Below are 60,948 nucleotides of genomic sequence, written 5' to 3'. Positions count from 1 at the left end.
GTGGGTTTACTTGGGCACTGCCACCCCCGCCTCCAAGCCTTGAGACTGGCACTGTGACCTATGAATAGACAAGCGCGGAAGTGGGTCAGACGACCACAGCCAGCGTGGGTGTCCAGTGGGCTGGAGGGGAGGGGGGGAGGGCAAGAAGTGGCAGATTCACATGCCCCAGCCAGGGGACAGTGTGGGAAGAGATGGCGAGGCGGGAAAATAAAGGAAGCAGCTTTGGTTTGCTGCCACCTCTCTAGCCACCTTCCTGGCCTGTCCTTTCAGGCCAATCCAATTCCAGATGTAGGGAGGCAGGCAGGGGCTTCTCCAGATGCAGCCCGGCAGGGACCCTGTGGCCTGACTCCCTGATTCTCCTACACTAATGTCGGCACTGTCTGTTGCCATGCATATCTCTCTAGTGTATGTCTGGGCATGTGTGCACAAGTATGTGTACACGCATGTTGGGAGGAGGGCCAGGATGGAACCCAGGGGTGTGTATGTCAGGAGAGGGCCGGGATAGAATCCATTGTGTGCATGTGTGTGTGTGCATGCATGTCAGGATGGAGCTCGTGTGTGTGTGTGTGTGTGTGTTGGGAGGCGTTGGGATGGAACCTAGGTGCTCTACTATTGAGTGCATTCTTGGTCTATTTGATGGCTCTCTCTGCCAAGGCATGGGGTGGGGATACTGAGGAAGGACCTCTTTTGGGCTCTCTCTTTCTATCTCTCTCTTCCCCCTCCCTCTTCTGCCCTCCCCTCCCCTCCTGTCTCCTTTCTGGTCAAATATCAATAAGTTTCAGAGACCTTTTTCTGTATTTACAACTGTAATGACCATTTTTTAAAAGTTTCAGTTGAGCATTTGTGCACATAGTTGACAAAGCCAAAGAATCCTTGAAGTTTACCCTGAAACTCCCCTGTGGAGCCTTCACACCTCTCAGGGGGGATGTTCTGATATTTACTCCCACAGCCCCCTTGCTGCCTTCTTCCTGGAGTTCCTGGTGTTAATGAAGACCCCCACTTCCCCTCTCCTCCCAGACTGTGCCCTGCCCCCGCAGTATATATATATCTCCCTATAACTTTAGGGAGACTCTGATTAGCATTGATGTCTTGCACACGTTCTTTTCCTGGAGTGACTACTTGGGCTTTCGCTAGACTGTGTTGGTCTCCCACTTGTGATCCTGACATTCAGCCACCTCAGCAGTGGCCATTCCTCAGCCCTGGGCAGCTGGAGCCGTGCCAGGTAGCCCCTGCCAACATCAGGAGCTGCAGCTCCCTTCCCCGTTTCCTTCCCTGCTCATCTCAGTGTCTCAAGACTCCCTTCCCCTGCTCATCCCAGGGTCCCCGCATCCCCTTATTTCTGGTTTGCTCCATCCTTGACTGTCAAAGCAACAGGGATACATGGGAGGTAAAACATTCAGATCCTTCCATATTAGCTAATTTAGCTGAAGACAAAAATAGCAGTTGGGAAGGGTTTTTCTTTAGAACTTTGTCAAGATCTGAAGCTGCTTTGATTCCTCATCCATTATCTGAAATGTAACCTCCCCCAATCTGTGAAGTATTCTCTTCTTTCTTGCTATTCTGGCAAAGTTCTCTTTCTCTCTCTCTCTCTCTCTTTTTTGGGGGGGTCACACCCAGTGATGCTCAGGGGTTACTCCTGGCTCATGTACTCAGGAATTACTCCTGGCAGTTCTCGGGGGACCATATGGGATGCTGGAAAATCAAACCCGGGTTGACCGTGTGCAAGGCAAACGCCCTACCCACTGTGCTATCGCTCCAGCCCCCGGGAGTTCTCTTTCTTGTTTGTTTTTGGCCACACCTGGCTGTGCTCAAGACTTACTCCTGGCTCTGTGCTCAGGGATCACTCCTGGAAGTGCTGCTCAGGGGACCATCTGGGGTGCTGAGGATTGAGCTTGGTAGGCTAGGCGCAAGGCAAGTACCCTATCCGCTCTCCCATCGCTTTAGCCCCAGAGCTAAATTCTCTTACTATTTATTTATTGATTGATTGATTGCTTTTTGGGTCACACCTGGCAGTGCACAAGGGTTACTCCTGGCTCTGCACTCAGGAATTACTCCTGGCGGTGCTCAGGGGACCATATGGGATGCTGGGAATCAAACCTGGGTTGGCCGCATGCAAGGCAAACTCCCTACCCTCTGTGCGATCACTCCAGCCCCTCTTACCATTTATTGTGTTGTCTTTGAATCCTTATTTGTAAATTCACTTTTTTTTAGCTCTTGATGGTCTTCTTGAATTAGTTCATTTCCCCTCTTTTCTTGTGACTTTTCTGTTATTCAGATGTCGTCACCTATCCTTGTCCTGCCTCTTGTGTGTGTTTTTTTTTAATCTGGACTTTATTGATCTAATAAAATTACATTAAGAATTGAAATGAGTTATACATTATTGTGCTCATGTTTACCCCATACAAAGTTCGAGAACCCATCCCTTCACCAGTGCCCATTCTCTACCACCAGTAAACCCAGCATCTCTCCCACCCTCCCCAGTCCCGTCTCCCCCCACCCCACACTGCCACTATCTGCCTCTTGTGTTTAACTCTTCTGCCCTCTCTTCCCTCTGCTAAAGTTGTCTTGTTGTGGCTTGTTGTGTCTGCACATCCGGTTGCTGAGCTGTAATGTAGAGCACACTGGGGTCCTGCTCTCGGCTGTGTGGCTCATACAGGGGCTCCCGTGGTCACACCCACGAACCCTTGAACCATGGGGACACACAGCAGAGGTGCCAGCATCATGCTTGTCACATGTGGTGGGCTTGCGACTGAAAACAGTATTTTCTCCATAAAATAGCATTTTTCTAGGGGTCTCTAGACATGCAGTCACATTGCCTATACCTTTCTTTCCCCTGTGACACATGTCATTCATGGTGTCACACTTGCAAAGACTGGTCCTTTACCATAGAACCATCTCTGCTGCTCTTGTTTCTTTTCAGTTTTGGGTTTTTTTTGTTTGTTTGTTTGGGTCACACCCGGTGATGCACAGGGGTTACTCCTGGCTTATGCACTCAGGAATTACTCCTGGCGGTGCCCAGGGGACCATATGGGAAGCTGGGAATCGAACCCAGGTCAGCCGCGTGCAAGGCAAACACCCTACCCGCTGTGCTATCGCTCCAGCCCCTCTTTTCACTTATTTTAGTTCTAGGGCTGTAAGTGGCTGTGCTCAGGGCTTGTTCCTGGCTCTGTACTCAGGGATGACTCCAAGTGGTCTCCAGGGGACCATGTTAGGTTATGGGGATTGAACCCAGGTCAGCTACATGCAAGGCAAACATCCAACCTGCTGTACTCTCTCAATCCCAAATAAATATTTAACTGTCTACATTTCCTCGTGTTCCTTTGTAATTCTACCCTAGCCCCATTCCCAGGAAGCACTAATCTGTTTCCTGTCTCCATAAAATAGCATTTTCTAAGGATTTCTAGAAATGGAATCACATCATATATACCTTTTTTCCCCCTCTCCCCCTCCTCCCCCCTCCTCTTGGCTTGTTTAATTCAACATAAATATCCTGAGGTTTGCCCATGTTGCATTTACCAGCAGTTTATTCCTTTGTATGGTCAGTATTTTCTCACTGAATGGTCGCTCCATAGTTCACTCATTCACCTACTGGGAGACAGTTGGGTTGTTTCCAGTTTTGACTTACAAATATAGCTTCTGTGAACAATCGTGTTTAAGTCTTTGTGTGATTGTGATTTTAAGAGTTTTTTTTCTTGTTTGGTTTTTTGGGCCACATCCAGCTGTGCTCCGGGTTTACTCCCGGCTCTGTGCTCGGGAGTCATTCCAGGCAGTTCTGGGAAACGTATGTGGTGCCGGGGATTGAACCTGGGTCTGTCGTGTGCAAGGCAAGCTCCTTACCTCCTTACTGTTCTATCTCTCAAGAATATAATTCTTTTTTAAGGTTAACACCTACAAGGAATGCCTGAGTCACATTGTAGGTGTATGGTTAAATATTTTTTAGCAATCACCGTACTTCTCCAAAGTGGTTGTAACATTTTATAGTCCCACCAGGACTGTATGAGAGTTCCAGTTGTTTCATGTCCTTGCCAAAAAGTATGACTGGTCTTCTCATTATGAAGTTAATCTGCATTTTCCTAATGACTAACCATGTTTAGCATCTTTTTATGAGCTTATTGTCATTCATAAATCTGTGATGTATTATTTGAAATCTTTTGCTCATTTTTAAAAGTTGGTTTATTTGTTATACCCTCTGTATGTTTTTACAATATGACTTTCTTTCTTTCTTTTTTATTTTTTTTGCTTTTGGGTTACACCCGGCAATGCACAGAGGTTACTCCTGGCTCTGCACTCAGGAATTATCCCTGGCGGTGCTCAGGGGACCATATGGGATGCTGGGATTCGAACCTGGGTTGGCCGAGTGTAAGGCAAATGCCCTACCCAGTGTGCTATTACTCCAGCCCCACAATATGACTCATTTCTCTTTTTGAGGGGGCCACACCTGGAAGTGCTCAGGGCTTACTCCTGGCTCTATGCTCAGTGCTCAGGGAACCATACGTGGTGCCAGAGAGATTGCATAGTAGGATGTTTGCCTTGAGCATGATTGACCTAGGTTCAATCCCTGGCACCCCTTATGGTCCCAAACACCTCCAGGTATGATCCCTGAACAGACAGCCAGGAGTAAGCACTGAGTACCGCTGAGTGCGGCCCCAAACCAAAATAAAACCAAAACGGAAAAGAAAACCTATAACCTGTGCTCCTAAGATGGTGAGTCTTTCTGGGATCGGAACAATAGCATAGGACATAAGGTTCTTGCTTCCCGTGCAGTTTGATCCCCAGCACTGCGAGGAGTTAGCCCTGAGCACTGCCAGTTGTCACTCACAAACCAACACACACATACATAAATGGGGAGAAGAATTGAACTGACACTTTACCAGAGAAAAACATGCAGAAAAAAAATCATTATTCCTGTTATTAGTTTTGGCAGGATGCAGAGGAAAAGGAACCCCATGTACTCAAAATATTAAAAATAGAGCTACATAAGATGCTGCAATTCCACTTCTAGGCATCTATTCCAAGAACACAAGTTCATAAAGATTGATGCATGCTGACATTCACTGAGCTGAGATCTGGAAGCATCCACGTGCCCTGTGGCGAAGGAGCGTGCTGCTGGCAGGGGCCCAGGCAGTCGGAGAGGGAAGGGGGGGCACAGACAGTCCTGCCATCCCCCTCCCTGGCTAGCTGGGGGTGAGGTGACAGCAAGAACTCCTTTTCAGGTCATATCTTGGTTTTACAGTCTTTGGGAACTTACTGCTAAGGTGTCTGCTACTTTTCTACCTATTTAAAGTGTTTTAAGAGGTTGTGGTCTGCAGACACAATGGGACAGCACTCAGCTATGACAATAGAGGAAACCTGGCTTCTTGGGGACCGGACAGGTGGTCCAGGGATGAGGTGCTTGCCTTGCCTGTGGCAGACCTTGGTTTTATGGCCAGCACTGAATATGGCTTCCCCACCCCTCCCCCAGCACCAGAAGGAGAGATCCCTGAGCACAGAGGCCGGACTAAGCCCTGAGCACTGCTGTTTGTAACCCAAAAAGGGAAGGGGGGGGAAGTCTGGACTTTTCTATGTGTTTGGAATGGGATGGGATGGGTTAACATGAGTTAAGGTACATAAGTCAGGAAGAAAGAGAGAGACAAACACCGAATGATTTCATTCACATGTGGGCATAAAGAAACCAAACAAAGGAAAATAAAGAAACCAAACAAAGAGGCAGATAAAAAAATCGAACAAAAACCCTCTCCTCTCTGACCTCTGACAGAGTGTTTAATCACGAGGTGACTAGGGAGAGCCTCCCCCTCCTCCACTCCTCCCCCCCAACTCTCCCTCTCACCGCCCAGGCGGTAGACTCAATGTAGGATACCAACAGAGGTTACCTAGGGGAGTGGGAAAGGCTAGGAAGGGTGAAGGGGGCCCCCGGGGAGGGTGGCTGAGGAATATCAGTACTTGGGTGGTGGGTGTGGTGTGGAAAGATTCGTTTGAAAGGGTGTGAAGTTGTACCCTAACACATCAACGTTTGTAAACAAATGTCACCGCAGTTAAAAACCAAACCAAACCACTGCTTTAGATCAAAATAAGCTCCTCGGACCTAGCCTCTCACTTCCACCATTGGGTGAGTCTTACCAAGGTGAGATCCAAGTCTTTCTGTTTCGCTTTGGTTTGGGACCACGCCCAGTGGTGCTTAGGGGCTACTCTAGCTGGGGAACCAGGGGTCACTCCTGGCTGTGCCCAGGGGACCACGTGGTGGCAGGGACCGAACCCAGGCCTCCTGCATGCGAAGCTTGTGCCCTGGCATCCTGGACCATCTCTCAAACTCTTACATTGGTTTTGTCTTTTCTCCGTGCTGGGCATTGAACCCAAGATGTCACACATATGCAAGACAGGAAGCTCCGCCACCGAGCCACATCCCTGGGACAACCACAATTTTAATTTTTTTCTGTCCTATTTTGTACAGCTCACTGTACAAAACATACTCCAAGCATTAGGCAGGGACCCTGAGCGGGCAGACCAGGCTGGACGTGGTGAGAGTCTTCCTGCAATGGTGTTTAGCTGCCAGAGCTGGATGGCGCCATAGCTGGGGGCTGCTCTGGGTGTGGGAGCGGGAAGGGCAAGGAATGCCATTTTCCGGGCGGGGCTGTGGAGAGCCAGCCTTTGGCCCCTGAGTGGAGGTGCCTGAGCCCTGAAAACAGGCTAGAGGCCAGAAGGGAGGTGGAGACAATCGGCATCACTGCCCCAGGGCTGAGGAAAAGCTGTCCTTGGATGGAGGCCGAGGCACTGAGGAAGACCAGAGAGATTTACAGACCTGAGGGGGAAGTGGACAGGCAGGAGAGCAGGACCCAAGTGGGAGCAAATGTAGTGCTCCCTGGCCCTGGAGGCGACCATGGGGAGAAAGAGGGGGAGAGGGAGAGGAAGAGAGGGAAGGCGGGGGTGCGGGGGGGGGGAGGGGAGGGCGAGGGAGGTCCTATGTCAATGAAATGTTCAGTGACATTTTATTCCTGGGAGGAGTCACGGGTGCCAGCCCCCATGTGCCCAGAGGGGACTGTGGAGGCCAGAGCCGGGAGAGGGAAACAGGGGTCCCCGTCAGGCTGGTCCTTTGGGGCCTGTCCAGGCTTCCAGACCTGCCTCTGGACTCGCCTAATTGATGGGGGCCCTGGGCTCAGGGCTGCTGCCTCCAGGGAGAGTCTGTGGGACCTGACAGAAACTCTCGGGTCTGTGGAGGGGCCTGCACACCCACCAAGGCCCCCCCAAGGGTCGGGCTCATGGCACGTTTGTTGGCAGCACTGGAGTCTTCTTCCCGCCCTCCCAGGGTCCCAGGCAGGGGGAGGAGACTCCGGGAACGAACCCACGTGGGTGCTGAGCTTGTTTCACCATCTGCTCTGAGTTTTCCACACTGTGGGAAGTGGCAAATGTGTGAGCATAGGCTTGAGGCGGGCCAAGGAGGCTCCTGGCCTGCTGTCTCAAAGGTTACCTTGGACTTGGGCTTTGTCCTTGTGGCTGACTTCACCGGGGAGACCACCCCTTGGACGCCTACTTGGTAGCCAAAACCAGCCAAAACCAGCCAAACAAGCCAGAACGAACACCCAAGACCAAACAAAAACAGGGGGTCAGGTCACCAAGGGTTCCTCTGTGAGGGCAGAGGGCCAGGGTTGAACCTTTTCCTGTCCCCAACCGCCCCCCTACAGGCTGCACTGCCAGGGGAGCCCCGTAAATCCCCACGGGGGTCCCGGAGGTAGGTGCCCAGAGGGCTGAGCCTGGGGAAGGTGATGTGGAAACCCAGGCGGGCGTGGGCCCGGGCCCTGCGGTCAGAGGAGTGGAAACAGGATGTGAGAAGAGGGGGGCTGTGAGAAGCTGGAGGTTCCCCACAGAGGGGGCCACCTGGGGCCCTGTGTTCTGAACCCCGGAAAGAGACCCACATCCGCTCCCTGCCTCTCCAGCCCTGCACAGCCTGACCCGCACAGGGGTGATGGGGACAGAGGCCAGCTGGAGGACAGGAATTTTGCATTAAAAGATTGGATTTCATGTCTAGCAAACCTATTCTCACGGATTTGGGCCAAACTTTCCTGTTCTACAGCTCAAGTCTGGATTCCGGTGACCCTCGTGTGAATGTCGGTTGCATATTATGTTAGAATTTAGAATCTAAGACTATTCAGAGAATCCTTTTTTTTGGGGGGGGGCTTTTTGGGTCACACCCAGCGATGCACAGGGGTTACACCTGGCTTTGCACTCAGGAATCACTCCTGGTGGTGCTCGGGGGACCATATGGGATGCTGGGGATCGAATCCGGGTCGGCAGTGTGCAAGGGAAATGCCTTACCCGCTGTACTATTGCTCCAGCCTTCTATTCAGAGATTCTTGAACTGCACAGTTTCATATACACATACCCATATATATATATATATATACGCACATATGCATATCTGTGTATATATACGAATCTATATAAGGTATGATATGTAAAATATTTCTTAAAAAAGGAAAGAGTGCAGCATGAGTAAACTGTGAAAATATGCTAAATGAAAAACCGACCTTGGTATCACAGATTTATGTGAAAGTGTCTAGAATAGGCAAATCAGGGCCAGAGTGATAGTTCAGTGGGTTGGGTGCTTGCGTGGCTTGCAGCTGAGTCAGGTTCTATCTCTGGCACCCCATATGGTCTCCTGAGCACCACCAGGAATGATCCCTGTGCGCTGAGCCAGGAATAAGCCCTGAGCAACACCTGGTGTGGCCAAAAATGAAAAATAAAAAAAATTCCAAACAGAATAGACAAGTCATTGTGAAAAGAGTAAACTAATCAAGCCGGGCCAGGGGAGAGAGGAGAGTGCTGATTCTCCCCAGCAAAAACGACGCCCCTCGGCTTTCTTCCCACCCCTTCCTCCCAAGGGTGCCCTCGTAGGAAGATGCGACTGAGGCGTTTGTTTGTTCGTTTGTTTGTTTTTGGCCATGGCCAGCTGTTCTTGGGTCTTACTCCTGGCTCTGTGCTCAGCGACCATTCCTGGTGGGGTTTGGAGGACCATATACGGTGCCAGGGATCAAACCCAAGCCAATGGCATGCAGGACACACAACTTTGTGACCCGTGGTATGGAGTTTATAGCTGTCCCGCCGTTAGGAGTGGCCCGGGCTCTGTTCTGGCCTTTAGGACATAAGCAGAAGTGAGTGTGCAACTTCTTGGAAGTGTCCTTAAAGCTCTTCCCCCCAGGAATGTATAGTCTGTGTGTCAAAGTAATACATGCTAAGTAGAGGTATTTAGACAATTATACACGATAACATAAGATCGGGTATCTCTCCATTCCCTTTTAACCAAAACCACAAGTTTTATTGTTTTCTTTTTTTTTTTTTTTCTCTTTAGGCTGCACTCAGCGGTGCTCCTGGCCCCATATCCAGGAGTCGTTCCCTGTAGTGCTGGAGATGCAAGCTGGGACTCTTGGACCATACGTGGTGCTGGAATTACACCTGGGTTGTGGTTGTCTCCAGTCCTGTCCCCCTGTGCATGCTCCAGCCCTGTGCAAGCCACCTGCCTGGCCTGGCCCTGCAGACCTACGGGGTCTGAAGGGTCACGGCCTTCCCCCACCTTTTCTTTCTCTTAACCAGAGGGTGGATGTTGAAGGTGGAGCTGGAACCAGCAACATGAGCTAATAGGTGACCTTGAAAATGTGGCAGAGTCAGAGCCAGAGGCCCCGGGCCCCAGGAGCCTGTGGCCGCAGAGCCCTGGCCTCCTGCCTCACAGCCAGCACTGCGGAATCCCCTCTCTTCCTCCTCCAGGAGATGACGCGGCCAATTTGCGTGCTTTTTTTTCCTCTTTTTGGGTTACAACCGGCGATGCTCAGGGGTTACTCCTGGCTCGTGCACTCAGGAATTACTCCTGGCAGTGCTCGGGGGACCATATGGGATTTTGGGAATGGAACCCGGGTTAGCCGCGTGCAAGGCAAACGCCCTACCTGCTGTGCTATTGCTCCAGCCCCTAAGTTTGCATTTTCTCAGACTTTATTTTCCTCTCCCCTTCCCTTCTTTTAAAAAAAAAATTTTTTTTTTTGGTAGGGGCCATACTTGGCAGTGCTCAGGGGTTACTCCTGTCTCTGCACTCAGGAATCAGTCCTGGCAGTGCTTGGGAGACCATATGGGATGCTGGGGATGGAACCCAAACCAGACGTGTGTGCACCGGGCAAATGCCCTCCCCGCTGTGCTAGTGCTCCAGCCCCTTCTGTGCTGTGTCGGCCTCCGGGGGTCTACCCCTTTGTCTGGATTATGCTGCCTTAGTTGGGGCTCAGTAAAGAGATGGCTCATTGCAGTGTTGGGGCTCACAGACAGCAGGGCCGAGGGGAGGGACCCTGATGGTGGCAAGGGCAGTGAAGCTGGAGAACGTGACGCTCCCAGGCCCAGCTGCATCCTGCTCACAGTGCTCAGAGCACTCACCCCCAGTGGGGTTCACAGTGCTCACCCGCCGCTGTGACCATCCATCAGAATTTCCACCTCTTATTTATTTTATTGGTTTTGGGGCACTCACAGTGTCCCCCTGACTCTGTGCTCGGGTGTGTGCCCTGGCTAGGCCCTGTGGTGTGGGGAACTAAACCTGGGTTGTGGTTGTCCCGAGTGCTGTCCCCCCTGTGCTAGCTCTCCCGACCTCTCAACCTTATATTCTGGAAAATCCACTCTGGGTCTGTGGGGCAGGGGTGGGGTGGGGTGGGTCCAGGGAGACAAATAGGCAGAAGCCTGTGGCAGGGGGGAGGCCCACCCATGCATCAAATGTCCAGTCAGAGGCTGCTGGGGCCTCGTGGACAGGGACATGGGCACTGGCTCCTTTCGGCAGTGGAGGACGCAGCCGTGAAAGCTGTGGGGTGTCTCAGCAGCCAGTGTGGAGGTGCCTGTGCCAGGAGCTGACGGAGACCAGAATCGGCAAAGCAGGGGTGTCCTGGTGCAGGGAGCGAGCAGAGAGGTGAGGGCAGAGGGAGCCAGCTGCCTGCACTCCTCTCTCCTCTGCCCCCCTTTTGCCGCTGGGGCCTCCTGGTCCAGCCTGCGCCTGGCCCTGATCAGGGACAGGGCCTGGAAAGGAGCAGCCGACGGTGTCCCCCCGCACCCAGGGCCCGGAACACACGTGGTACCCTCTAGGAAAGTCACCCACAAACATGCTCCACTACTCTCAGCCCCTTCCGCTGTGCGCACCTGCCGGGGGTCTGGGACTCCTGGATTGGTCTCGGGCAGGTGAAGCGGTCCCAGAGGAGAGCAGCCCAGCCCCCACCATTCATCCAAAGGGGAGGACTGCAGGGCCCAGAGGCGTTTCTTGGTGGGGGCCACACCCAGCAGTGAATAGGGATCATTCCTGGGGGTGCTTGGAGGAGTGACTGGGGTGCTGGGGATCCAAGCCCGGTTGGCTATGTGCAAGGCACGCGTCCTACCAGCTGTGCTGTCATCGGGCCCGAGGAGCCCAGCCGGTGGTTGAGGGTCACAGGAGGTACCTGGAGCTGGGAGCTGGGTGCTCGGCCCGGGGCTCAGAAGGCAGCCCGCACCTGCGCAGGGGGAGGGCAGGAGAGAGCCCTTCCTGGGAGGGCGCTGGGGCTCAGCCACACCCGCCAGCCTCTTACCCTCTGTTCCCGACTGGGTTCCCACCCGGACGGCCCTGCAGTTTCCCCGCCAGCCGCCTTCCTGGACGGGACTCACTCGGTTCCCACCGTGGCAGGGACGCTGAGTCACTCACGGCTCTCTGGGAAGGGACCGGCAGGCACAGAGTTGTTTCCGTTTCTGTTTCCCTGACAGGGACCTGACTGTCACGCAGGCCGCTGCCTCCTTCGGCTTGGGGATGGCCATGGTATGACCCAATGCCCGTTCCCTCCACAACTGCCCCCAGGGCCCTTTCTCGGACCTGGGCTCCAGGCAGGAGGTAGGGCAGGACCCCGGGTCTGAGGAGTGGCCCCTGGAGGACTCTGGGCTACAGGTTGGGGCTGCTCATGAAGGGGCTCTGAGGCTATCTAGGAGCGGCGGGGGGGTCGCTCCCAGTGGGGTGACCAAGTGTTCCCAGGTCAGCTGTGGCGTTAGCCTTGGCAGGTGCCATGATCTGGGAGGGGAGCTCCATCCCGTTTGGACTCGCCTCACTTTCCCTTCCCCCACTACCTGTGCCAGCCCTCAGTGGCCCCAGTCCTGCCCCCCGCCCCAGGGCCCTCCCATGTGCCCACTAAGTGCCCCTCTTCCTGACTGAGCCGAGCACGCGCACCCACAGCACTTCAGGGGTCCCGGTGCCCAGACAGGCTGGGGCTAGGGAGCTGGAGGGGACTGGAATGACCGGACAGCGGGCAGGGCACTTGCCTGGCATGAGACCACCCTGGGTTTGATCCCCAGCACCACAGCTGGTCCCTGGACCAGCCGGTAGTGATCCCCACACACAGAGCTGGAAGTCAGCCCTGAGCAGGGCTGTGTGGCCTCTGACCCCAGCCAACCAGTAATCAAAGAGGGAGGTCGTCCAACCCTAGGAACAAGCTATTCCCACTGCCCTTGGCCCCCCCCTCCTCGACACAGCCAGGCCTCTCCCGGGCCGACTCTCCCCACCCCCGTGATCCAGGGCTTCTCTAGACAAGACGCTTCCTCCCCTTAGCAAGACCTTCCCAGGATTCCAGTGTCCTTACCACCAAACCGCACCAGGGGACCAGGGGACAGTCCCAGCATAATGTCCCTGAGGCTCCAGGGCTCAAGCCCCACTCATTGGCTCCTCTGTTCCAATTCACGGGTCCCTGCCCAGGGCCTTTTCCGGGCTGGCTGCCTCTCTCCTCTGACCTCCAGATCGGCTCCTTATCTGAAAGGTCAGCTTGAAGGCCTCCCAGGGCCTCTTCTGCTCTGTCTCCCTCTCGGGGGTCCAAGCATCTCCCTGGCTTGACACTGTCCCACTTGTTATGTTCTGGTTTCCTTCCTTGCAGCTTGGTGCCCTGGGCAGGAACTTCCGAGTCCCAACACCGGGAAATGGCCCGGGAGACCGGGAGCCCCTGGGGCCAGCCCAAGGCCTCTGGGCTGGCTGGGACAGGGCTTGCACTGGAATTCAGGACATCTAGCCCCGCCCCCCCAGTAAGTGACAGAGAGGCTCAAAGGACCATGAGCCAGCGTGTACTCTCCTTCACTCAGCCTCAGAGGGTGCCTTTGTGCCCTGAACGCACCAGGTAGGGTGCTGGGCCCGTCTGACTTCTGCCCAAGATGTGGGCTTTCCCCCGCCTAGGTGATCGGCTTCCTGTGCGAGAGGCGCGGGGGCGCAGGACAGCGCGGCCTGGGATTCTGGGGGCCGGATGGAGGGGCACAAGTTCTCCGATGCTTGTGCCACCGCCTCCCTGCCGTGGCTGCTGGCACTGTCCCTGGCCCCCCAGTGCCTCGGCTCTGCGTTTGGGGACGGGGTTCTGGTCTCCCTCACCTCTCAGGGCCCTTTGAAGTCTCAGATCAGGGCAGGCACGTGGCAGGAGCCGGTGAGTGAGTGTGCTGCTGTGTCCTTAGGAGGGCTGGGGCCCGACAGGGCTCCATGTGGGCGAAAGGGAGCAGGCAGGACACGTGCAGTTGGGCAAAGCTGCCAGAGACAGGGCAACCTCGAGTTCAAACCCCAGGTGGAGGGGCCGAGGCCACAGTACAGCGGGTGCTTGCTTGGCACGTCCTCAGCTCAGGCTCAGTCCCCGGCATCCCATTTGGTGCCGGAAGCACTGCTAGGAGTGACTTCTGAGCGTAGAGCCAGGAGTAACCCTTGAGCACCATGCAGAGTGGCTCCAAGACAACCCCCCTGAAGGGGCTAGAGAGTGGTAGGGTGCATGTCTTGCACGTGGTTGATCCCAGCATCCCATACAGTCCCTCTAGCACTGCCAGGAATGATCCCTGAGGACAGTTAGGAGTAAGTCTGGGTGTGGGCCCCCAACCAAAATAATAAATAATTAAAAAAAATTAAAAACCTGGGACCAAATCCAGTCGTGCCCTGACAGACTGTGTGCTGGCGGCCAGCCTGGATGGCTTTGGGCAGCTCGGTGAGGAGAATGAAGCTGCCCACCAGATCCTGAGTTTTGATTTTTTTTTTTTTAAAGTAACTACTTTATATTTTTTTTCTTTTTGGGTCACACCCAGCGATGCACAGGGGTCACTCCTGGCTCTGCACTCAGGAATTACCCCTGGCGCTGCTCAGGGGACCATATGGGATGCTGGGAATCGAACCCGGGTCGGCCGCGTGCAAGGCAAACGCCCTACCCACTGTGCTATTGCTCCAGCCCCGAGTTTTGATGTTTTTAGCCAGGCTCATAAAGCACCTGGAGTGATAGCACAGCGGGTAAGGCATTTGCCTTGCACGAGGCCGACCCGGGTTTGATTCCCCCGCCCCTCTCAGAGAGCCTGGCAAGCTATCGAGAGTATCCTGCCTGCACTCCAGACCCTGGCAAGCTACCCGTGGCGTATTTGATATGCCCCAAACAGTAACAAGTCTCACAATGGAGACGTTACTGGTTCCCGTTCAAGCAAATCCATGAACAATGGGACGACAGTGCTACAGTGCTACATGAAGCTCCAGGAGCTGTGCCGGCGGCCACTGCTCTCTCCTGAGGATGGGAGGGCGATCCTTGTGCGAGCCACACAGGGTCTAGCCACACAGTGGCTGAGTGGGCTCCCAGCTCACTACCACTGGCCGGGGGAGGAGGAGCCAGCCAGCCTTTGGGGTGACAGGGAGAAGGAGAGCGTCTCCTTTGTTTTTTGGAGGGAGGGTTTTTATGGACCTCTGCTCAGGGGATACTCCTGCATCTGGGCTCAGAGGTCACTCCTGGTGGGGCCTGGGAGACCATATGTGGTGCTGGGGCTCCTGGAGCCAGAGCGGTAGCACAACGGGTAGGGCATTTGCCTTGCACGTGCCAGCCTGGGTTTGATCCCCACATCCCGTCTGGTCCCCTGAGCCCCACCAGGAGTAATTCCTGAGCACAGAGCCAGGAGTAACCTCTGAGCACTGGGTGTGGTCCCCAAACAAAACAACAAAAAACAAAAATAACAAAAAGGACTACCCATCCCCCCTCCACTATCTTTCCAGCCCTGAAAGCTTGAAGGAGAGTGTCTGAAGTCTCACCATCACTCACGCAGGATGTGGGGAAGCCTCGGGAGTGCGGCCCCTTTCTAGAACAGTCCACCTCCTCCCCACAGGTGGCAGAGTTCTTCCTTAGAGACTTTCTTCCTCCCCAGTCACCTGGGCCCAAGGAAGGGCCTCTGGCTTCCTGCTGGGCACAGGGGACCATGCATGTTGCTATGGGGATTCTCGGGCTGGGTGCCCTGGAGGAGGGGGTGTCCTCTGGCCCCTCCACGGGTGCAGCCACACCCAGGTTCCTGTGACAGGGCAGTTCCTGTGCGGAGCAGAGTGACTCTGGCTTTGCCATGGGTGGACCCCTCTCCCTCGTGGCCTCTCTGCCCCTCTGAAATGGCTCCTGCTGGGAAGACACATTGTCAAGGCTGGCAGGGCTGCAGGACCTTCTCTGGGGAGCTTAGTGTCTCCTACCCGCACCTCAGCTTCTTGACAGCCTTCTGCACCACTCCACTTGGTTTTGACAAACCTAAATTTTATTTTATATGCATATATATATGTATATGTACATATATATATGTACATATATATATATGAATCAATCTTGGGTCGGCCGCGTGCAAGGCAAATGCCCTATCCGCTGTGTTATCGCTCCAGCCCCTTGATTTATATTTATTGTTTTTTATGCCACACATGGCAGTGCTCAGGGCTTACTCCTGGCTCTGTGCTCAGGGATCCCTCCTAGTGGGGCTCAGGACCCTCTGGATGCTGGGATTAAACTCAGGCTGGCTACGTACAAGGTGAACACCTGCCTACTATACCATCCCTCTGGCCTCAAAGATTTATTTTATTTTTATATTTTAGTTTTTTTTTTGGACCACACCTAGCGATGCTCAGGGGTTACTCCTGGCTCTGCACTCAGGAAATACTCCTGGCAGTGCTTGGGGGACCTTATGGGATGCCAGGGATCAAACCCAGGTAGGCCGCATGCAAGGCAAATGCCCTCCCCACTGTACTATCACTCCGGCCCCTAAGATTTATTTTAAAAGTAAACTCTATCATTACTCTAGGCGGATAACTAGTATTGCTGGCCATGAACACTGTACCATCACAAAGGTAAATATCGGAACAGTGAGGTCAGCTGGCTTAGGGCTGTGGTTTGTGACTCTCCCAGCACCCAAAGGAGTATCTGGCTCTTGGCAGGAAACGGAAAAAAATATATATGGGTTTTGGGGCAACACCCAGTTGCTTAGGGCTTTCTCCTGTGCTCAGGGATCACTCCTGGCAGGCTTGGTAACCATAAAGGATGCTGGGGATAGAACCCAGATTAGCTGCATGCAAGGCAAACACCTGCCACTGTGTTATCACTCTGCCCCCCCACCAAATGTGTGTGTGTGTATATATATATATACATATATATATGTGTGTGTGTGTGTATGTATGTATACACACACACACACATATATACCTGCTGTGTGCTATTGCTCCAACCCCCATATATATACATACACACACACACACACATATATATATATATATTGCTTTTTGCACCACTCCACTTGGTTTTGACAAACCTAAATTTTATTATATACATATACATTTGCATATATATAACATATATATATATATTTGCTTTTTGGGTCACACCCAGCTATGCACAGGGGTTACTCCTGGCTCTGCACTCAGGAATTACTTCTGGCAGTGCTCGGGGGACCATATGGGATGCTGGGAATCAAACCCGGGTTGGCCGCATGCAAGGCAAATGCCCTACCCACTGTGCTATTGCTCCAACCCCTCCCAATATATTTTGATGGGGGGGTTAAGTAAGTACATAAATCCAGGATTAGATGCCAGGATCTGGATGCCAAGGAAATGTGCTGAACTTCTTAGATAAAATGGCAAAAGTAAGTATTCGATTGGTGCTGAAGTGGTACCAACCTCCAGTGAAGAATTTCTTTTATTAAGAGTATTTTCTGGAGAGGTAGTAGAGAGGCTAAGATGCCTGCCTTTCTGGTGATGTTCTGGTGGCTATTCCCAGCACCACATAGGGTCCCCTGAGCCCCACCAGGAGTGGTGCCCTCCTAAAACCAACCTAGGAGCAGTTTCCAGGGTGGCGGGCCCCAGTTGAGGGCCAGTTCAGGGCCTGGTGCTGGGGGTGGCTCCCAGGATCACGAGGAGCCAGGCTGGAAGCCCATCTCCAGCGTGCAGAGTGAGCTCTGTCTCAGACACGGCAGAGGGACACTGTCACCTCCCCATCGTGCCTGTGTCCCCAGCACCTGCCTACTCCCACGCGCAGGTGACACGTGAGGTGGGGGGCAGCCACCCGGGGCCCTCCTCAGACACAGCCTCCGGGGGGCCCCTTCTGCGTGGCGTCACTCAGGGCTGGGCAGGAGCCTGTGGGGGTGGCTGGCGGCGGCACAGGCCTGGCACAGGAAACCTGATGTCATCGTGACTCACTCCTCAGGCAGGGCTGGGGGTGGCCATCAGCGTCACTCTCCCCTTCAGCCCTGGCCCGTCCCGAGGCACCCGCCTGCGGCTGCTGTCATTTCTCCCTCCCTCTGCCGGCTAGCTGGCAGGAGGAAGGGAAATGCCAGCATGGCAGCCCCCAGCACGCGCTGTGACGGCAGAGAGATCAGGTGGCGGGGGCTGGGGCCCGGCAGGGCAGAGAAAGCCTGGGAACCCCGGGGGCAGGAGGCCAGGGGCCCCTCAGCAGCCTTCCTGAGTGATGATTACACGGGAGCACTGCACAGACGCGTCATTTGCTCCACGTGGGCAGGCCGGTTAAGAACACACCAGGCCCAGATCTCACTGCTAGTGTCTGCTCTCCTGCAAAGGCCAGGATAAACCACCCTCCCCCCGAGCTTGCCAGAGTGCTGCCCATCGCATCCCGTCTCATCTGGTGACGGGAGGGGTGCAGGGGTTTGCCTCCTTGTCCCTCTTTCTGCCGAGCCGAGCAGAAGGCTTTCACCCCGTGACTGGGGGTCGACGGGGGCAGGGTCTCCCAGGTTTGGGATTAGGAGGCTGAGGGGAGGCCCAGCCTCAGAGCTAAGCCTGGACATCTAGAGTCCGTGTTCAAGAGCTGGAAAGGCCCCAGAGTAAGTGGCACTGAGGGGGTGATGCTGTGGCCAGCGCCGGCAGAAAGCACTGGTCTTGGCTGGCACCCCAGTCCTGACTCTGAAACACACCCACCACCACGGGGGCTCCTGACCCCTGCCACACGCTGGAGAAGCCCCTGTGCTCATCTGTCCCCCCTCCTCTGGGAGCTGGAGGCCTTCGGCTCCTGGCAGAGCAGGTGACACAGCCCCACAGGCCAGCTAGACTGCACCTGATTATCCCTTTTGCGCTCTATAATTTGTCCCCAGAATCAGCCATGAAGTCATTTACCAGGCTGATGCCAAAGATAAGGGTCTGTATCAGCCTCTGGCATCTGTGGGCCAGACTCCCCGGCTCTGTTGTGGGCTTTGCCACCTCAGCCTCCAGACTGGCCTGGCAGGGAGGCTCGGAGCACGCACAGCCGTGGGACTTGTGCGGGTGAAGAGTTGGTCTTCACCCATTTTACAGATGGGAACACCAAGGCACAGTAGGGTGCTGTGACTCCCAGGGATGGCTGGAGTGTCTCTCCTCTGCAAGCACTCACCCCCTGCAACACACACAGCTTTATGGTCCTTTTTTTTTTTCTTTTTAACTTTTTGGGTCACACCTAGTGATGCACAGGGGCTACTCCTGGCTCTGCACTCAGGAACCAATCCTGGTGGTGCTCAGGGGACCATATGGGATGCTGGGAATCGAACCCGGGTTGGCCGTGTGCAAGGCAAATGCCCTACCCACTCTACTATCACTCCAGCCCCTATGGTCCTTTTTAATATTTTTTAATTTAAATCCAGTTTTTGGGCTGCACTGGTAGTACTCTGGAGCTACACCCAGTTTGGTGCTTGGGGGACCCTGTGGTGCTGGGGATTGAACAGTGGGCTGCATAAAAAGCTTTTTTTTTTTTCTAATTGAATCATTGCAAACTTCAAAGTTACAAAGATATCTGTGATTGCGTTTTGTGCGGGTTTTGATTTTTGGACCATACCTGGCAATGCTCAGGGCTTACTCCTGTCTCTGTGCTCAGTATCATTCCTGGTGGTGCTCAGGGGACCATACAGGATGCTAGGGACCGAATCCAGGTCAGCCACGTGCAAGGCAAGTGCCCTCCCGGCCGTACGACTGCCTGCGACACACTACTGAGAGTTCAGAGTTTATAAGACACGAAGCCTCAGGTGCCCACACGGAAGCTCCTGCAGCCTCCCCCACCCCCCAGAACAAGCCACCCAGCCTGCTCTTGGGGGCCGGCGGGGAGCTGGAAGTGACACTCAAGAGTGCAGAGCAGGACTGGAAGGGTCTGGGGTGGCTTCTGAAATGCCCTGCTGTTAGGGGTGGAGGTGGGAGCCTCATCCCACCCAGCCGCCCTTCTCCGCTTCCGAGTTCAGTTGCCTCATTTCTTAATTCTCAACACCCCCCCTCTCCCCTAGGGGCCCATGTCCTCAGAGCTCACCCCAGGGCTTACCACATCCTGCTCTGGGGCTGAGTGCAGAGCGGGCGGGCAGAAAGGCTGTGGATTAGACCCAGTGCCAGGAGAAGGTTGGGGTCTGCAGCTGGTGCCCTTGGGGACTTCTCCCTCATTGTCTCTGGAGGCTCCTGAATTTCCCGGAAGGTGGCAGGGAGAGTCCAGCTGTGTCAGCTGAGTTCCCCTTCAGACAGGGTCCATGACTTGGGCAAATGCTTACCCCGGGGCCCTGGGGTTTTCCTGGGCTCCTGGGGAGCAAGCCTGGCCCCACTCATAACTGGAACCGCATCACTGCCCCTGCCTTTCCTAGCCTCTTTCCCTCCCCCTTCAGCCCCCCACATGTCAGGGACCTGATGGGTCCAGATGAGGACATGACTCAGATCAGGGTCTGTGAACTGCTGAGTTCTGGGCTCTGTCTGCAGAGGGTGGGGGCACGGCTATAGGGCTCCAGGTGACTTATCTTCCTGTTTAGAAGGCGCCCTGTAAAGTCATTTTCTTTCTTTTTGAGGGACTTTGGGCCACACCTGGTGGTGTTGGGGTGGGTGTGCTACTCCTCGCTCTGTGTGGTTCTGTGATTCTGTCGCTCCTGCAGGTGTTCTGGGAATCATAGGAAAGCGGAAATCAGGCCCAGGGCATCAGGGGCCTGGAGTGATAGTACAGCTGTTAAGGCCTTTTGCAGGCCGATCCGGGTTCAAGCCTCGGCATCCTTTACAGTTCCCTGAGCACCGCCAGAAGTGATGATCCCAGAGAGCAGAGCCAGGAGTAACCTCTGAGCATCACTAGGTATGACCCCAAAACAAAACAAACAAAACCACGCCCAGGGGATCAAACCGTACAGCACTGGGGATGGAACCGGGCTTCCCTCCACGCAGAGCATCTGCTCCCCCCACCCCAGACACGCCAATTCTGAGTGTCCCGCATTCCCAGGCTGAGAAGTCCCCATAGGAAAAGGGAAAGAGGAGGGGCAGCCGGCCAGGGGCAGCACTGGCCCCCAAGCAGAGAGGGTGCGTGCTGGAGAAGCCCAGTTCCCAAGGACTGTGCAGCGGGGTGGGCGGCTCTTCCAGACCCGGGCTGGTGGGGAGCGTTGGGACCCGGGGTTCATCTCCAGACCGGTTCCCGCCTCCTCCCCCGCGTTGCACCCCCTCGGGGGCCGGCCAGTGCCCCACGTGAGGCTGCGGGGGCGGCGCCGGCGCCTTCCTGCTCTGCCCTTGTTTGGGGCCCCCGGAGGCCGCCCCGCGGTACTTAAGGCCGGCGCTGCAGCGCTCGCCCGAGCACACCCGGCGGGAGCCCCGGAGCGCGCGCGGCAGCGGCGGGGCATGGGGCTGGAGGCGGCGAGCGAGCTGGAGTGCGCGGCGCTGTGCGCGCTGCTGCGGGACCCGCGGGAGGCCGAGCGGACGCTGCTGCTCGACTGCCGCCCCTTCCTGGCCTTCTGCCGGCGCCACGTGCGCTCGGCGCGGCCGGTGCCCTGGAACGCGCTGCTGCGGCGCCGCGCCCGGGGCCCGCCCGCCGCCGCCCTGGCCTGCCTGCTGCCCGACCGCGCGCTGCGGGCGCGCCTGGCTCGCGGAGAGCTGGCGCGGGCCGTGGTGCTGGACGAGGGCAGCGCCTCGGTGGCCGCGCTGGCTCCCGACGGCCCGGCCCGCGTGCTGCTCTCCGCGCTCGTGCACGAGACCCGCGCGGCGCGCACCGCCGTGTTCTTCCTGCGAGGTGAGCGCCCGCCCGTCGCGGCCAGCCGGCGACCCTGGCCCCGGGCCGCGCCCTCCAGCTCATTCTGCCCGTGTCCCTCCCTGCAGGAGGCTTTGAAGCCTTCCAGGCCTGCTCCCCCGAACTGTGCTCCGAGGCCCCCGCCCCGGCGATGCCACCAGGAGGGATGGAAGACAGCCCCGCGGACCCCAGAGCGCCCATCTATGATCAGGTGAGCCGAGCTCTCAGAAGCCCAGGTGTGTCCCCAGGACGGTGTGTTGGTGGGAGGTCCTGCACCCGGAGCTGGGTGTGCTGTGCGTGCCCGCTCAGCATTTGTGGCGTCTGTGTCCTGGAGCCCCGGCGTGTTCCCGGAGGTCTCATCCTGCCACCGCTGCTCTCTCCTCCAGGGGGGGGCCGTGGAGATCTTGCCCTACTTGTACCTGGGCAGCTGCAGCCACGCCTCGGATCTGAAGGGGCTGCAGGCCTGCGGCATCACTGCGGTGCTCAACGTCTCCAGCTGCCCCAACCCCTTCGAGGGCCTTTTCCACTACAAGCGCATCCCGGTGGAGGACAACCAGGTGGTGGAGATCAGCGCCTGGTTCCAGGAGGCCATTGGCTTCATCGGTAAGGGGCGCTGGGAGCAGGCGCGGGCGGGGCCCTGTGTCCCTCGACCTCCGCCCGCTGAGACCCTGTCCCCCCTGCTTCCCTTGCAGACTCGGTGAAGAGCAGTGGAGGACGGGTACTGGTACATTGCCAGGCGGGCATCTCCCGCTCTGCCACCATCTGCCTGGCTTACCTGATCCAGAGCCACCGGGTGCGGCTGGACGAGGCCTTCGACTTTGTGAAGCAGCGCCGGGGGGTCATCTCCCCCAACTTCAGTTTCATGGGGCAGCTGCTGCAGTTTGAGACTCAGGTGCTGTGCCACTGAGGCAGGGTCCATCACCGCCAGCGTCTTCGGGGAGCCTCCCGACCCCCTTCACCTCATGGACAGCTGCTCGTTCTGGGACTTGGACAGTCCCCTCCCCCCATTCCAGAATACCTCCCTCCCCCCTCCCTCAGGGCACCAGGAAGGCTGGACTTTCTCACCTGGTACTCTTCTTAGGGACTTGAGGGCTGGCCCTCATCCAGGGGCAGAATGAGGGTGCCTCTGTCCCTCCTCCCCCCAACTGCTGGCAGGAACGAATCAGACTCACCTCCGCCATCCCACCACTGTTTTAACTCTTGATAGCTTCAGATCCTCAAGGAACAAACCATGACGGCCAGGAACCCCATTGTGGGTGGGAGGGGGATAACCACCCTGCACCTGGAGCCAGAATCCTGTGTCCCCCAGCTTGGGGGTCAGGGCCCAGGGAGCATGAGGTTCCATACAGACCCCCTCCCCCTTGCTTGCATGCAAATGTCCGTGAGCATTTCCCACCATTGGTATTGGAAAGTTACTTGTGTTCATCTGACATTTAACACTCCCTCGCCCACTTCCTCCCAGCCCTGTGGGCGGGGCTTGGAAACTTAGCACTTTATATTTATACAGAACATTGAGGATGTGTTAATAAAACATTGCTGTCGTTTTTGTAACATATATGTATATATTACATATATATTTTTCTTATATAAATATAAGAAAAAAAGTTTCCCAAGTGTCTGGTCTCAAGTCAGCACCTGGGAAAATGCTGGAAAGCTTTTTCTCAATCAGATTTCACCTTCAGCCTGACATCAGGGATACGGAAGGTGGGTATGGGAGTTGCTCACCCCCAGGGGGCACTCCAGAGGCCCTCCAATCTCCCTTCCCAAGGGTCCCTGTCCCCAGAGGCAGGAGAGTGGTTTCTGGGAGGCCTGGCTTTCACCCCCCCCCTCCCCCGGCACCGGCTCTGGTTCTGCAGGGGAACAATGTCACCTGCCCAGACCCACTTTGATCCTGGGTCCTGCAGCTGGATGTGCCCGCCTGAGGCACGTCCTGTCGGCATGGCCCTGCTCACTTGTCCTTGAGCGCATTCTGTGCCAGACCATGGCCCCACTGCCCACCGTGGGAAGCACAGCCCTCAAGTCTACACCCCCTAGGATGCCCAGTGGGCTGGGACTCGGTGGCCTTGCTCTTGCAGCAGAGCCCAGGGTGAGCCCCTCTGCTCCTTGCACCTGCCCCTCATATCTTCCGGAAGCTTCCCTGAGCTATACTGGTTCCAGGTGCAGCTCAGGATGGGGCTTTCAGGGGCACACGTGGTGCAGGCCCAGAGCTGCTAGTGGTGGGCATGTATCTTGAAGCCCCTCTGGGGTTTCTGATTGCAGTGGGATTGAGACCCTGGAGAGTAGCTGCCATCTAGCTTCTGCACTCTACTGAAGGGCCACCTCATCTCTCAGGGCAACCCGGGTGCCTGGCAGGGGGCACTCAAGGTGGCCAGTGCAGTTTGTCTTCATCTCATATATTCATTTCTTTTTATTTTTGTGGGGGCTACACTCAACAGTTCTCAGGGCTCCTGGCTTGACTTGGGAAAGTCTTCTGGGGTGCTGGGGGTTGAACCTGGGTCAGCTGCATGCGAGGCAATTCTCTGGCCCAACATAGAGCCATTTCTTTCTAAGATGGATCTTGTCATCAGCACCCACTGCCCCACCTCTGAGGGTGATGCTGAGAATCGCACAAGTCAGTCCTTGGCCCCTGCCTGCAGTAGGTACTCAGGGCCCGCCAGCTGGGGAGGGTGCTGGACACAAAGGCTTCAGGGTGCCTGGGTGACCAGGCTGGTGCTCGAGGGGCTGGGCTGTGTTCCTGCGAGCAGATACGGACTTGTGAGCAGGGTTCCCTGAGGTCCCGGAGTGGGCTTATGTCTGGGCCCCCCACAACCCCCACACCCAGCCTCAGGGGACATTCAACCAGGGCCTCCTGTCACTGAAGCTCCTGCCCACTGCTCTGTGTCCCCTCTGCCCTGTCTCTACTCCCCCTCTCCTCCCCACCCCCCCTTTCCTCCTCAGCCAGTGTTACGTCTGTCTCCCTCTGGGAAGCCTGCCCCCTAGGAGGATGGTTATGAGTTTCTCCTCCAGCGTGTGTGTGGCCGTGGTGCTGGGAGTGACACCGGCAGCTCTGCTCTCTGCATCCCCGCTAGTTCCAGCCGCACCAGTCAGGTGTGTGTAAGTGCCACAGAGAGGGCCGGAACCCTGTAAACACTGCGGGCACTGTGGCCAGGTGGAGGCCTGTGAGCACTGAGCTAGCCTGGCAAGCAACTAAGAGCACAGAGCTCTGTGAGCACCTTGACTGAGGGTTCAAGCCCTGCAACCTGATGTGTGACCCTCAGAACCACAGCATGTGTGTGACCGGACACTGTATCATCAGTGGCATCTACATCAACAGCGGAGAAGGGAGCAGGCAGGGAAGCAATAAAAATTAAACAGCGAAAAGTTAGTCTTCCAAACTTTAACTGTCTTTTCCCCTTTCCCTTCCTCCTCTCTTCCTCCCTCCCTCCTTTCCTTCTTCTCTCTTTTTTCCTTCCTTCCTCCCTCTCTTCCCCTTTCTTTGTCTCTTCTTCCTTGTTTTATGCCCCCTCCTCTCTCCACCCTCACCTCACCACCCTGTTTCTTCTTCCTTTTAATTTACTTTTACTTTTTTTGGGGGGTAGGGCACACTTGGTGACGCTCAGGTTATTCCTCTCTCTGCACTCAGGAATTTCTCCTGGCAGTGCTCGGAGGACCATATGGGATGTCAGGGGTTGAACCCAGGTTGTTCCCATGTGAACAAACACTCTACTTGCAGTACTGTCTCTCTGGCCCCAACTTTGACTTTTTTGATGGTGGCAACAACTATATAATTTATAATTGAAACAGTGTTACAATGGCCAGTTAAGTATATTCCTGCTGTACCCTGTGACTCTCCAGAACATTTTCATCTTGCAAAGGAGAGTTCTGGACAGCCTCTAAACCTACAGGGGACCCTGTGGACACCCAGGATATTCCAAGGGGGCTGCAAGTGTTGATGGGTCACCACGGCCCAAGGCTAGGGGGTGTCAAGGAAACACGGTTGGCTTTCAGCCGGGGGCTTTAACCACCTGTCCATAGACCAGCACCTGTCCACCGTGAAGGAAGGTTGCAAACCTCTGTCTGGCCTTCCTCACTCGTGGGAGGTGTGGTTTAGGGCCGAGGGCCGGACACCATTCCACAGGAGTTTGAAAGTTGGGGAATGCTGCTTTGAGCAGCTCCATGTCCCCATCCTCAGCCCCATGGTCCTACTTTCTGTCTGAGTTTGGTGGCTCTGGAATGCCACATGATGAGTCACACCTCCTGGGCCTTTTGGAACTGGCCGATTCTACACAGCAGATTCCACTCACCCACTGCTCTCCTTTCTGTCTCTTCATAGAGGTGACTCTGGCCATGCCCAGGTCCAGTGGTGCTTCGGGTCCATGGGATACCGAGGCCCAGGCTCAGAACCTCGTGTTTGGGAGGGGTGTGCCCTAACACTGCCCCTTCTTACCCATAACCAGCTGCTGTTTCAGATGGAGAGTCCCAAGCAGTGTTCAGGGGGCCTGGGGCCACTCCCGTGATACTCAGCTGACTGGGCTGGACAGTGAAAACAGTCTGGTGACCTGGCGCTGCTTGGGCCACCACAGCAGCGCTGGGGGCCCAGGGGGCCTGGGATAGAACTTGAGACCTTGGGCCTGCCAGGCAAGTGCCCCCCCGAAGCCAGCTCCTGCTGCTTTTCAGTATAAAGGATCTTTTTCCTCCCCAGCAGGCGATTGTGCGCAATTATGACCGTTTCTGAGCCCTCGTGGAAGGAGCTTCCTGTTTCCACCTGTGTGAACGTGTTGGGTCTGTAGCAAATCCTCCCTGATCCCCTTCTCCCTGGGGACCCAGCACAGGACTTTGGATGTCAATAGGCTGCCGGTGTGGCAGAAACACTGGGCATTGTCAGGGACTGAGGCACTGTCACACATTGTCGTCGCCAGTGTAGTGCGGATGTCCCCCATGGTGCTGAAACTGAGGCAGGAGCCCCAGGAGAGACACCAGGAGAGATGCAGGCAAGAAGCTCTGGTGTCTGACTCTCAGAGAGGGCATGGAGGCTGGCTTGGCACCCCTGTGTGTGGACCCTGAGCTTCCCTCTTCACACAGGGCAGGCTTGATGGGGGCTCTGGTGAGACGGGGCATTCTTTTATGGGTGTGTGTGGTAGATGAGCCAGCCTCGAAGGTGCTCAGCCTGACTCCTGGTTCTACACTCAGGAATCACTCCTGGCGGGGCTCAGGAGACCGTATGGGGTGCTGTGGACAAGGCAAGTCAGCAAGTGTCCTCGCTGCTTGCTGCACTTCTGCTCTTACCCCACAGGGCATGCTCTCTGGGGGTCTTCCCTGCTCAGACCCTGTGATGGTCTGCTTTAATGTTTGTGGACTAAAATAAAAAGCATCTACAAATGTAGTGACTGGGCTGGAGAGATCTAGCTCAATGGCCTGGGCACATGCTTTGCATGCAAGAGGCCTGGGTTTGATCCCTGGTACCACCAGGACCAACTCCTGAGCACAGAGCTTGGAGTAGCTCCTCAAGCACAAAATAAGAGAAAAAAGAGTAGTGGCTCATCTGGAGCCATAGGCAAAGGGCTGGATGCCTGCTTCGCAGGTAGAGACTCAGGTTTGATCTCTGTCACGACATGCTCCCCTGAGCTTTGCCAGGAGGCTCCTGAGCACAGCTGGGAGATGGTCCGGAGCACTGCCAGGAGTGGCCCAGTATGCCCTCCTCCAATGTAGTGGCCTTTCCTTCCTTTCGCAGAGAGAACAGGGATGCCTCTGGATCCCAGACAGCCTTCCCTGGCTGAGTCCAGGGGATGGGGGGCGCAGGAGTGTGTGTGGGGGAAGGAACCTCTTGATTGGCCAGTGACACCCTTTCCAGCTGGCCGCTGGCAGCGGTGGCTCCTTTCTGCAAAGCTCCTCTGACCCCTGGTGGGAGGAGTGGATCTTAGCTGAGGAGCACCTCCAAACGGTGCTTCTCCCGGTTTTTCTCTCTGGTCAGGCCAGGGGGCCCCACACGGGGTGCAGAGGGCTGGGTCAGGCTAAGGGTGGGGCGCACAGAGGGGCTGCAGCTGGAGCACCTGGCAGGGGTGGGGGCTGGAGGAGGCTGCAGGTGCCCTGGGTTGGCGCAGACCTGCAGGTGGGGGCTGGGGAAGCTGCTACTTAAAGGGTGTGTGTGTGTGGCCGTGGCCTGCCGTGAGGCTGCCTGGCTCTGCGGGTAGGGTTTGTTCTGGGGAGCAGGGGCACCTTCAGAGCGGGAGCATGGGGGGTCTCTGGCCTTGGGCGCTGGCTCTGCTCTCTCTGCCAGGTAAGTGGCTGCCCTGCCCCACACTCTCCCCCAACCTACACGTGCTCCTGAGAGGCCAGCGGGCAGTCCCTGCACCCTGTAGGGACCCGAGGCATCCAGGGGTTCAGGAAATGGGCTCTTCCACGTGTGTTTCTGAGTCAGCTCTGAGAGGCGCACAAGGGTGGCCTCAGACACTCAGGATCTCTGTGCTCGGGGACGGGGGTGGGCTCAGTTCTCCAGCCTGGCCATGCTGAGTTTTTCTGGGGTTGAATTACCTTTTTGTTGTTGTTGAGCCACTCCCAGCGGTGCTGGATCTGTGCTCAGGAACCACCCCTAGTGCACTTGAGGGGCCATATGGGGTGCTGGGGATCGAACCCAGACTGGCTGCGAGTAAACACCCTATCTGCTGTACTATCACTCCAGCTCCTGAGATTGGGTCACTAAAAAAGAAACCCCAGAACCCTCTTATTGCTGGGAAGGATGTTGGGACTACACCTAGGGGTGCCCAGGAGACCATGTGTACACTTATGTCGAACCCAAGGCACACAAGGCAACTGTCTCAACCCTTGTACTATCTCTCCGGTCCCTGGACGGCGGGTCTGGAACCCTGGGCTCACCTGGAGTCCTGCCCCTCCCCCCTTCTGTGTTGGTGTCCAAGGCTGTGCTACTCTTCCCTCATCTCCCTCTCACCCAGTTGCTCTCTCTGGGGCCAGGCTGTGTTGGGGCGGGGGCTCCCCTTGCAGGGCTGTTCCAGTCTGGGCCCCAGTTCTCATCTTGTCTCCCCCAGAGGGGGAGCCCCTGGGGCACCGGTATGAATGTGCCCGTCTGCCTGGCAGGACTGATCCTAGGAGTGACCTTAGCCTCCAGCGGCCAGGGAGCCTGTGTGCCCAGTTTCCTAGAAGATGTCCCCACTGAGGAGACGGAGAAGTCTGAGGACAAGGACATCCCTGCAATTAACCAAGGTGAGGCACTGCTCCGGGAGGAGTCCTTGGCACAAAACTACCCAGGGAGAAGCGGGCCGGATACTCAGGTGTGTGGAGGCAGGGCCGGGCACCTGGGTGCTCAGCGGCTCCAGGTAAGAGGTGGTTCTGGGCAGCTTCAAAATATTTTATCTTCTCCACTAAGGGTTATTTATTTAGTTATTTATTTTTTTGAGGGGAGTGTTGTTTGGGGCACATCCAGTGGTGCTCAGAGGCTATTTCCAGCTTCGCGCTCGGAAGGCCACTCTGAGCTGGCGGTGCTCAGGGGACCATGTCGTGCCAGGATAGACTCCAGGCCCCTGACATGCAAAGGAGGTAGGCGCTCAGCCCTCGGCGCCTGCTCTCTAGCTTTGGCCAAAGTCAGTCTAACAAGGAAAAACATGTTTGCTGTAGGTTTTTTTTTTCCTTATTTGTTTTCTGCTTTGGGCCCACTTCCTGACTCTGCACTCAGTTACCACTCCTGGCGGGCACAGGGGAACCATTTGGGGTGCCGAGGGTTGATCTCAGGTCAGCCATGAGGTGGCTCAGGTCAAGCACCCATCCACTGTGCTATCACTTTGGCCCATGGTTTTTTTTTTTTAACACCTGACAAACTATGGGTCTCTGGGGTTCACACAATCATCAGTATTTGCTGGAAAGATGTGAGCTGCCTCTTGCAGGATGGTGTGCAGCTGTTTCTGGGAAGAGCAAGGCCAGCAAGTGTGAGGCCCTGGCCCCTTCTCAGCTGAAGAATAGGGACCAAACAGTATCCTGGGAGAGAGCTGGGTGCAGATGTGGGAGTGCTCACAGGTTGGGGGTGGGGGGAGCCTGGGGGCACCCTGCCCAGAGGACTGGGCATCTGCAGGGAGCCAGCTCAGTCCCTCTTCATGGGCTGGAGCGGGCCAGTGGGGAAGGGCGCTGTGGCCAGAATCTAAGTTTTTGGCAGAGAATTGCTGAAGCTGGGAGAACCCTCAGTCTGAGTTCCGGGGCCCAGCTCCCGTCTGAGCTGATGATAATGGCGTGACTGGCTCTGCCTGGGATCCTTGTCCCCGGTGGATGTGCCCAGTAGCTGCTGGGGGTGGTGGCACGAGGTCTCACAGCTGTAGGTCTTTGGTCAAAAGAGCAGCCTGGGGGGAAGGGAGGGTGGAGGGGAAACATTTTCCCCTATGGGTTCTAACACCCCGTCTTTCAGGCGGGTCAGGTCTGAGGTGGCACTGGGGTGTAGAACTCAGTGGGGTCTGGCTCTCCTTTCCCTCATCTGTCAGGGTGTGGCTCGGGCCTTGCAGGGGGTAGGGTGCTGGGCGGCCTTTGACTTCGCCCGGGGCACAGTGCGTGCTCCTCAGGAGCGGACTGGGGCTGCTGGGCCTGGCCTAGAAATCCGTGACTGGGGGTCAACACAGCCCTGCCTCCCCACCAGGGCTCATCCCAGAGGAAAGCCCGGAAAACAGTTTCCTCATCGAGGGGGACATCCTGCGGCCGGTGAGTGGAACTGTGCATGCCTGTGTACAGGCAGGCACACACCTGTTTGTGCTTGCACGCACACACAGCACACACACGTGCGCTTGCAAAGACACACACGAGAATAACTTCAGATAGGCCAGAAGGTCTTCGAGTGGTCTGTGCGTTTGTTGCTCTGAGTGTAACAGATACCTCTTCTCCCCAAGTCAGGGTGGTCTATCAGGAATATGCCAGACAGAGTGCTGTGGGGGTGGGTGTGGGAGCTGGGGTGGGAGAGTGGGCAACATCAGGGCTGGGGGGACTATCAGCCCCGAGGGCTTCCTGAAGGAGGAGGGGCTCCAACCTTTCAGACTCAGCATGGCCCCTGCTTAGGAGAGGACCTGAAGATGCAGGAGCTAGAAAGACAGGAGGTGGGGAACAGGGAGGCAGAAGGGTCAGTGGAGCCTCGAAAGGTGCAGGTGGTGGAGGGGAACATGGGGGCTGGTAGAGATGGGCTGGGGGTACGTCAGGAGCAGCTGGAGGGTAACTGGGGCCCTTGCAGAGGGGAGGGAGGGGAGTGCAGCACGGGGAGGGCGCCTGCGTGGTGACCGGCATATGCACATTGAGGGGGCCCGCAGGTGCATCTGTGCAGAAACCCAGGGGCAGGTGAGGCCTTGTTCTGGGTTTCCCATGAACGCCTTGGGTTGGGGGTCCAGGAAGCCCTCTGAGGCTGGTGAGAGTATGAAAACCTGTGTTCAAAGGGGTTTTTGTTTCGGGGCCACACACTATGGTGCTCCAGGGGGACCCCTGCCGGTGTTTGGAAAACATACGTGGCACCTGCGGTTCTAACCAGGGTCTGCAGGATATGAGGCAAGAGCCTTCATCCTGTACCGTCTCTGGCTCCCCTAATCAACGACGGTGTTGTTGGGGTGTGCCCCAACCAAGATCAACAGCAGGGAGGAGAGCGGGAGCTGCCTGAGATAGTTCCACTCTCCTCCGCCTCGCTCAGGAAGCTTGACGCCACCGTGTCCCAGGAGGGCCTCTGGTTGGGGAGCTGCACCTGGGGCTCAGGCCCTCCCAAGCTAGGCCCTAGGGTGCTGCAGGGGCCCTTCAGGGATGCTCTGCAGGCGAGGGTTCGGGTTTTACTGACTGATGGACCCACTGTAAGTCCTGCCTTCCAATGTGCAGGGTTTCCTGTGGCTGCCCCCAAGTTGCCACTTGCACCCCGTTTCTAAGGGCCTCCCCAGCCAGTATCACAGGCTCATGCTTCTAAGGCTTTGGTGGCCTGGGCGCTGCCTGGGGCAGGAAGCCTGGGCCCAGGGTTGTCTCCCCAGGGTCCCAGGGCTGCCTTCTTTCCCCAGAGTCCCTTCCAACTACTGTCAGCTTCCAGCAACAAGTGGCCCAAGAATGGAGGAGTGGTCGAGGTCCCCTTTGTGCTCTCCAAAAAGTACAGTGAGTGAGCATGTGCCCCTGGTCCTGGGAAGCTCGGAGCCACTCCCGGTGCAGCCCGAGTTCTGGATGGCTCCTCCCTGGGCTTCTCCCTCTCCCTCACTGGCCCTGTCCCCATCACCTTCCCAGACCCCTCTCTACAGCGCACATCCTGAGCCAGGAGGGCAGGTGCTGAGACCTGGCCCAGAGAGACTGGGCCCTCTCTGGCATGTCTGAAGACAGACCTCACCCCAGGCCAGCCAGGCTCTCTGCAGCTTCTTCCCAACAACCCTCCTCACCAACTTGTTTCTGGGCCACACCTGGTGGTACTCAGGTCTTACTCCTGTTTCTGCACTCGGATCACTCCTGGCAGGGCTCAGGGGACTCTGTGTGGTGCTGGGGATTGAACCTGGGTTGGACACTTGCAAGGCAAGCACCTTCCCCCATTGTATGATCTCTCTCTGATCCCAAGTCTTTTTTTTTTTTTTTTTTTGGCCATACCCTGCAGTACTCAGAGTACTCGGGCTCTGCACACAGATCATTCCTGGTGAACTCAGGGGACTGTCTAGGGTGCCTTGGATTGAATCTGGGCTGGTCAGCAAGGCAAATATCCTACCTGCTGTCCTATTGCTCTGGCCCCTGGGCCTGAGTTTCTGGACAGGTCATTCCTGAGGGAGTTTGTCACCCCCCAGGAAGATTCACCAGGGCTCTGGGGGCTTGTCTGGGGCTGCAGCCTTGTCTCTCTTCAGATAAGGCCTGCTGCCAGATTATCCTGGAGGCCATTGCCGAGTTTGAGCGACTCACGTGCATCAGGTTTGTCAGCTACCAGGGTCAGAGAGACTTCGTGTCCATCGTCCCCATGTCTGGGTATGTACTCCTGGGTATGTGTGTGTGTGAGTGTGCACTCATGTGTGTGCATGCATGTGTGTGTACGCATGAATGTGCATGTGTGTGTACATGTGTGTGCATGCAGAGCAGGTTCCTCTGCTGGCTTCTGAGTTCCGCTACATAAACCAAGTCATTGGTGGGAACTTTTCTGCGGACCATCCCCCCAGAAGTCGTTGGCACTCCTGAGGGCTTTGCAAACCAGGATCTATGTGCAAAAGGTGGGGTGGGGGCACGCAGGTGTCTGTTCTCAGAGGTACCTGGAGGGTGGAGGGTGAGTGCAAGTTTTAGGGATCATCTGGTGTGGGCTCCATGGTTCAGGAGCTGTGACTTAGGGCAAGTTCCTTAGCCTTGAAAAATTTTTTTTGTTGTGCTGTGTTTTGGGGCCATGCCTGGTGGGTGCTCAGGAGCTGCTGTCACCCGATGAGCTGCTTCCATCAGCCCTGTCCTGGGCTTCCGCTCCCTGCAGCGCAGGCTGGTGGTAGGGTGCCAGTGCCTTTGTTTCACAGAAAGTCAGGCTTCAAAGGGACTGGCAGGGGGGCAGCGGGCCAGAAGCAGCCTGGGGTGGGGCCCCGATCCAGGGGTTCTCCCTGATCCCAGCATGGGGGCTAGGAAGGCCTGGCTCTCCTGCCCCGCCTACCACCCACCAGCTCTGTCCTGACCCCGCAGGTGCTTCTCCAGTGTGGGCCGCAGTGGAGGGATGCAGGTGGTGTCCCTGTCGCCCACGTGCTTGCGGAAGGGGAAGGGCATTGTCCTGCATGAACTCATGCACGTGCTGGGCTTCTGGCATGAGCAATCCAGGGCTGATCGGGACCGCTACGTCCGGATCAACTGGAATGAGATTCGGCCAGGTGAGTTTGCCGGAGCCGGAGGGCGCTCCCCCTCCCACTGCCAGCCTATCTCATGGGAAAGCAGGGGGGTGCCCTCTTCTCTGGGTCCCAAGCCTTGCCCACCCTCAGTTGGTTTGCTTTGGCATTTTTTCATTTGTTTTCCGGGCCACACCTGGTGATGCTCAGGGCTTACTTCTGACTCTGCACGCAGGGATCACTCCTGGGGGGGTTTGAAGGACCATATGGGTACCAAGGATTGAGCCTGGGTTGGTTGGCTGTGTGCAAGGCAGTTGCCCTATGTGCTGTCTCTCTGTCCCCAGCCAGTTTGCTGTGAGTCTCATTTCTCCAACCTGCCCTGGACACAGGGTTGGTGGCACCTTCCTGAGCCTTGTTTGGGGTGTACTAACCTAGTGGGTCTTTGCAACCTCAGGTGCCAGGCACCCCATGAATGTGGACAGTGGGCAGGGGAGGTGTTCCAGGAGCTGGGGGCTGAGTCTAGATGGTAGCCTTGCAGGTAGCGGGTCCTGGTGCCCAGTGCCAGGGAGGGAGGAGGCTGAGGGCAGCCATACAGGTGCTCAGTATGTGAGGTGGGCACTGACAGGTACATGGGCAGAGGAAGCAGAGATACAACATCATAGAAAGCAGCAGTAGGCACAACCCCATCAGTCTGAGGAACAGTCTTAGCCCCAGAGGCTGCGGCTATGAAGCTCTGACTGAGCACAGGGGTGTCTGTCCTTATGTGGGGGTGCCCTGCTGCAGGAAGCAAGAGGAACAGCCCCAGAGGCTGCAGGAGGGAGTGGAGCAGAGGAGCATGCAAAGAGCTGGCTTTGGGGTGTGGGAACAGGGAGAGGTATGAGAAAGCTCTGTACAGCTTTGGGCTCCCGGCGTGCGGGCACTACAGTGGGGTTGCCAGGTGAATCAATTGGGGAAAGCCGCCCGAGTTAGAGGGCAGCAGGTGGGCACACTCCTGAGACAGGGGCGCTTGTGGGAGTGTGGGCAATGCCTTGTGATGGGAAGAGGAGAGGCTGAGACCAGGTTAGTCTCAATTAGGAAGGTGGACTGATGAGCGGGAGAGTGATGATGACTGTGGCCTCTCAATGCAATGTTCAGCAGAACTGGCCACCGAAAGCCAGCGAACTGCAGACCACAAAAGGAGATTTAGTGCAGATGTTCTGATCATGATGTAAAAAGCAGAAACTAATCACAAAACCAAGCAGAAAAAGTTTTCACTTAGGTTAAATTCTATATATTTTAGGGCTGGAGCAATAGTACTTGGTAGGTTGTTTGCCTGGCAGATGCCGACCGGAGCTCTATCCCCAGCGTCTTGTATGGTCCCCGAGCAATTCCTGAGCACAGAGCTAGGAGTAACCCCTGCGTATCTCCAGGTGTGCCCCCCCAACCCAAATAAATTATATGTATTTTAGCTCCAGGGGTAAGGAAATTGCAGAAAGTCTGAAAAATCAAAGGCTTAAGAATCATTGGTTCACAAAGCAACATTCAGAGAAAATGTGTAACAAAGATGTCTGTCAATAGATAAAAAAAAAAAACCCAACAAAGTACTTCAATCTGTGTTAAGAACAACATAAAAGAAAGCAGAAGGGAATTAATGGTAGTAGGATAAATGAGTTACAAAGAGCACTAATAAACTTGAGTTCCTTAGGGGTTTAAAAAAAAAAAAAGAAAAAACAGGTTAAACACCAGCTATCCTAAAGGAAAAAATTTTTTTCTTTTTGGGTCATACCTGGTGATGCACAGGGGTTACTCCTGGCTCTGCACTCAGGAATTACCCCTGGCGGTGCTCAGGGGAGCATAGGGATGCTGAGATTCGAATCTCGGGCTGGTTGCTTGCAAAGCAAACACCCTACCTGCTGTGATATTGCTCCAGCCCCTGGAAAAAAAATTTTTAATGGGGAGAAATTAGAGTATACACACTTTTAAAAATGTAGACAGTAGGCAACAAATCAGAGTAATATATATATAAATATATCACTGTCACCGTCATCCTGTTGCTCATCGATTTGCTTGAGTGGGCACCAGTAACGTCTCTATTGTGGGACTTGTTACTGTTTTTGGCATATCAAATACGCCACGGGTAGCTTGCCAGGCCTTACCGTGTGGGCAAGATACTCTCGGTAGCTTGCCGGCTCTCCAAGAGGGGTGGAGGAATCGAACCCATGTCGGCTGCGTGCAAGACGAACGCCCTACCTGCTGTGCTATACTATATATATATATATTCATATATATAATATACATACCTCTCAGAGCACAGCAAGCTATCAAGAGTATCCTGCCCGCATGGGCAGAGCCTGGCAAGTTACCTGTGGTATATTCGATATGCCAAAAACAGTAACAATAGGTCTCATTCCCCTGACCCTGAAAGAGTCTCCAGTCGTTGGGAAAGACGAGCAAGGAGAGGCTGCTAAAATCTCAGGGCTGGGAGGAATAGAGACATTACTGGTGCCCGCTTGAGTAAATTGACGAACAACAGAATGACAGTGATACAGTGATGTAGGAAACAAACTGTTAGAATTATACAAATTAATAAGAATAATTGGCTATGGTGGGAGGCAGGAGTTAAGGGGGATGGAGTGGGAGACTTGTTAACATTTTTGAAGTTTTGTGCCAGACAAACATACTGCATGTTCAAAATTGCGTCCGACTCTGGAGGGGTTTTAGAAGCCAGTGAGCTCTCCAGGGGCAGGCAGGGAGCTCAGGCTGACAATGGATCGAGATGTTGAAGTGCCACTGATTGGGGAGCAGGTGGGTGCTGGTCACTGTGGGGAGGCTGTGGGAGTGATAATTTGGGGTTCAAAGCCTTTCAGAGGTTCTGGGTGAGGGGCTTGGGGCAACGAGCAGGAGTGGGCGTCGGGGGGCACAGGTCTGGCAATCCGCGGGGGTGGGGCAGCAGTTACTCTATCTTGCCACCAGGAGGCGTCTCAAACGCTTGGAGGAAGCTGGGTTTTGTATCAGCTCTGCTCCTCTAGGAAGCAATGGGACCCTGGTCAACAGGTCCCCAATCTCTCAGGCCACCTGAGAGTACAGGTCTGGACTATTCCAGGGCGGGGGGCTGAGGAGACGGGCAGGGAGCAGTGCAGGGCATGGCAAGCAGGGGAACATGCAACTGGAGTTCTGCATCCCTGAGCTTAGGTGGTGCTCGGGGGACTGTGCGGTGCCGGGAATGAATGGAACCTGAGCCTCCTGCACGAAAAGCCTGTGCTCAGCTCAGCCCCTTGGCCTCTTGTTGCAGGTTTCGAGATCAACTTCATGAAGTCTCGAAGCAGCAACATGATGGAGCCTTATGACTATTCGTCCATCATGCACTACGGGAGGTGAGACCCCCCCCTCCGCCCCAGCTCTGCTGTTCCCACTGTGACCCGCACTCAGGACCCCGCCCGGTGGCTTTCAGGTTTGCCTTCAGCCGCCGTGGGCAGCCCACCATAGTGCCTCTCTGGGATCCCAGTATCCACATTGGCCAGCGCTGGAACCTGAGCGCCTCGGACATCACCAGGGTCCTCAGGCTCTATGACTGTGATACGGGCCAGACAGGTGAGTGGCAGGGCCAAGAGGGCGCAAGGAACTGGGAGGTGCTGGGGTGGAGGCATGTGGATGATGTGGTTGGAGCTTGAGACCTGGTGGGCAGCTGGGAGCCGGCAGGAGGAGGCTGGGTGCACCGGCTGGAGCACAGGAGAGGGAAGCCGGGAGAGCCAGCAGGGCTGCAGCTGGTGCTGGGAGCTGGGGCCCCGGCGACTGGGGCCTCCGGGTCTGGGTTCTGGAGGGCAGGTGTGGAGGGGATACAGTGTTGGATGTCTCAAGAGTGACTTTGGAGGCCACGTCAGGGCATGGGTGGTCTGGAAAGGAGGTGGCTGTGGGGTTAAGAGGGTATGTGTGATGGGAGAGGATGAAGAGTCGTGACTTAAACTTCGGGGGGGACCAGGCCTGGCAGTGCTCCAGGGCCATCAGCTCAGAGGACATGTGCTGGGGTGGGACTCAGTGTCCTGCACTGGAAGCTCACGCTGGGCCGGGAGGGCGGTGCAGGGAGGAAGATGAGGTTAATGCGGCAGCTGCAGGTACGAGGGTGAAGAGCCAGGTGGCACTGAGTCCCACTCTGGGTGCAGCAGATTTTAACTGGGGCAAGAGAATGAACAGGCCTTTCTGCTCTATGTCCTAGTTTTTCTTTACTAGGGCTTAGAGAGTTACAAGGATGGGGAGAGCAGAGGTTTCTAGATTCTTCTGGCCAGGGAAGAATTGCTGGGAGGGAGGGCGGCCTGGAGTGTCCTTCCCACCCAGATCAGAATCTTGTTTTATTATGCAAATAAAGGCCTTTATGAAGCAGTGGGCCTTGGCCCGATACGATAGGTCGGGTATGAAGAGCAGGAGGGCCTATGCTTAGCCATTCTTCCCAAGGCCCTGCTCAGGCTGTGTGCAGGGGTCTGGAAGGTTCTGGAAGGGCCCTGGGTGGGCTGTGTTACAGGGCAGGAAGGTTCTGGAAAGAACAGGCTTAGGCATGGGTGCCTTAGCCTGCAGTGGCCCCAGGAGAGCTTGTGACTGGGCAGGGCCATCAGGTAGACAGGCCATCAGAGCAGGCTGGGGCATTGTGGAGGGTCATAAATGACCCCAGTGAGCACTTTCTGGGGCAGTTCGGGCAGGGTTGGGGGGCTGTGTCCACGCCTCTTAAGTGGGCTGGGAAGTGGGTTCTCGAGTATTGGCAGAGGTGGGTGGGCTGTGAGGTTGCGTCAGTTGTGGCCCTCTGCAGCATGTCCCATGCTCTGCTTCTGTGACCCCGAGGCCCACACTCTTTCCTGCTACAGGAGTTCCGGCCCCTGGGCACGACAAGATCCCCACATCTGGCTCAGCATCCCTGCCGTGGATTCTGAAGGTCTTGGCAGCACCCAGGCCTGACCCCAGCGGCCCCATGGTGGGTGGCCAACCAGTTGCTTCAGTGTCTGGAGAGAGCCCCGGTGGACAGGAGCCCCCTGCACTGAGGAGCTCAGGGGAGGGGACCCCAGCTTCATCTTCAGGCCTGGGGCAGGGATCACGAGGTCTCAGACCTGCCCCAGAGTGGTTCTGGCTGGCTCCTCACCCCTCTGTGCCCCCAGAGCGTTCTCTGGATGCAGAACCCCCAGTACCCATGGAGGCGGCTCCACTGAAGCCAGCTCTGCCAGGGGCCTCTGCACAGGGAGGTCCCTTAAGGGGGACACCCAGAGGTCCCGACTGTGGCATCTGTCCCCAAGTAAGGAGCGCCCCCTCTACCCAGGCTGACGCTCGTGAGTCCCCTGGCTTCTAGTCTCTGCTTGTTCCCCTTGTCTGAGGGGCAGGCGGCTCTCACTTCCCCATCAGTTTCTCCAGGGTGGTGGGTGTGGGGAGGGTCTTTCTGGGACTGTCAGGGCTGGGGGCTGCCTGCTCTCAGCTTTTGCCTGATGCTGAATGCTGGCAGCGAGGGGCTTCTGTGTTTGGAGGGTTGTGGGCTCCACCTGGTGGTGCTCAGGGCTATCCCTGCCTCTGTGCTCAGGAGCGACCCCTGGTGGCGCTACGGGGCCTCTGTGGAGCTGAGGTGGGGCAGAATACAAGACAGGTGTCTTCCCCATTGCTCTAGAGTGAGGGGCAGTCTGTGAGACTCTGGGGTCTGGAGGGCGAGAGCAAGTCCCAGCGAAGGATCCCTCAGCCCTCCTGTCCCAGGGTGTGGCTGGGCGTGGGAATTTGGGTCGCAAAGCCAGGACGCTGGGAGCATGGCTCTGCAGCCACACCTCCAGTTCGGCCCTCCTGAAGGCTTTGATGCCCACCTCCCTCCCCGCGGCATGGAAATCCCCAGACTCAGGGTGCTGCTCCCAGAGAGAATAGAGGGCTGGGGTCTCCGGACAGCTTTGTGGGCAACTGACCTGAGCACAGTTTTGGGGCCTCTCCGCCTGCTCCCACCACTCCCAGAATGCCCCTGCTTGTCCTCCAGCCTCGCCTCACCTCTCTCAGCTCCTGTGAAGGTGGTTCCAGGAGGCCAGGGAATGGGCTGGGCCAGGAGGACACCCACCTCCAACCCCCTCAGTCCATCATCCTACCAGCAGGAGCTATCATCCAACCTGTGTGGGGCCCCGGCTCTTGGAATGTATGGGGGTGGGGTGGGGAAGCAGAAATAAAGGTGGCTGCTTGCTCCGGAAGTGATCCCTTTGTCAGCTGCTGCTCTCACAGGTGGGAAACTGCCTCAAATTCAGGGGGCAGGGGCGGGGCCTGTCACCTGGCCCCTTGCAAGGGGCAGGGTGGGACCCCAGAGGAAAATCACTTAGGGAAACAGATGGGCTTGCCCTGCGCAATGCACAACAGTGTCACTGGGCCTGGCTAAGGCTTGACTTACCCACACCCCTAGGAGGCCGTCAGGGCTGGAGGCACAGATGCAGGGCAGGCACTGCCTGGAGTCCGTGTGGAGTCAAGAATGTTCTGAGACTGATGAATGGTGTCTGGGTCTCAGCAGGGATGGATGGGGGGCAGGGGTGGGGTTGGGAGAAAGGGTGTCAGAGCGAGTCTAGAGGGGTCGGGCAGGGTCTGGTCTGGGACCAGGTGGGTCTACCCTGGGAGGTTTCCATGCAGAGTTGCTGCCCCCTCCTCACATGTGCACACGAATTCCGTGTTAGTGACTGGACAGGGAGCGTCCCTCCTAACACTAATCGGAGCTTCCCTGGTGCTCCTACACCAGAGTTTCTGCATCTGAGACCGGTGGGCTATGAAGGAGGTCTCTTCAGAGGCTGTGCCCAGGTCCATTTGTGCATTCACTCCAAAAATCAGTCCAGGGGCACCAGGAAGTTTCCGTGTCAAGGGCTTCTGGAGGGTTTGAGAGAGTATATAGTGTGTAGGGTGCTTGCCTTGCTCGTGACCTGGGTTTAATCCCAGGACCCACATCCTGAAGTGTGGCCCCAAACCAACAGCAAGTGATGGGGGCTTCTGATGGGGAGCACAAAGGCGACAGCACCTTCTCTGAACCCAGCTTGGGTACTTCTTTGGGCAGGCAGCACTCTTCCCTCACAGGACATCTGGGGAGACTGGCTGAAGGCAGAGGTGCCAAGGAGGAAACGACTCCAAGGTGGAGACTGCAGCCCCCACAGACCAGCAGAAAGACGCAGACAGACCTTGTTCCTGCCGGGACTATGAGCCCTGCTTTCCATATGGCCTGCTGCTCACCGACCCCAGGCCACCTGATTGCAGGGCTGGCTCGACGCTGGTGCTCTTCGTTGGCCCCAGAGCGGGAGGGGCGGGGCAAGCTGCAAAGGCGCTGCACCGGCTGCAGAGAGCAGGTGGGCGAGGGAGCGGAGTTTACCAGAATCGTTTTCATACCCCAACGTCTCACCAGGGTGTATGGGGTCGGGGGATGGAGGCAGAGGCGGGCTCGCTTTAAAAGTCACCCAGGGAAGCTCTGGTTGGTCTTCACGCGCCCCTCTGGGCCCGCCCCGCCCCCTTTGCTTTGCTGCACACATCATTCTGGTGATGGAGAAGCTGGGGCTTGCCGTTCGCCCCCAAATCAGCCCGTGCCCGGGGCTTTCAGTCTCAGCAACTGCTGACATTCGAGAGTTCAAGCTGGTTTCCCTCTTCCCTCATCCCCATAACGGCAGAAACTGAGGCGGCTGCAGGAGGGAGAGCCTGTGGGAGTCATAATTCTCTCTCTTTGGACTGTCCCACGGGCTCCGCGAGGCAGCGGGGGTCCCCTCGCGGTGGTAGGGGACGCTCGGGCCCCTGCAACGCGCGCCTCCCTCGGCGGGAAAGCATTTGGAGAGGGGGGATTCGGGCAGTGTCCCTGCTCCCCGGCCGCCTCGGCAACAATGCTCTCCTCCCAGCATCGGGTAATGGGTGTGTTAGTTTATGCTCTGGCGCCCCCAATACTCGCCTGCCCTCTCCTTGCGGGGGCAAGAAGGAGAGATCAGCTCGCCGCTGTCCAGGGCCTCAGGGCTCGGCCGCCGCCCCTCGGTCTGGTCTTGTTGCGGGGACGCGCCAGCGCCGCGCCCCGATCCTCGCGCGCACCGGCCCCTCGCGCGCACCTGCCCCTCCTCCTCCTCCCCAGCCTCCCGGAGAATCGAAGACCCTCCCGCCCCCAGACTCCCGGCCCTCGTGCCCCTTGGCTGGGACCCGCCGCAGAGGGAGCCGGAGGGTGGGGCGCGCCGGGGCGCACCTGGCGCACTCCCGCGGCCCCCCGCCCCTCCTCCCTCCCCGCCCCGGCTCCCGCCCCGGTCTCCTTGCTCCGCCCGCCGCTCGCTCGCTCGCTCGCTCGCTCGCTCGCTCGCTCCCCGTCCCCGGCCGCGGCGGGCTGCCTGCTGCAGGCGCGGCTCCGGGCTCGGGCGAGCGGCCGCTGCAGCCCCGGCGCCTCCTCCGAGCCCCGCGGCGCCCCGCGCCCCGCGTCCCAACCAGCGTCCTGCGGCCACGGCGGGACGCGCAACTTGGGCAGCGACGGCAGCGGGATAACTTGGGAAACTTCTCGGGCGCCGACGGCGGGGACACCGGGCGCGGGGAGGGGAAAGCATGTAGAAGGGCGGTGGCTGGCCACGGGCGTCCCCCGGTTGGTTCTCCTGGGTCCAGTTCCGTCCGGAATGAGGCTCCGGTGCCTTTAGCGCCGCCAGCGAGGCGACTCTCTCGTCTTGCCCAACTAGGTGGGCAAGCGTCCGAGCGGTCGCCAGCTGTGCACAGGCCGGGGGAGTGGCGCCCCTCTCTGAACGCCTTCATCCCCGACATGGACCACCAGGAGCCTTACTCTGTGCAGGCCACCGCGGCCATCGCGGCGGTCATCACCTTCCTCATCCTCTTCACCATCTTCGGCAACGCGCTGGTCATTTTGGCCGTGTTGACAAGCCGCTCCCTGCGCGCCCCCCAGAATCTGTTTCTGGTGTCGCTGGCGGCCGCCGACATCCTGGTGGCCACGCTCATCATCCCTTTCTCGCTGGCCAACGAGCTGCTGGGCTACTGGTACTTCCGGCGCACGTGGTGCGAGGTGTACCTGGCTCTCGACGTGCTCTTCTGTACCTCGTCCATCGTGCACCTGTGCGCCATCAGCCTGGACCGCTACTGGGCCGTGAGTCGTGCGCTCGAGTACAACTCCAAACGCACCCCGCGCCGCATCAAGGGCATCATCCTCACCGTGTGGCTCATCGCGGCTGTCATCTCGCTGCCGCCCCTCATCTACAAGGGCGACCAGGGCCCGCAGCCTCGAGGGCGCCCACAGTGCAAACTCAACCAAGAGGCCTGGTACATCTTGGCTTCCAGCATCGGCTCCTTCTTCGCCCCCTGCCTCATCATGATCCTCGTGTACCTGCGCATCTACCTGATTGCCAAACGCAGCCACCGCAGGGGGCCCAGGGCCAGGGGGGAACCTGGAAAGGGTATGTCTCAGCAGACCTGCCAGATCCCCAGGGGAGCTCCGGCCTCCACTAAATTGCCTAGCCTGGCCTCTCCTCTGGTTGTGGGTGGAGAGACCCCTGGACTCTCCAAGCCGCCTGGGGAGAACATGGAGACAGGAGCACCGGAAGATCCTGGGACTCCTGCCTTGCCACCCAGCTGGCCTGCCCTTCCCAACTCAGGTCAGGATCTGAAGGAAGGTACGTGTGTGGCATCTGCAGAGGAGGAAGCTGAAGAGGAGGAGGAGGAAGACTACGAGGAGGAGGAGGAAGAAGAGGAGGAGGTCGGGCCCCAGGCCCTGCCTGCGCCCCCCACGACAGCTCACAGCCCCCGGCTGCGGCAGCCCCAAGGCGCGCGCGTGCTGGCCACTCTCCGGGGCCAGGTGCTCCTGAGCAGGAGCGCGGGTGCAGTGAGCGCGCAGTGGTGGCGGCGGCGCGCGCAACTGAGCCGGGAGAAGCGATTCACCTTTGTGTTGGCCGTGGTCATCGGGGTCTTCGTGCTCTGCTGGTTCCCCTTCTTCTTCAGCTACAGCCTGGGCGCCATCTGTCCGCAGCGCTGCCGCGTGCCCCACGGGCTCTTCCAGTTCTTCTTCTGGATTGGCTACTGTAACAGCTCGCTGAACCCGGTCATCTACACCATCTTCAACCAGGACTTCCGCCGCGCCTTCCGGAGGCTCCTCTGCCGCCAGTGGACCCAGACAGCCTGGTGAGCCCGCGGTGCAGGTGGGGGTGGTGCCAGCCGGCATCGGGGCTACCCTATTTTTTCCTTTTGGGTGGTCACATCCAGGGGCCTTTCTGGCCCTGGCCCAGGTTCTTCTACAGGCCTTATCTTGGGACCCCCCCTGGAGAGGCAGGCAGTGTTCACAGGGGTCCACAGAAACCTCCCCCTGTCTCCTAAGCTGTTGGGGTGCACCTTCTCCACCCCCTGCCTAAGTTCAAGAGGTGGGTGAGGCTGGAAGTTTCTGGAATGTCGCCTAGGCCAGGCTATCCTAGAATGTCCCTCCCAGAACTCCAGGCCCCTGCAAGCCACTGGAGGGTGGGGGTCCCTTTCTGGACCCCCCCCCCCCATGTTCCTAGGCAAGCCACTTGCGTGTGGTTTTGTTTCCCCGCCCTCCCACCTTTCCCAGCCGGGACTGCTGCTAAGGAGGGGGCAGACCCAGGACTGTGCTCCCAGTTGGGCACCTGTGGTTATTAGGGCTGTCTCAGCGCCCTTTGCCCCCTTCTGCATCCCTAGTTCCTTTCAAATAGGAGCCGGGATGGTTTTTCCTGACTTTTTTCTCATCCAGGATCCCTCTGGAAGTGGGCAGGTGTGGATGCCTCCGTGGGTAGCCTGGAGAGCCCCGATCATTAGCATTTCCCCCTGCCCAAACCAGGGGCACAATAGCCACTGCTTACTTTCCACAGGGAGATGAAAGGATTTGCAGAAAGCTTTGAGCTCAGTGGAGGGCAGGGTGGGGGCAGGGGAGGATATCAGAGAACCAGAAAATGTGATTATTTGGTGATAATAAAAATGTTCTTTCTCTGTGTTTACCACCACCTGTCTTCCTGGAGACCTTTTGTTCTGGGCTTGGGGTGTGCTCATGCCTGCCCCAAACTGGAAGAGGGGTGAGGCTGAGCCCACATTTCAGCTACAGGAACGTGTTCTTGTGCCTGCAACGGTTTGAGTTACTGCGTGGCTTGGCAGCTTCTCAGCGTTTCACCTGCAGCACCAAGATGGTTTCCGTGGCTATGCTCTCCCCTCTCTTTCCCGCTCTCCTGGGATAAGTCTTTTGTCACCAAGCAGGCAAATGGTGTCCCCGAGAGAGCTAAAAATACCCTCACCAGGGGAGCGCCTGAGGTGGGGACAGAGCTTGGCTGCCACATGGACTTGGGGGCATCTGAGCCGTGAGGGGCGGGGGGGATATGTGATGGACACTACTATTTCTGTGACGGACCAGGCTGTTCTGGAGGGGTGCAAGGGGCATTCTGGAGAGGCCTGATGAGAGTCGCTCCTGGGGCTGGGGTTGCCCAGCTTGGTTCTCTGTGTCCCTGTGAGCTGGGGGGATTGACTTGTGACATCAGCTGATGGTTTCATGAGTGTGCCAGGAACCCTGCTATTGTTGGTAGTGGCCCCTTATTGTGACATGCAGGTGTTTTTTTTTCTCCTAAAGTCTGAGCTATTTTATCAATAAAGAATATTTTGTAATAAGTGAGCTGTGTCTTCCTGCCTGTCAGACTCACGCCCCATCGTCTGGTACCCACCCGCCCATCTGCCTGCCTTCCCCACTCACTCTTCATTAGAAGTAGGGGTGAAGTGAGGTGGAGACTGGCCAGAAAAGCCTGAGACTGGCTGCCTGGGAAGGGAGGGCTTCCCAGAGGAGGTGACCTTTGGACTGGGTCTTAAGCACCCAAGTGCAGAAAAGTGACAAAATGGGAAAGGTGGGCTGGAGGGATGGCTCAGTGGCCTGAGTGATCTTAGAGCAGGAGGCCCAGGTTCAAAGCCTGGCACTATATGGTCTCCTGAGCACTGCCAGGAGCGACCTCCTGAGCCAGGAAGTGGCTCCCTGAGCACTGCCAGGTGTGTGCTACCTTCTATCTCCCTCACCCACCAGAGAAGAAATAATAAAAGATAGGAAGGTGTTTGGTGCACTGGTGAGGGAAGTTGGATGGCAGGATTGTCCCACAGTGGGAGGGTGGCAGTCAGACCCGGTGTCCGGGGCTGCAGATCTGCTGGGGAGGGGGTCACTCTGGAAGGTTGAAACTGCTGCCTCAGTGAGGGGCCTGAGTGCTCACCCATATGGACATTCTGCTCCTCAGAGCTGGAAGTCCCCAGTGTCCCAGCATCTATATTTCCACATCCAGACCCCCAGCCGCCCAGCTAAGGCTGGCAGTGAGCTGGTGACACAGAGAGGCAGCAGGGGTTGGGGGCTGGCTGGGGGAGGAGAAGGCCCAGGGTCTGCTGTATGAGATCACCCCACTTTACCTTGACCCAGGGGCTGGGGCCTTCCTGAGAGTTGCCCAGAGATGCCCTCCCTGCCCCCAGCCTCCCAGGATGCCCAACATGGTGAACAAGTGGTTCATTACTGAGCCAATTGTTTTCTGTTCTTTTGGTATTTGTTTTGTCTTTGGGCCACATTCACTGGCCCTTTCATCTCTCTCCCCAGTTCCCTTTATTGAGTTATTTATTTTGGTTTTGGGAACCACACCTGGTGGTGCTTAGGGCTCCTGGAGCTGGCTGTGTTCCCCAGCCTTTTCCTATTACTTTGATGACCCACTTGCTCCTGTGCCCACCTGGAAGCAAGGTTTCAGTCCTCAGGGGCTCAGAAAGGGTAACGACTTGTCCAAGATCACCTAGAGCCACTCTTTCCACAGGTCCACTATTCCATGTGCTGCCTGCAAGTTGGCTAGGGGCAGATCCAGGAATCAGAGGGAAGCACTGGAAGATTATTTCTGCTGAAGGAACCAGAGCCATAGTACAGCAGGAAGGGCATTTACTTGCCCGCAGCAAACTCGGATTCGATCCCTGGTACCCCATATGGTCCTCTAAACCTGCCAGGAATGATCCCTGAGTGCAGAGCCAGAAATAAGCTCTGAGTACCACCAAGTGTGACCCCCAAAACAGAACAAAAAAGATTATACCTTCTGGATCTGGACTATTGGCAGCCTATTTAGGAGGCTGTGGGATAGGGGTAGGGGTTTCCCAAGTGGTTTTCAGGCCTGGGGCCAGTCTCAGTGATATCCAGCCAACCAGACCAACGGTCAATATGAGGATACATGCTTAATGCTCCTTGGTGGCATTCCCAGGTTTAATCTGCACAACCTTGCAGGGTTTATCCATTAAAAACTATTTTATTTGTGTGTGTGTGTGTGTGTGTGTGTGTGTATAGCGTGGGGCAGGGTGAGGGATAGTACAGAGGTTAAAGCACTCACCTTGCATATGGCAACCCTGGTTTGATCCCTGGCACCATATAGGGTCCCTGGGCACCTTCAGGAGTGATCCCTGAGCAGAGAGCCAGGAGTAAGCCCTGAGCACTGCTGGGTGTGGCTCGACACCAAAGCAAAGCAATCTTCCCCAAATTAAGATGAAATAAGATTGGATTGAATAAGAAATTCAGAAATAAAAACATTTTATTTTTATCTGCTTATTTTTATTGACACAGGGTCCCCCTGTGGCAGTACACAGGACCCTGCCTAGTGGCACTTGGGAACTGGGGATCAAACCCTGGGCCTTGCACAAGCGAGCCAGGAGCTCCACCACCATTTTTAGAGAAGAGAAAATCGAGGCTCAGGTCACCCGTTGGGTCTTTGAATCACAAAGGTAATGACTGGGGTAGAGCTATGGGCCCAGCCCTTACTCCATGGTCCCAATTGCGTCCACTGCATCACCAGGCAGCAGTGCTACGGGATGTGGAAGTGATGCTGAGTGTTCCACGGCTGTCAATCCAAACCCCGAATGCCATTAACGAGAACACACACACACAGATGATTTATGTCAGCAACGCTCTGCTCCCCCCACTCAGACCCACCAATAAGCCACATAGTGGCAGAGCCCTGGGTGCATGCCCAGCCCAACCTCTGCACCCATCTCCCATGCCTTCCTGGGGGATGGTTTCCAGAGCCAAGGGAAACATCTTCTGACCGTACACTCTGGGCCAGGTCTGTGCTCCCTGTTCCAGCTCTCAGAGGAAGAGAGAAAGGAGGAGCTGCAGGGCTGCCAAGGGCTGGTGAGGGAAGCGGAGTCCAGCACCCAGCTTCCCCCTGCCGCTCCTATAGCCCTTCTCTCCCTTCTCTGTCAGTAGCACCTGAGCCCAACTCAGGGTCAGTGGGTCAGTGAATGGTACTCAGTGCAGCAGAGAGATGTGGTGGGGAGGTCCACTCCCCACCACACCTCCTCCCCTGCCCCTCGACCCAGCAGTGCGGTGTCTGCCAGTCACAACGAAGGAGGCCAGGAAGCTCAGATGCTGCACTATTGCTCCAGCCTCTCAGATGTGGACTTTCTGCAAGTCCTGTGCGAAGTGTCTCTGGCCAAAGAGGGAAGACAAAGATCGCTTCCCAACAATACGATGAAACAGCACCGACTGCAAGTCCGGTCCTCCGATCCCAGGGAATACTGGGGTCAGACCCAGGCCAGGGGGTGGGGGGTGGGGGTGGGAGGGCCCAGCACAGCTGCTGGGAAACTGGGGGTGGCTGGGAACTCCTCTTTGGAGACTGGTTGCAGGAGGCAATTGACGCCTGCGCAGAAGCACCTGTGACAGGAGCGTCCCATTGACTTGATCTCAAGTAAGTGTAAGGTGCAAGGCATACTCAGTTGCTCCTCGCAATTGCCCTTGCCCTTCCCCTCCTTTGCCTTCTCTCCATCGCATATCCGGCGTTCAGGGAGGGGGCATAGAACCTGCGCTACCACCTGTTCTTAGGGGGCTGCTGATCTGAGACTGGCATCCATCCGCCTAGCTGTCATGGACAGCGGCACGGTCCGCCTTTCCGGACTGCAGACAGCGAGCGGAGGGCGTGGCCTCTGGGGGCGGGGCTGGGTGGAACTCTGCCAATGAAATCCCGTGTGGCGGGGAGGGAGGCGGGCCTTGCCTCTGGGTCCTGCTGGGCCTGCTCTGTGTCTGCCTGTCCCTGCCGGCCCACGAGGGAGGGGTTGCCGCGGGGTCCCTCGACTCCCCCAGCTTGAGACCATCTCTCCCCTGGCTGGCCCGATCCTCAGGCAGGTGCAGAGGGGTAACTCCCGGGAGTTCTCAGTGGTCCTTCGAGGCAGGCTCTGGGGAGGGATCAGGGTTGAGCTTTGGTCCCCTTGGTACTTCAGTGCGGAAGCAGATGCGGTGTGGACTGGCCCGTCTGTTGGGGATCCTCGGAGATGGACAGTGAGGAGGGGAACAAAGGCAGCGCTGGACACGGGGCTGGGCCACCGGCGTAAGCTGAGACTGGGGCCATTTTGTCCCCATTTTGCAGACCAGGAATCTGGCTGGAGGAAGTGGGGGACCTTTGCTTGACACCATCCAGAACCAGGAGGGTGTCAACTGCCTGATCTAATCACACCTTCAGGGTCTGCCTCTAGGAGCAGGTTCTGGAACCCCCCCCCCCAAACTCAGTAGAGGCCCTGCCTGTGAAACCCGTAGTATCTCGCCTCCTGAGGACCCTCGCCCCCAATGCTGCAGATCTGGGGCTCCCCACCGCCCCGCGCGGGTGGGGGCCCCTCCCATAGAGCTGGGAGGGGGCCGGATGGAGGCTGCCATCCTTCCAGGCTCTGCTGTGGTAGCAGGGAGGCGGGGAACTCGCCGCTAAAATTAGAGTCTGGGATTCTTGATGCTCCAGCATCCGTCCGCATCTGTCCTTTCTTCCGTCCAGCGTGGGGCAGGCGATTGTCAGAAGCCCGAGTTGGAAGAAGCCTGCATGTCAGCTCGCGCCTCCCCTGGGCTTGCTCTGATCTTTTCACGCCCTCGCCTGGGTGGGGGCCAAAGCTCTTGACCTTGGCTTGGCCTCCTGGCCATCTAATGATTAGCAGAAGTTTCAAAGGAAGATGTGCTCCCCCACCCCTCCCTTAATACCCACCGTGCACCACTGGGATTCTGTGTTTTCCCCAGCCAACCTTTCACTCCCCCACCCCCACCCTCCCACTTCCGGGCCCTGAGTGACTTGCTCCCCACTCCCTGAGCCTGCCCTCTGCCCTTGGGAGGGGTTTGCAGGCGCCTGAACTCTTGTGGCTCCAAAGGGACCAGAACAGGAGCCGGAACAAAAGCCGCCCTCTGTGGCACCAAGGCCCCCTCCGCCAGGCTGTAGTGCCTTGGGACCCCAGGGGTGGGCCCTCATCTCAGAGCCAGGACTCAGATCGACCCCATGGGGACGTGGGCTGCTTTGTGGCAGGGGAGTCCTGTGTCCTGGTGTCCCCCAGCTGTAGCTGTCTGAACCTTTGCCTGAGTGACTGGGCTCCAGGGAGAGACGGGGTTGCACCAGATGGAGGGGAGCAGCTTGTGGGGGGGGCAGGCAGCAGGCTGTTCTGAATCCCCACATGCTCTTTGTCAGGGTTCACTTTGACACAGCTGCAGATGGGACACTCTTCTTCACCCCCAGCTCGCCTGGCATCTGGGGTGGAGTGTGGGCACAGCTGGCTGCTCTTTCAGACTTCCTTTGCTCTGTCACTTCAGGGTCCCAGCCAGGGCGGCACCCCGACTGCTGAGTGGCTGTGGATAGGTGCCTTCCCTCTCTGGGCTCCCCCTCCTCGCAGTGTGCCGGAGGTGTGGCTGCTGCCCAGGAACCCCTGAGCAGGGAGGGCAGGGACAGGACCTGAGCTCAGCAAGTCCTCTTCTGATTTTGGGAGAGCAGGACCAGGCCCCTGCCATGGCCTCCCTCCCAGCCCCGGCTGCCCTTCCGCTGAAGTCTGCATCTCAGGGAAGCTTGGGGGTTTGAGTGAGTCTTTGAGGGGCTTCTTGAAGGCAGGCAGGAGCCAAGCAGTGAGCATGCACCTTGCAGGCAGCAGCAGTGACCCTGAGCTTCACATTATATCTAGTGTAAGGCTGGGTGGGGGGCTTTAGTTGGGGCGGGGGGGGTGGTTAGCAGAGGAGGCCGTGGGACGAGGCCCTCTGGGAGTGGGAGATCCTGGGAAAAGAAGCTCCTGGGACCGGGTCTAGGGTGCCAGAGGGAGAAGCCATGGCTCCAGAGTGCCCTGCCTCACCCTGGCTGCAGAGGTCCTGCCCTCGCAGCCTGAGCCCCGCGTCCCGCGGCACAGGCCCTGCAGAGCAGGGATGCAGGCAGTGCGTGCCGAATGCCGAGCAGTCCCTGCAAGTGGGGGCAGCCTTGGCACTAGTCACCCACGGCTGGGGACCCTGCTCTTCTGGAATGCATTTCTGATTTGGTGTTTAATTTTTCTGTTTTGTTTTGTTTTCCCCCTCCCCCCATCGTTTCCTGGAGAAATTCTGTTGGAAGATTCTGTCACAGCCTGGGCTGAGCTCAAGGCAGGAAAAACAAAACAAAACAAAAATGGTTCCTGCAGAATCGGAGCAAGACCAGGCATCTGAGAGACTGGAGGGTAGAAGGGCAGATGGGCTGGCCCAAGGGCACAGACAGGGAGAGGGCGCAGCTACGTCACCTTATGGCCCTAATGAACAGCCCTTTGGGCATTTGAGCCTGCCTCTCTGGTCGCTAGGCTGTGTGGCTTCAGAGCAGCTGTGAACCCTCTCTGAGCTGCTGTTGGCTCACAGGTTTTTGTTTTTGTTTTTGAGTCACTCCCAGTAGTGCTCAGGGCTTACTCCTGCCTTTGTGCTCTGTAATCACTCCTGGCAGGACTTGGGGGACCATATTGGGTGCCAGGGATCAAACCATGGGCTCACTTTTTTTTTTTTTTGCTTTTTGGGTCACACCCGGTGATGCACAGGGGTTACTCCTGGCTCTGTGCTCAGGAATTACTCCTGGTGGTGCTCAGGGGACCATATGGGATGCTGGGAATTGAACCCAGGCCAGCCGCGTGCAAGGCAAATGCCCTACCCGCTGTGCTATTGCTCTAGCCCCATGGGCTCACTTTAAAATCAGGATAATCACAATGTCAAAATTGGTGAGGTTCGTTGAGATGAAGGGTGATGAAAGTAAATTCTGTGAGTCCTCAAGTGCAGTGGTGGCCCCTGCCAAGGACAGAGCTGTTCTGATTTTCCTCTGGAAGACCAGGTCCTCTCCAAGGTGAGCTGGTAGGACACTTTGTCCCTCTGGGGTCTCCTGAATCACTGCTCTAATGAGGGGAGCTCTGTGCACCGGAAGGCGGCCCCACCCTACAGTGAAACTTGTTGCACCTGCTTCCTCTCCACCTCGGCTTCTGTGGAGTTCAGCCTTTCCTTCTCCACCTCAGCTTCTGTGGAGTTCAGCCCTTCCTGTCCAGAGCTCCCGCTCCAGAGAACAGCAGGAGAGAAGGGTCTGGGGCAGGCAAGAGGCTCCCAGACACGTGTGTCAAACACACCTCACCTACCGCCATCAGAGGAGGACAGACATGAGTAACGTATCCCAGAGTGCTGTCCCTGAGAGATGATGCCATGGGGCGTGGCTGCAGCTGGGGTACAGAAGGAAACCTGTTCACCTGCTAGAGCTGAGGAAATCCCGTCCTTGTCCTTGTTGGTAGGAAACGAAGTCTAGCAGACTCTCTCGGCAGATCCAAAGGATTTCTGCATTGCTGCTACTGTGGGTGGTACCCAGAAATCAAATGACAGGGGAGCCTGGGGGACCCCAGAGATTCTGAGAAAACTGCATGTGGTATGCCTGAGGGAGGGGTTGGGGGCAGAGGGTGAACGTGAGCCCGATGGCATGGCGGTGACCGTAGGAGGGGGCTTGTTGGCCTGAGAAGGGCGGGAGGAGGGGCAAAGAGGGGCAGGGGCCCTCGGGGGCCATGAGGACACAGCACGGAGAGTTCTAGAGCCCCTGCCTGCTCAGCTGAACAGCTGGTCAGGCTGCCGGGGAGTCTGGTTGCCTGGTTTGAGAATAGATGTCATTGGTCCCTGGGTTCCACAAGTGGAATCTGAGCCTTTGGCTCCATCCCTGCGTCTCCCGCCTGTGTGTGGAGCATGCCCCGCTCTCTTACGTCCCTTCCCTGCAGCTCAGCCTCAGGCCCTGCCCGCGGGTGCCCTGCTCGAATGTCAGCCACACTAGGCCAGGCGTCATCTGTCCCACTGGGCACCGTGGCAGTGCCAGGCCCAGCAGAGAAGATGTCAGGGCCCTGGCTGGCTGGCCCACCCCAAATCCAAGGTGCGAGATGCCCTAGAAATGTGGGGCAGGGCAGGATGCGGTATTTACGTGGTTCCTCCCTCGGGGAAGATGGTGGCAGTGGCTGGTGTGGAAGCAGGGCGAGTGGGGGTCTCGGGAGGTGGGTTGGACACAGCGGGTGCTGGCAGTGGCCCGCTGCTTTGGGGGAGTCGTCCCTCACAGATATCTGGTGGGATGTGCATGTTGGGTCTGAGGGCTATTCTGGGCTGCAGAGCCAGGCAGAGACTACTGCCCCCAACACCACCGTGTCGTGTCCTCCGTGCCAGACCCCCCTGTCTAGCTCAGCTGTCATCCCAGGGCAGGCACCGGGGAAAAGTGTCTGAACGTCCCGTGTGGGTTTGCTCGGACCTCACCTCCCAGTACCCCCGGAGTGAGGGGGCTGTCCCCCAAGGCCGCAGAGCACTGAGGGATAGAGGGCAGGGTGGGGGTGGGGTAGGGCTGGAGCAGGGAAGGAGGCCTGTGAGGGGTGCTCCTGGAGGGTGGGGGGCTGCTCTCCTGGGGGAGGTCCAGGGCACCAGCCCTTCACCAGAGACTAAAGACAGATGAAATGTCAGCGTCCCCAGTCTCCAGGAAGTGGGGCAGAATCACGAGTGGGGGGGCAGGGTGGGGGCACGCAGGGGAGGAGACAGTCCCCGATGCTTTCTTGTCCTCTCAGTGGGGGCGGGGCTCTGGTCTCTGGGCCCGCAGGTGTCTCTAGACCCCCACAGATCCAGCAACCTGTTTTCTGTGCTCTGCTTTGGGACCCCCTTAGTGAGGGCAGGACAGAGAAACTCGGTGAGTGAAAAGGATAAAGCAGGTTACCAGGGGGAAGCAAACCTCATTCCAGACCTTGTGTCCCAGCCTTGAGGAGGTGTCCCTGGTGGCCCAGGTCCCCTGACATGCAGGACATGCTGTCCCTGAAGATCCTCTGGGATACATCGTGGAGGAGGGGCTGGGGAAGAGCAGCAGGGGAGGCGGGCCGGGGCCTGGGGATGTGGGTGGCAGTGGACCCGCACTCCCTGGCGTGCCTGGTGCCCTGCTCTGGGCCACGGGACAGCAGCTCTCTGCCCAGGCCCCCTCACCCTGCACCTGCAGGGGGTGTGGGAGGGAGTCCAGGGGACACCAGAGTGCATGTGGGTCTCCTGCCTGGCCTGCGGCTCCTAGGCCCTCCCCTGCCCTCCCCTCCTTTTCTCTGATAAATTCTCAAGAAGAGCCCTGAATACCGTTTGTGATCTCTCCTCTCTCTCCCCACTTCTCGCTGCCCCCTCACACATACACACACACACACATACACACACATTTACAAGCATGATATGTGTGCATCACACACATACACAAACATACACACCACACAATAACATGAGCACATAGACACATGCATGCACTCCCACACACGTATAGCAGTCAGTGAGGTGTGCTCATATCTGCACACACACCTATATACACACAGCACGTGCATACACAGGCCACAGCACTCTCCCCCGGGAGCAGGCAGTCGGAAGATGGAAGCCTCCGAGCCCTTGGATTTCCCCACAACTGGTGGTTTCAGAGAGGGCAGAGTGTGGGGGGCTCTCAGCCCCGAGGTGCCCCCTGGAATCTGAGTAGATTTCAGCAGGCCCTCCTGCCAGAGGAGGATGTGAAGGTCAGAGCAGGCATCAGGGACACCTTGGCTTCCTGCCCAGCCCAGCACAATTCCGGCTCCTCTGCCCGCCGGCTCTCCCGCGCCTGCCCGCTCTGGGGCTGATGCCCCCTCCCTGCCTGCCGACCTGCTGCCTGTTCAGCTGTCTGAGGCTGGGGGAGGCCAGCTGCTGCAGAGGGAAGAGATAGGGCAGCCGTGGACAGCACAACACGTGGAGGGGCCGCCCTCTGTGAAACCAGGCGCCTCCGGACCCCAGACTCAAGACCCCAACCGGGGAGCCCCTGCAAACTCGCAGAGTCCCGTGTGAGCTGGGTGCAGCCAGGCGCAGCTGGGGAGCGGGTGGCCCCTTCCGAGGGGGTGGCTTTCTTCCTTGGGAGCCACAGGCAGGAAAGGGGCATACAGGCGACACTTCTGTCCTCCTCCTCCTCCCTCAACTGCTGTGGCCGCCCCTTCCCCCAGGGGTGAGGAGAAACCCCTCCTGGGCCAGCAGGCACCATCCAGGCTGGGGATCTTCCGGGGAGATATGCAGAGGGCATGCTCTTACGCCGGGTGCTCCAACAGTAATAGTGCTCGTCCAGGGCTCGGCATACGTCGGGGGCTGTGCATGACTCACGGTGGAGCTCAGCCCCAGCAGCAGCCCCACAGATAGGAACTGTGACCCCCCATCTTATCAGTGAGGGAATCAGGCCCAGAAGGGTGCCAATATATGAGCCCGGTCTTCCTGCTGCCAGGCCTGGATGCTTCACTCTGCAGGGCCACTCTTCCTTCCTTCCTTCCTTCCTTCCTTCCTTCCTTCCTTCCTTCCTTCCTTCCTTCCTTCCTTCCTTCCTTCCTTCCTTCCTTCCTTCCTTCCTTCCTTCCTTCCTTCCTTCCTTCCTTCCTTCCTTCCTTCCTTCCTTCCTTCCCTCCTTCTCTCCCTCCTTCCTCCCTTCCTCCCTTCCTCCCTCCCTCCCTCCCTCCCTCCCTCCCTCCCTTCCTTCCTTTCTTCCTTCCTTCCTTCCTTCCTTCCTTCCTTCCTTCCTTCCTTCCTTCCTTCCTTCCTTCCTTCCTTCCTTCCTTCCTTCCTTCCTTCCTTCCTTCCTTCCTTCCTTCCCTTCTTCCTTCCACCCTCCCCTTTTTTCTTCCCTTCTTTCTTCCCTTCTTTCTATTTGGGGAGGAGGTACTCTCCCAATTAATACTCAGCCAGCCGGGCTGGGCAGGGTTGCGCTGTGACTCTGTTCGGGCTGAGTGGTGATGGGAGCCACCGGTTCAACCCCCTCAGTGTTGGGGGCGTGTGGTGCCGGGAGGAACCTCGAGCTTGTGCTCCTTCCTTAGAGCAGTCCCCAAGGCCCTGTCTAGGTTTTACAGTGGAGAACCCACAGTGGTGCTAAGGGGCCATTCCCAGCAGTGCTGGGGTGCCAGGGTCCAGCCCTGGGCCGTATGCCTGTAGGTCACAGGCTCTGCCAGGTGGGTGGCGTGGCTGAGCTGGACACCTACGGAGGCAGCACACTGGCATCTGCACAGACAGCTGCAGTCACTGACACCCAGCTTCCTCTTCCTTCCAGACCCCCGAAAAATGCCCTTTAGCGGCGCGGGGGTATCAGAGGAGAAGTCATATGCCAGCAGGGCACTCAGCACTCTCTTTCCCTGCCTCGTCACCCCCATCGAGAACCACAGCACCCCACACACCCCTGCGCTTCTCCTGAACACTCTTGCTGGGCTCCTGTGTCCAGCCATTGGCCTCAGGGCCCCCTCTCCTGGCTAGGGTCAGCGGGAACATCTACAGCCCATCTTGCTGGCTTCTGGGCCCCTGGGGAGCTGTGCGAGCCTGGAACACAGCGTCCCGGCGGGCTGTCGGGATGATGGAGAGGCGGGTTATTTTTAACAGCCGGGACTCATGGCCCGAACTTCTTCCAGGCCTGGGGGAGAGACAGGCAGAGGGTGGGGAGAGAGCCTCCACGCCCTCCCGGTTCGCCCTTTTGCCCTTCCTCTCCTCCACTCGAGGTCATGCTGTGTGGGCCCTGGGATGACGGGATGTGGGGCAGAGGGATGCTCAACCCCAAGGAAGGGCTGGCCTTGGCGGGCGTTCAGGGCCGGCCCTTGCTCTCAGAGCTGCGGGGGGTATAGATAGTAGCATGGACCGGGGCCTTTTCTCTCTTGGTCTTCAGCCCCAGGACCTTCTCACCCTGAGCTGGAACCTACAGTTTCACGCAGTGACGCAGCAGTGCTGCAATCTGTGGTAAGCCACACCTGAGTACCAGCCACCTGGGGGGATGCCCCGAAGTGCGCTGGTTTCAGGCCTGTGCCTTCACCAGTTGTCAGCTCCCAGACCCATTGCTCCTACTCCCCCGCTAGCACCCCACTTATTATTCACTGTATCACTGTCATCCTGTTGATCACGATTTGCTCCAGCGGGGCATCAGTAACATCTCCATTCGTCCTAGCCCTGAGATTTTAGCAGTCTCTCTTTACTCATTCTTCCCAGCAGTGCCACATTGGAGGCTCTTTCAGGGTCAGGGGAATGAGACCCATCATTGTTACTGTATTTGGCATATCGAATACACCACGGAGAGCTTGCCAGGCTCTGCTGTGTGGGCAGGAAACTCTCAGTACCTTGCCAGGTTCTCTGAGAGAGAGAGAGAGAGAACTAGGCTATAAGAGGTCGTGTGGCCGCAAATACTTACTATTATTTTTTAAATTAATTTATTGAGTCACCATAAATTATAAGGTCATTCCTGGTTGAGATTTGGGCATTGTTCCAACACCAAAATCTTCGCCAGTGTTCACTACCCTCCAGCAATGTTTCCAGTTTCCCTCCCGCCCTGGCAGGTGCTTTTTCCCTCTCAGGCTCTACAGTTTACAGTCAGGTTACTGATAGGGTGTCATGTGTACCCCCTTCCCTCCTTCCAACATCCAGTTCCGTTCAGGGTGACCACTTCCTGCTGTTGTGTAGTGGTCCTTCCCGTGCCCCTACCCTACCCCCACAGTGGCAAACTTCCTACTAGGGACGCACTCTCCTGCTCTTGGTTTCGATTGTCTTTGGGCACTAGCTGATCCATAACTGTTTTTCTGAGTGAGATCATTCATCATTCGTGTCTGTCCCTCTTCCTTTGACTCCTTCACTCAGCCTGTACTCTCTCTGTCTATCCATGTTATCTTATGGATTTCTTATGGGACCATGGTATTCCCCTGGAGTACCCCATGTATTGGGTCTGAACGCTCCTCTCTCCTTCTAAGTGGCTCACCCCACTGAACGTCAGGGGAGCCTTCCCCGACCCCCCCACCACTGGGGTGCTGAGCTTTTCGGTTCTCTCTTTAATCCTCTCCCCCTCTCCTGGGTCCTGGTGTAACGTGTTGTTTCAATGTCCCTGACACAGCCCCGTTCACTGTTCAGTTTTGGGGAGAGGACTGGGGGGATGGGGCCTGGCCTTGGTCCCGCCTCCAGGGTGTCATCACTTGGCCAAGCGGTATAGAGTGTCTGTCCCGACATCCTTCATGCAGGAGGCCCACTGTGCTCTGGGGTGAGGCTGAACACGTGCCCGCCCCTCTTTTCACCACCTCTTGCAAGTCAGGAGATCACACCGGGGCCCTGTGCAGGCCCCTGCTGAGTGGGGCGGGGCTGGCCTGGCCGCGTAGGTCTGAGCTGTAGGTCTGAGTTCTTGGGCCCCAGAGGGTGGAGTTTTGCTCAAAGTCTCCCTGGGCTTCCTGAGCACTGCTTGGGAAGTTTCCTGCAAAATAAATAAATAAAGGAGAGTCCTCTTGGCGCACCCAGGAGTGCACATTGCCCTCCACCCCCCACAAAATGTGTGAAATCCTCTCCAGGTGAGTGTCTTCACGTTGGAAAATCTCTGCCCACCCTTCCCATGAGTTACCTATCCTCACAGAGAACTTCTTCCTTTCCTCTCTGCGGAGATGAGTTTGGCCAGTGTTAGCACTTTCTCATCAGACACTCCAAGGAGTGGAGAGCAGGCCTAGCATCCTTGGCACCCCACACACAGCCTTGGGCTGCCCTGCTCTGCAGGGGATGTTCCTGACGCCCCCTAAACAGAGCTCTTTGAGGTGTGCGTCTCTGGGCTGAGAGGCGCCAGGTGTGGCTGCAGGCCCTGAGCACAGCTGGAAAAACCCTCAAACCACAGGTGGTCTTTGCTCCGTCTGCAACCAGGGGCCACTTCCGAGTGTTTTGGTTAACATAGGAACACTCAGGTGACAATGGTGGCCCCCCGCCAGACCATGGGACAAGGTGGTGCCATCACGTTGTGATGTTGGCACAAGGGCGAGGTCACCTAAGGGGACATTTCCCAGGAAATATCTCATACCCAGCAGCTTCGACTTGCCAGCTCACATGCTAATTTCATACTTAAGTTTTTTGTTTTTATTTTGGGGGCCTCCCTCAGACAATCCAGGGGCTCCACAGGTGGTTCTCAGACAAGCAGGCATTGGTTTGCACAAAGGTTAATACCTTTGTGTTGATACCTGGAATACCTGGGCCACCTTGGTAGTGCAGGGGACCTCTAAAGTGCTTGAGGGCCTTCGAGTCTGCACCCAGCAATGCTCAGTACACGGGATCAAGCCAGGGTCATGTGCATGTTAGTATCCCCCGACCTCACACACTTAGGTTTTTGAGGAACCGCAAACCTATTTTCTAGATCAATATTGTTGAAAATTCCGACCAGGAGTAGATGAGGGTTCCAATTTTCCACACTTCTGTTCTAAAAACACTTCTGGCTTTACTGGTGCCTGTGCAGTGGGATCTCAGAGGTTTGGATCTACATTTCCCTGGTGACTAGCAATGTTGAGCATCTCTCCATGTGCTTCTTGGTCACTTATTTTTGGCCTGTTCTTTGGAGAAATGCCTGTTCAAATCTTTTGCCCAGTTTTTTTTTTTTAAAAGTTGGACTATTTCTCTTTGTACTTTTGAGTTGCAAGCGTTTTTTGCCTGCAGATGGTTCTCAACTTTATGATGGTTTGACTTATTGAATGACTTGATGATGATATGAAAGTTACATGGTCCTAAGAACTGTGCTTGGAGACCTGAACTCTAATTTAATTTAATTTTTATGAAGTTGTTTACAATAATTTATTACATTTAACATTCCAACACTAATCTCACCACCATTACCCCTTTCCACCTCCATATTTTCAATGTTTCCACCCTGCCCCCAAACTCTACCTCCAAGTAGAACCTAAATCATTTATTTTGTATTGCTTATTATGAATAATTAGCTAAAATTGATCCAAAAATGTTTCCTTAGAAGAAAGTGTGTGAAGATTGTTGTATTTCACCCTGGAACCATTAAAATTAAGCCCTTGTATAAGAGATTACTAACATACTGTTTAAGTTTGAGCCTTGTGTGCTTATATATGTATTTTTTCTCCCCAAGATTGGTTGCCTTCTACTATACACCCCATCAAATGTGGTGAGCTACTCTTGGTACATCAGCGGTGTAGAGTATGAGATATAGCATGGCTGCAAATGCTCCAGGAATTCTTAAATTTTAAATACAGTTGTACAGCTGAGGTTAATTAAATTTTTTTTAACTGGATGGTGACCTTGGGGTCCAGAGGCATCTCTGGATCATGTTGCTCTGTGTTGGTCTTTGGAGAGATTTGTTTGTGGGTCTCTAGATCATGGCTGTTAATGAATTTATATGGTGCCAGAGGCAGTTCGTGGACATGACTGCCAGCCTATCGAAAGAACAGGGATATGGGGGGAGGTCACCCATTCCTGACTCCATGAGAGCCTGGATATTTCAGTCATAAGTCCCACATAGTTGGATTTTTCAGCAGATTCCCTCATGACTGGGGCTTGTCCGAGCCTGTGGAGATCCGCTGTGCGCACAGTGGCTACTGAGTTCTGGGTGTTTTCTGCTGTTAGGGCTCTATCGGGGTGGGGAGGGAAACTCACCTGACCCCTCTGGGTTGCCCCAGATGAGACAACCTGGAGCAGGGTCCAGAGGCATTTCTATGGCGTGTCTCTCTGTATTGCTCTCTTCCCAGAGATTTATTTCTGAGTCTCTGGATCATGGCCGTTAATGATCTTATATGGTGCCAGAAGCAGTTTGTGGATGTGACTGCCAGGTTACTGGAAGCAAGGGAGATGTAGGGAGGTCACCCGTTCCCAACTCCATGTGAGCTTAGAGATTTCAGCCCTGATCTTTGACTTTTCCCCATCTCAGTGCTCTCTTGTGAGGTTGAACAGGGCCAAAGTCTCAGTTCTCGCTCAGCCAGGTCATCTCAGGAGAAATAATCTTCCAGCTCTTCTCAAGCCTCATTAGGAGAGAAACTGGTGTCCCTGCGATTATAGCTGCCCTATCACCTGGAAGTGAATTTTGGTTCAATACTTTAGGCCCATGTGCTCTTGCTGCATCATTAGTCATGAGAGTGTGGTATAGTGGTGAGCATTGCTGCATTTCCATTAATCATGAGAACCCATGCAGCATGTTATTTTTCACTGTTGGTACAGTATTCAGTAAGCTGCGTACGTCACAATTTATTATCAAAGAGGTTTTGTGTTTGTTCTATTATTTTGCCTAACTATAGACTAATGTGAGTGATCTGAATACATTTCTGGTAGGCAAGTCTGAGCTATGAAACTTTGTGGGTTGGATGCATTCTTCTTCTTCTTTTTTTTTTTTACTTAGGATATTTTCAGCTACCAACGGGCTTTTCAGGATGGAGTCCTTAGTAAGTTGAGGAGGAAGATCTGTGTTTTGGAAATTAGATTCTAGTCAGATCTGTACATTTTTCATTTGCTAATATTTTCTCTGTGCTGAGGATTTTCTTTTATCTTTTTTTTCTTTCTTTCTTGCCTTTTGATGCTCAAAACTTTTTCAATGTCAGTGAAGTAAAATTTATCTATTTTTTCCCTTTTTTGGGCATGTGCTTTGTTGTCATTGCTAAAGAATGACACTATTGCCAAAGTCAAGGTCGTGAAGATTTACTCCTATGTTTTCTTCCAAGAGTTTTAGCACGTACACTAAAATGTTTACTCAGTTTTGAGTTGATTTTTTGCATAAGCTGTGAGGTAGGGAACCACCTTTACTTTTTGACATGTGGATATCCGGTTGTCCAGGACTGTGGGTCAAAAATACGATTCTCAAAACCAAACCAAACCAAAACAACCCATAAACAAAACCAACTATTCTCACTAAATAGTCTTGACATCCTTGATGAAATCAATTACGTGGATTTATTTCTGGACTCTCAGTTCTATCCCATAAATTTGCATGTCTATCCTTATGCCAGGA

The 60,948-nt window shown here is 56.4% G+C and overlaps 3 protein-coding genes across 3 annotated transcripts; all 3 read left to right on the top strand.

The window, feature by feature from the left end:
* The first annotated feature begins 20,814 nt into the window (after positions 1-20,814).
* DUSP2 (dual specificity phosphatase 2) lies at positions 20,815-22,754 on the top strand. The gene is made up of 4 exons (XM_055122579.1): positions 20,815-21,248; positions 21,335-21,456; positions 21,632-21,848; positions 21,938-22,754. The coding sequence occupies exons 1-4, from the start codon at positions 20,861-20,863 to the stop codon at positions 22,150-22,152; spliced, it is 942 nt and encodes a 313-aa protein (XP_054978554.1). The 5' UTR covers positions 20,815-20,860; the 3' UTR covers positions 22,153-22,754.
* A 4,701-nt stretch (positions 22,755-27,455) lies between these two features.
* Positions 27,456-41,703, top strand: ASTL (astacin like metalloendopeptidase). Its single transcript, XM_055121322.1, has 11 exons — positions 27,456-27,501; positions 28,317-28,442; positions 29,857-29,918; positions 31,238-31,328; positions 32,054-32,171; positions 32,859-33,040; positions 36,267-36,348; positions 36,426-36,565; positions 37,828-38,004; positions 41,314-41,549; positions 41,641-41,703. The coding sequence occupies exons 1-11, from the start codon at positions 27,456-27,458 to the stop codon at positions 41,701-41,703; spliced, it is 1,323 nt and encodes a 440-aa protein (XP_054977297.1).
* ADRA2B (adrenoceptor alpha 2B) lies at positions 41,301-44,569 on the top strand. Its single transcript, XM_004609236.2, has one exon. The coding sequence runs from the start codon at positions 41,721-41,723 to the stop codon at positions 43,089-43,091; it is 1,371 nt and encodes a 456-aa protein (XP_004609293.1). The 5' UTR covers positions 41,301-41,720; the 3' UTR covers positions 43,092-44,569.
* Positions 44,570-60,948: the final 16,379 nt, after the last annotated feature.

This window comes from Sorex araneus, chromosome X, assembly GCF_027595985.1.
Source record: "Sorex araneus isolate mSorAra2 chromosome X, mSorAra2.pri, whole genome shotgun sequence".
NCBI lineage: Eukaryota > Metazoa > Chordata > Mammalia > Eulipotyphla > Soricidae > Sorex > Sorex araneus.
Note: the sequence above shows the minus strand (reverse complement) of the source record. Positions and strands in the feature narration are given on the sequence as shown.

Excerpts from the sequence above, each read along its gene's own strand:
- DUSP2 (XM_055122579.1), top strand. The coding sequence starts at position 20,861 with ATGGGGCTGGAGGCGGCGAGCGAGCTGGAGTGCGCGGCGCTGTGCGCG. Across the intron at positions 21,457-21,631 it reads GAGCGCCCATCTATGATCAG|GGGGGGGCCGTGGAGATCTT; the intron begins GTGAGCCGAGCT and ends TCTCTCCTCCAG. Across the intron at positions 21,849-21,937 it reads GGAGGCCATTGGCTTCATCG|ACTCGGTGAAGAGCAGTGGA; the intron begins GTAAGGGGCGCT and ends CTTCCCTTGCAG.
- ASTL (XM_055121322.1), top strand. The coding sequence starts at position 27,456 with ATGGGGGGTCTCTGGCCTTGGGCGCTGGCTCTGCTCTCTCTGCCAG. Across the intron at positions 31,329-32,053 it reads TGTGCTCTCCAAAAAGTACA|ATAAGGCCTGCTGCCAGATT; the intron begins GTGAGTGAGCAT and ends GTCTCTCTTCAG. Across the intron at positions 32,172-32,858 it reads TCCATCGTCCCCATGTCTGG|GTGCTTCTCCAGTGTGGGCC; the intron begins GTATGTACTCCT and ends CTGACCCCGCAG.
- ADRA2B (XM_004609236.2), top strand. The coding sequence starts at position 41,721 with ATGGACCACCAGGAGCCTTACTCTGTGCAGGCCACCGCGGCCATCGCG.